The 71,657-nt window shown below is 44.4% G+C and overlaps 2 protein-coding genes across 3 annotated transcripts; one reads left to right on the plus strand and one right to left on the minus strand.

The window, feature by feature from the left end:
* Positions 1-1,541: 1,541 nt before the first annotated feature.
* On the plus strand, positions 1,542-30,585 carry TMEM184B (transmembrane protein 184B). 2 transcript variants are annotated; one of them, XM_056846682.1, is made up of 9 exons: positions 1,542-1,693; positions 8,257-8,422; positions 16,627-16,717; positions 18,061-18,136; positions 24,945-25,036; positions 25,691-25,860; positions 27,647-27,841; positions 29,220-29,243; positions 30,203-30,585. In XM_056846682.1, the coding sequence occupies exons 1-9, from the start codon at positions 1,577-1,579 to the stop codon at positions 30,442-30,444; spliced, it is 1,173 nt and encodes a 390-aa protein (XP_056702660.1). In that variant the 5' UTR covers positions 1,542-1,576; the 3' UTR covers positions 30,445-30,585. The 2 variants fall into 2 exon arrangements, with proteins under 2 accessions (XP_056702660.1, XP_056702661.1); XM_056846683.1 differs by lacking the exon at positions 29,220-29,243.
* Positions 30,586-45,133: 14,548 nt separating this feature from the next.
* On the minus strand, positions 45,134-47,570 carry MAFF (MAF bZIP transcription factor F). Its single transcript, XM_056847099.1, has 2 exons — positions 47,504-47,570; positions 45,134-45,719 (listed from the first exon to the last, which is right to left on the minus strand). Exons 1-2 carry the CDS (start codon positions 47,537-47,539, stop codon positions 45,306-45,308), a joined length of 450 nt encoding a protein of 149 aa, XP_056703077.1. The 5' UTR covers positions 47,540-47,570; the 3' UTR covers positions 45,134-45,305.
* Between the last annotated feature and the right edge of the window lie 24,087 nt (positions 47,571-71,657).

Raw genomic sequence — 71,657 nt, forward strand, 5'->3', positions numbered from 1 at the left:
CTGAATGGTTTTTCTAGATTTCCTATGTCTTACTAAAATCTGTAATAAATACTCTTAAATCCAAAGCATAAGGTACCAGGCTAGCATGTCTGAGATTACAGACTTGCCACCTAAGGAATATATTGATGAGTGTGATATGTTCATTGGATATACATATACTTTGTAAACTAACCTTCAGTTGGACCACGGGCCGTAGGCTGGAACTGGTGCTTTGTGTCTTCCTCCTGCCTTTTTATGGAGTCTAGTTTCATGGGGTCAATAGAGCGAAGTGGGTGGTAGATGGAATAGCATGCAGTTTCTTCCTACTGTCCCAATGTCATTGCCTACCTCAGCTGGGTCCCATATTACAACCTGTTGTTTAATAATCCAGAAACTAATGTAATTGGATGCCCTAGTTGGGTATTAAATACAGGACTGCTTTTAGACAGGCTTCACAATCCCCACAATTTCAGTTTGGAACCTTACTCTTCATATTCTGTCACATCACATGAAGCTATCTGATACTGAGTCAGACTGTTGGTCTGTCAGGGTCAGTATTGTCTGCTGTGACTGGCAGTGGCACTCCAGGGTCTCTGGTTGAGGTCTTTTACATCACCTGCTGCCTTACCCCTTTAACCAGAGAGGCTGAAGATTGAACCTGGGGACCTTCTGTGTGCAAAGCACAAAACCACAGCCTCTTCACCATTTATTTTATCTAAAGTGTAAGAGTATAAAAGCCCTGCTGGATCAGACCAGTGTTCCACCTAGTCTAGTACTCCTAGTACTCCTAGTACTAGGTTTCAGAGGTTTACTACCTGTGAATATGGAGGTCACTTTTACTTACCATGGCTAGTAGGCATTGATGGATCTATCCTCTGTGAATCTGTCTAACCCTCTTTTAATGTCATCTATGTTCATGGCACCTTGACCAGGCTAGCCCAATCTTGTCAGATCTCAGAAGCTAAGCAGGATCGGCCCTAGTCAGTATTTGAATGGGAGACCACCAAGGAATACCAGGGATGCTATGTGGAGGCAAGCAATGACAAACCACCCCTGAACTCTTGCCTTGAAAACTCTTCAGGGTTGCCATAAGTTGGCTGTGAATTGACAGCAAAAATAAATAAATGCTCATGGTCATCACTACCTCCACTGGCAGTGAGTTTGAAAATTTAATTGCTTGTTAAATAAAGAAGTGTTTTCTTTTGTCTGTCCTGTATCTATTATCCATCAATGCGTGCCTCCAAGTTCTAGTATTATGGGAGATGGAGAAAAAGCTTCCTTCTCTCCAGTTTCTCCACCCAATGTTGAGGTGTAATTCACAGGTACACAAAAGACATCGTGTGGTCTGACAAATTTCTGCAAATAATCCTGGGGCCTCCGTGAGAAGAGTGAATCAAATTCAGTAGGTTGTTACTATTACTTTTGATTCTTTTAGTTGATAATTTTTGTTTTAATCCTTCCCCTTCAGGTTTGACGGACCCACGGCTCATAAGTGACTGCACTCACAAACATGATGATGGTAATGACTGGGGTCATGTCGGTGCCCGAGCAGGGCTCCACTGCCAGCACCCTCGTGGCATCTTCCAATTTATCTGGGATGCCTGAGGATGGCATACCCACTGCTGTGGAAGAGCCTATATTCCTAATGACGACAGCAGCTCAAGCCATCTCAGGTTTCTTTGTGTGGACAGCTTTGCTTATCACCTGCCACCAGGTAAAATAAATAAATACAATCCTGATTTTTTAAAAAAATTTCTCTCAGTAATGATACCTTCCCTGCTATTCTGGGGTGGGGTTTCTTCAGCTGTGGTAAAAAGGATAGTAAATACTTGGGCGCTGGGATGGTGCTGTGTTCTTGTTCCTGCTGGCTTTGCTTTGGTACATTTTTACACCTTAGTCCTTGGAGGATGCCTTCTCAAAATCTAATCCTGAATCTCAATTAGGACATGAAGCTATTGCGATTATTGGTTCTTGTGATGCTGCTTCTCCACTCACACAGAGTGCCTAAAGGTAAAGGTCCCCTGTGCAAGCACCGGGTCATTCCTGACCCATGGGGTGACATCACATCCCGACGTTTCCTAGGCAGACTTCGTTTATGGGGTGGTTTGCCAGTGCCTTCCCCAGTCATCTTCCCTTTACCCCCAGCAAGTTGGGTCCTCATTTTACCGACCTTGGAAGGATGGAAGGCTGAGTCAACCTTGAGCCGGCTACCTGAAACCGACTTCCGTCAGGATCGAACTCAGGTCTTGAGCAGAGCTTGGACTGCAGTACTGCAGCTTACGACTCTGCGCCACGGGGATCCTTACTTACAGAGTGCCTACCACCCTCTTAAACCTCTCTCTGAGGTTATGGGGCACATGTAGGTCAGGATGTCACACTCAGCACTCTTCCCTTCTCTTGTAAAATATACAGAGAGCCATGACCATTTCATACCTCAGGTCCTCTTGCTCATCACAGAGACATCCACAGACATGGTAGCCTAGTCCCCTTTAATAACAAGCCCTCACTCACAGTGTTTTTTATATATACAAGACTCTTCCACTCGCTCTCCCCACCTGTCAGCTGTTGGGCGGGGAAAGAGAGAGAGCAGCCAAAGAGTCCTGTGCCCTGGCCGTCTGGCATTCAAACCCAATGGGGTGGGCGGCAACCGGTTTGAATGCCGGATGCTGGCCGGCCAGGGCACAAGACTCTTTGGCCGTTCTGTCTCTTTCCCCACCCAACAGCTGACAGGCGGGAAAAGAGACGGAGCCTATAAGATGCCCCCATGTGTAAGACGACCCTTATTTTTTCTTAATTTTAGGTTAAAAAAATAGAGGTCATCTTATACATGGGGTGTCTTATAGACAGGAAAATACGGTAATTTTTATTTATGGTATTAACATAACACTGAAGAAAGTAAGGTAGAAGTTACAAAGTTTCGCTTCCATTGAACTTTTGAATTGTGTTCCTATTCCCACAACTTTGGTTACAAATTTAATATTTCTTTGGTTACAAATGTAATATTTTCAGCCTGCTCTAAGCCTCTTTTCTCCACAGTTTTGCTCAGACATTCTCCTTTTGCCTCTCAACTCAGCAGCTGCCAACTCCCAACTGCTAACCTAACTGCTGTTTCCCAACTGACCCCCTCAACATTCCGTCAGCTCTCATTGGTTGCTCTGAGGGAGAGGCAGAACCCAGCCTGTCCATCACAGTTCTGAAAAGTGCTTGGAGTAGGTTAAAGTGGTGCCTAACTGCAGCCCTGAAAAGAGAAATTGGTTAGACAGGCTGCTCCATGTCAGACTCACTGAGCCTCTCCCACTCTGCTCTGTTGCATTCTTGGATTGTGCTATATTGATGGAGCTGCTGCCAAAAATGGCTGGTTGTTGCATTAGGAATAGTGCAGCCTACTTTCAGCTGCAAGCACTATCCTTGTTCCGTGATGTTATCGTCTGTAGCACGTATGAGCAACTTCTGTACTCTTATTTCCGTGTGACAAAAATAGTCCCTAGCTGACCACACTTCCATTTAGAGTGTAGGTTTGGCCACCACTTAATGCTGTGCCTTTGAACAAATTCCTAGGTGACCGTATTGGCAGGGCTTTTTTACTTAAGGTGTAATCCAGAAACTCAGTGAATAGGTGATATATATATGGGAAGTACTTTCAATGGAAACTTAGTTGTTTTCCTGTAGAATATTGAAAGTAGCATTGTGTACTGTATTTCTTGCTATTCCCATTGCATTGTTTTGTAATCTGCCTTGAGTCTCAGTGAGAAAAGTGGACTATAAATAAAGTAAATAAATGCATGTGAACTGCCAAAAGGAAATTGGCACTTCTACCCTACTGGAGAAGATACATTATGTGTGGGAGAAATGTACTTGAAAACCCCAGAGCTGGGCAGGCTATGGCTGTTTATTTGTAAGACTATAGCTGCCAGAAAGTTTATCCACAAACTCATTTCCACTGCTTTCCATACACATATAATGCCCAGTTCTTTACCTTAACTATGAGTCCATGCCAACAACTTGTAGGGAAAAGCAAAGCAAAGGAATGCCAAAGCTATGTCTTCTGTCATGGTGTTTGTATCAAGAGGCAAATTGGTTTGCAGGCCCAAGGCCTTTTATTCCATAATCCTAAATAGTGGTCAGTACTACATCTTCAGAGCCATGTGAGCCACTGACTTCTCTCATATTAATTTGGTTGGCTGACTGAATACTTCTGCACAATTAATTGAGGCAGAAGGCTATGAAGATGCTGAGCCATGATTCATGAGGTACAATAACCTTTTGGCTTTATCTTTCCGTTTTGTAGTTCTGTCTGGTTCTTAACGCAAGGAATACGCAACTATTGATCAGTTAACATTTCTGCCTGCTGTGTCTGTTCTAATGATGAACTCTCTGTACAGGTGACTTCAGCAAACCTAGCTGCTCTCTGTAGAGAAGAGGAGAATTTCTCTCTCTCTCTTTGTTCTTCTGCTCCAGCTTTTGTGGTTCAAAGCTTGGCTGCCATGTTTCATCAGGTTCATGCAAGCCAAATTTATCGTTCCCTTTTGTAATGCATTCTGCTGGTATCCTCATATGATGAGTGACTCATACAAACCCTACAATTTATCTACCTGTGTTTAGCTCTTGTGTGTTAATGAACAGAGAAGTGACTGTCAGAGAAGCTAGCTGGTTGTTGACGCATCTAGCTGAGTTAGATTCAAAGGAGAATTAGTCACCTGTGAGTCAGAGTAGCATCTACTATGTCCTTGACTCAGGCAGCAATTACAAATCTCATCAATGATTCTGTTTCAGAGCATGACGGCTGGAAAAGCATCAGTTGCTGTTGGCGTTTGGTGATGGGCTTGGATCCACTGGAGAGTTTCCATGTTGGTGATTTTTGCCAATCTCCCCTCTCAGTCTGCTGCGTAGTAAAAACTCCCCATTCATGTTGTTCAGGGGGCTCCCCCCCAGGAGCAGCAGTTTTGGGGTAGGGGGTGTTGGGGCTGCTGTGGATGGTGAGGAAATTGCACTCTGTGGCTGAGAACATTTTCCATCTGTGAAAATTACTGGTGGATCCAAGCTGTGTCATGCTGTCTAGACTGTGAGCAGGATTCTGGCCCTAGTACTTCTCAGGGGTTGTAGAATTCATTACCACAACAAATGCTGGTTGGTTTAAATGGCTTTGGCTTTTAAAAGGGAGACAGTTCATGGGGGATGGATCTCTCCAAGGATATTATCCTGGATAGTTATGGAATCTTTGTGTTTAGAGGCAGAATACGTCTGTATACCAGAAGCTGGGGACAAACAGAGGAATGCTTCATGCCGTCCTTGTAACCTTGCGAGAACCATTTGTCTCTGCACTCTTAGGAAAGAAAGTTGGACTAGATGCAATTTTGATATGAACCAGCAGGGCTTTCCTTAGATTTTCACGTATCAGTTCCATAGCTAGCTATTATGCAATGGCCAGGATTGGCTGAACAGAAGTGGGATGCTGAGTTAATGTGTATCCTGAGCTTGCTTTGGGTGTGGCATTTCCTTCCTGACTTTTAGGAATGTTGCACAGCTAATTCTTTGGTTCACTGTGAAGCCTGGGAGTCACCAGAATTGAAATGCTCAGTATCTTTCCACTACATCTCATATGGCTGGCTGGATACAATGACATTATAATAAAGCCCAAAATGGGAGAGGGTGTTGTGCTAAAACTAACTAGCCATTGCACCAGTCCAACGTTGTTCATGGTGGACATTCTGATGTACTCTTTATTCAGCATGTTCCAGCTTTTTAAGGATTTTAACTGATAATAGAAACAATCTACTTTATTGGGGAAATTTTTTATTAAAGATACCATTCAATTTAGTTACAAAACTGTCAATGAAATCTTTGGAGAGCATTGATGGGATTATGACCTCACGGAAGCTGTGGCTAATATACAGTGCTAGGAACTCCTATGCCATGGGTAGTAAAAGTATTTTGTGTATGTGTTTTAAAATTGGTTTTGTAATAGTTTTGTACTGATTCTTATGAGGCCTCCATGCCTGGATTGAGATTAAGGAATGGTATAAAATAGCTTAATTGTCTTGCCTTCTCATTTTGGAAAGGTGTTTTTTTTATTATTATTATTCAGCTTTCCATCCTTCTGAGATCGGTAAAATGAGTACCCAGCTTGCTGGGGGTAAAGGGAAGATGACTGGGGAAGGCACTGGCAATCCACCCTGTAAACAAAGTCTGCCTAGGAAACATTGGGATATAACGTCACCCCTTGGGTCAGGAATGACCCAGTGCTTGCACACCTTTTAAGTAAACATTTCTTTCCATAGATACTCTATTATTTACGTAGATATTCTCAACTTTTCTCCCCACTGATGTCCCAGAGTTGCTTAGAACATTGTTCTCCCCTCCTCCATTTTATCCTCACAACAATAACTTTGCGAGGTACCGAATATACTCGTGTATAAGCCGAGTTTTTCAGCCCCCCAAAAAGGCTGAAAAATCCCAACTCGGCTTATACACGGGTCAATACTGTAATTGGGCGGTTTCTCCTTCGGAGCCGCCTGAATCGAGCTCCCGCTGGCCAGCTGATTCCCCACCCCCACCCCCAGCGCGCTCCCCCCGGACAGCTGATTCCCCCCCACCCCCCAGCACACTCCCCCCCACCCCCCCAGAGCGCTCCAGCGCTCCAGGTGATTCCCCCCCCACCCCCCAGCGCACTCCAGCTGATTCTCCACCCCCCCCAGCGCGCTCCAGCTGATTCCCCACCCCACCCCCCCAGCGCGCTCCAGCTGATTCCCCCCCACCCCCCCCAGCGCGCTCCAGCTGATTCCCCACCCCACCCCCCCAGCGCGCTCCAGCTGATTCCCCACCCCACCCCCCAGTGCGCTCCAGCGCGCTCCAGCCGACCAGCTGGTTCCCCCCCACCCCCCCAGCGCGCTCCCCCCCACATCCCCAGGGCGCTCCCCCCGGCCAGCTGATTCCCCCCAGCCCACCCCCACCGCACCGCGCCTTCTGCTGTGTGGCGGCAGCGGCAGTTTCTTCCCCCCCACCTCGCCCACCTCACCAGGGCTGGTCCTCCCGCTCTACAACTGATCCGCAGGCCTCCAGCGGGCCTTCTCTGGGCCTCTTCCTTCCGCTCTAAAATGGCGGCCGCCATTTTAGAGCGCCTCTCCCGGGGCTCTTCCCCCTACCCCCCTTGGATGGCACTGGGGGTAGGGGTGGGTTGGGAGGGCCCGGGAGGCCGGCGGGAGGGCGACCTGGGGCAGGGGCAAGACCATCCCTGCGCTCTAAAATGGCAGCCGCCATTTTAGAGCGCAGCATTACCAGTAAAGGGAATTTCTTATTGACCCTCGGCTTATATGCGGGTCAATAAGAAATTCCCTTTTCTGGCCTCAAATTTGGGGGGTCGGCTTATACTCGGGTCGGCTTATACCCGAGTATATACGGTAAGTTAGGCTGAGAGAAAATGGCCCAAGGTCACCCAGCAAACTTCCACAACAGGGTGGGGATTTGAACCTGTACCCCCCCAGCCTAACACTCTAACCACTACACCACAAGGAGCTGTATCAGTGAATATGATGACATACTTTGAAATACCTTACTCTCAACTGACACAGATTTCATTCAGATCCCCAATTCAGTTTTATAAAAATAAAAGTGCTTGTTGAAAGTGCTTGCAAATATGGATCTTTCACTCCAGTCCCTTCCCTCAGCAGGCCCTGAAAAGCTGATGCTGAAGGCTGCGAGGCCCACATGGACATACAGCCACATCGCCTAGGGGATGCAGTGAGGAGAGGCAACTAGGTGAAATTGCTCTTGGGACAATGGAAGCACCGGTGGTGGAAGAGGAGCCAGATTTCATCTGGTTCCCTCCCCCCCTCACACACACACACAGCAGCCACATTTTGTCCACGTGAGACATACAACCTTGAGTATGTCTCAGGAGATGCTGGCGGGAAGGGGGGCAGTCTCTGGAGGAAGGTAAAAAAGTTTTATGAACACCACTGTGTTGGCTCGTCATTGGATGCAACCAATTGTAAAACATTCATTTGAGATATATGTAAGGCTATTTGCTTTGTAAAAGCAGTTTGCCATATAGTAATTATTCCACTTGAACAGATGTAGAGTTTCTAGAGAATGCATAAACGAAGTGAATGTTCTTAATTAGGTTATAGTCTCTAAGGAGACGGTGAGAGCAAAGAATAGCTTTAATGTGGTGCCTAAATTTGCATTCTCAGTTTTCCCTTGTTTCTCCCTCCTTCACTCAGACTCGGTTTACATTGTGATCTGCCTCTGATCCCAGTGTCCATCTTTTTTATCACCCAGATCTACATGCATCTGCGCTGCTACAGTTGCCCCAATGAGCAGCGCTACATCGTACGGATCCTGTTCATTGTGCCCATTTATGCTGTCGACTCGTGGCTCAGTCTCCTGTTCTTCACCAATGACCAGTACTATGTTTACTTTGGCACTGTGCGGGATTGCTACGAAGGTAAGGTTTTAGAGGGTATGGAAACAAAGCTGAGTGAGGGGAATATTTTGTGTGAGCCTGAAAGTATGGGAAAGGAGGACTCTTTCATGGTTGTTCTATAAGTCCTAGTGAAAGGTTAAGGTTTATATGCTTATAGGATGGGAAAATGATCCAGTACACAAGGAAGACTACAGTGGTAATGGGTGGTGCGCTAGGTTGCTGGTAATTTCTGTTGTTCAGTATAGCAAGACCAAGTGAAGTTGAACAAAGGTAAAATTTTATTGGAATCTAGGCATTCCCCTCCATAGTATGAGAAAGTAGTTCAGATGAAAATAAATACCTACATCAGCACCAGAGAGAGATGAGAATTAAAGAGGAATCAAAGAAGAACATGCAGAGAGCCCAGACTCTGGTACATGGTATAGGGGATTATGTCAATAGTTTTTCTTCAGTAAGAAAAGAGAATTTATAATTGGCTCAACAAGCAGAATACTACCAAATTCATGTGAAAAGTCTCTCTCAAAATATGGATGACTTTTATGCCAAGAAATAAGGTCAAATGAAAAAAATGCAGCTGGCTAACTGCTGATCCTGTATCTTTGGAAGATGCTTTCTTGGACATATATTAAATGGGCCGATTCCTCTGATCTCTGTGTTATGATTATGCTTCTTGTGGCTTACTGTTGAAGCTGTTCAGAGGACAACATACTCACACATATATGTGACAATGACCAGATTTTGGCTTCCAAAACCAAGGGATGCATAACATTTCCTCTCTTATCCCCTAAACGAAGAGAACTCTCCAATTGAAAATGGATCTACAAAACCAGAATTATACCCAGAGATAGCCTACTGTTGCCAGATAGGCCCAAAGGAAATAAAACAAACTAAATAACAGTTGTTGTCACCTGTAGCTCAAACCAGTCCCAACACATCAGTCATGACCTGCAACATATCCTGGATAATTACACTTCTCTCTCATAAGCCTGGAGTGACGGGTTTAGGTTAGCCCTCTAAACCTAAAACAACTTCTCTTCTACAACTTTGAACTACTCAGCTGAGGCACAATTTCAGGAACCAGACTATACAACAAATCAAATGCTGTTTTTGTCCTCCTATCTATCCATTGATGCAACATGATCTGAATTCACTCTTCTCTACTTAAGGATAGGTGGACTCTCATTTTAGCTGTATCTGAAGAAGTGAGCCGGGACTCACGAAAGCTCATACCCTGCCAGAAATTTTGTTATTCTTTAAGGTGCTACTGGACTTTTGCTCTTTTCTACTGCTACAGACAGACTAACAAGGCTACCCATCATGCTTAACAAATGTCATTTTGTTTAACTATTCTTCTGTAACTTCTTGTATCTGATTATTTTGTACTAGATTTTGTTAATCCTAATTTTCCTAGCAGTAGTTGGAAGTAGCCTCACCCAAACTGAGTGGATTGATTTCTCTCTTTTTTTAAAATCTCGTATTAAACCAGTGTCTGTTTATAGCATCTCTCCTGCCCCCCCTTTCTTTTGTGAATATAAAAACATGATCCTACTGGATGTATGCTCCAGCACATTTGAGGCACTAACTTGCAAAAGCTTATGCTGAAACAAATTTTGCTAGTTTTTTAAAGTACCACTGGACCAGTGTTTTATTCTCCTGGAATTATTTTGAATAAATAACAGCAGCTCTTGCTTTTGGTGCTCAGAAGAGTCCATATGGGCAGACGTTCTAGTATTCTATGCTACCTGCTATCTTTGGTCTAGGCATCGCCTGTTATCATTTTCTGAGCAGCAGTATGGAATCTTACTCTGAAGGTTGGAATCTTACTTCAAAAAGCACTTCATGTGTTTCCCCGTCCCCGCCAAAAGCGGGAAATACTCTTTGGAGCCTTGCGTAGGTTGATAATGATATTTTCTTGAACCACTAGCTCTTTGTAACACCCAGTACTTTCAAAGTGAAGACATTATTCTCAGTGTCAAGTGCATCAAACAACATTCACATTACATTGTGTACTTAAAATAAATTATTCAGCTTGTGGTATACTTGCACACATGAGTATTCTAAATTGCAAAACTTTGGGTTTTTTACTTGGTTGTGCTACTAATCATATTCATCCGGTTTCCTTAAGCCTTCCATGCTTAAAGCTGCTCTCTGATCTCTCGTTTGCAAGACTGTATAGGGATCGCAAATAACTAAGCGGAATTAATTGCTGCTAGTGATGATTCTTTGAATGCTACACCTTACAGACCACACAATTTACCCCTTTATCTTTGGAAGAGATTTTTGTAAGATGGGGCATCTACAGAGACTGAAGGAGTTAAGTAGGGATTGTACTTCTCTGCCCCTCCCAACTTCTTCTGGTTTTAACACTTGCGTGACCATCAGGAAATGATCTAGTGAAGCTTTTCCTGGCATGGAAAAAAAGTTTTATCTACTGAATTTTAACTGGCCACTCAAACTTTTAAAGGCACAGGAGCCCTGGCAGAACAAACATCATCCTAGGCAGAGTATTTCATATTCCTGTGATTTGGTGGGTACAGACCTCATGAGTTAAGACAGCAACTTGAATTCTCCCCAGTGAACAAAACTTTTGAAAGTTCCTGGCACAACCCCTTGTGTGTGACTACACTAAAGGGCATTCTAAGAACTGTGCTTTAGCAAGTAACTTCTATTTATTATTTTCTTGGAAGAAGCTGTACTAAGAGGCTACAGTAGCCTTAATTTGCTGCTGGCCTTCATGGCTCTATGCCTTGTATGGTGTTAGTGCAATATATGCTACTTCAGGGGCCCTAACACATGGACAACTTGACCTGATTGAGGGATCAGTGTGCCCTTCATGCCTCTGACAATGCCTTGGGACTTGATAGCAGATGGCAGGTGCGCGTGTGTGAACGCACAATCCAGAGACCGTTTTTTGTTCATCCCCGTTTTCCCGTTCCCTTGCACTTGCTGGGTTTGTGTATACAAAGGCCCTGCAGGAAGCCCGCTGCTCTGTGAAACTCATCTCCTAGCAACAGCTATTATCCCCTCTGCCTCGCCTAGGGAGTTTGCAAACATCGCAACATCTGCTCAGAGGGCCAGCCCACATTTCTAAAGTTCACAAGTTTGTCCCACTTAATGTGCTGTAGGCTGAGGTTTTGGCCCTCCCCTCTTGTGTCGTGCTTAGAGAAAGCAGGAAACAGGAGAGGGTGGGAATCTGTCTTTGTTAAAAGGGAGCCTTTTCCCTTGGGAAAACTACCCTTGGAAAATGTTAACAGAATATCCAGTTTTTAATCCTAAATTTAGTTCATGTCAGCCAGTGCTTCAGAGCAAGTGTATGTGTGTTCCCTCTTTTTTTAAAAAAAGTAATAATTTTTATTGTATTTTTATAAGGTACAGAAAAGAAAAAAGGGAAGAGGGAAAGAAAAAATAAGACAAAAATAACATATCGTGGTCTGTTTCCAAATTAGCCTACTTCCCCTGTCTTACCCCCAGTTTTTTCTTATGCATGTTTTTATAAATGCGAGTTTTATACAGGAATCTCTGCTACCTCATGATTTCTTTAAAGGTTTTAAGAAATAATCCTTTTTGACAATTAAATATCTTCTTACACTGGGAAAATGTTAACGATACTGTTGCCATAATTAATGTCCTTTTTTTAGGATGGTGAAAGTACATTGGGAAAGTCTGTCTTCTTTTCCTTTTTAACTTAATGTCCATCTAACTTAATGTCCTTAATGCCAGTGTGGTGTAGTGGTTAAGAGTGGTGGATTCTAATCTGGAGAACCAGGTTTGATTCCCCACTCCTTCACATGAAGCCAGCTGGGTGACCTTGGGCTAGTCACAGTTCTCTCTGAACTTTCTCGGCCTCACCTACCTCACAAGGTGTCTGTTGTGGGGAGATGAAGGGAAGGAGATTTTAAGCCGGTTTGATTCTCCTTTAAAAAGGTAGAGAAAGTCAGCATATAAAAACCAACTCCTTTTCCTTTTTCTGCTGCAATTAACCCTTCCTATTTTAGAGGGCAGGGGAAGAGGCCTTCTGGAGGGAGCAATATAATTTGGTTTTCCCTCCCACAAGAGAACTGAGCTTACTTTGTGAATATTTGAAGGTAACAGGAGATTTGTTGAATTGATTGAAGTTTCCCTCACAAGGTAAGCACATTAATTTTGTTGGGCACCATACAAATCCTGTGATAAGAATTGAGGGAAAGTCTCTTGTGGTGCTAATGTAAGAATAGCATTTGAGTATAGGTTAAGAACATTTGTGTGCTCTTGTCGGTTTTCATGGGCTATGATTATATCTTCATTCTGGGCCTTGCTGCCTTTTTTTGTTTGTTCTGGAATGCAGAAGAGGAGTGATATGACAGCTGGCATTTTACCAGGAAATTTTCACTATGGAAAAGTGAAGCTAGAAGTAAGGGCCATAAGAGAGATCCTCACAGAAGAGGGCAGCACAGAATAAGGAAGATATATTGTAAGACCACTTCCCCGTAACTTACCACAGGTCCTCTACAAAAGAGGAGGTAAAGGGGGGACATGATTGCTTTCTTCAAGTATTTGAAAGGCTGTTACTTATAAAAGGGCAGGGAGCTATTCCTTTTGGCAGGAGAGGAGAGGACTCACAATACTGGGTATAAATTACAGGCAGAAAGGTATCCGCTGGATATTAGGATTTTTTTTTAATTTTTTTTTACACTAAGAGCAGTTCAGCAGTGGAATTGACTGCCTAGGGAGGTGGTGAACTCCTCTTCACTGGCAGTCTTCAAGCAGCAGCTGGACAAACGTGTCAGGGGTGTTTAAGACTGATCCTGCATTGCACCGGGGTTGGACTAGATGGCCTGTATGGCCCCTTCCAACTCAGTGGTTCTATGAATAACTCACTTTATGCTTAGAGATCTTCAGACTTCCAGAACATTCTCCTACTCCTGTCTTCCTTCAGAGACAGCCTCTTCACGAGCATCTCTCTCCTCATTGGCTTCATCTGGAAACACATAGCAGACACTCTAACATTTGGTTATAGAAATTATAGGACCAAATGATACCATTAGTTACCTGAGGGTCTCTTACACCTGCATTTGAACCAGCGTGAGAGTGAGAGAGCTCAGTGATGTGTTTCTCAGCCGTTTGTGTTGACCAAACAAAATAAAAGAATAAATAGACATAAATCTGACATTCAGAAATCCTGTGAGTGGACAAGAGACCTCAGTGTCACCGTTTTCAAGAAATCCATTCTAGGGGGCCTGAAGTGATACAGAGGAATTCAAAGGGAGAATAGCTTATTAGTGTCAGTATAAGTCCCCCCCCCCCGAAGATTGGTATATTATTGTTTTAATGTTTGTTTTTTTCTCTGTCACTGTACACAGCTTGATAATCTCATTACCTGCCTTGAGTTGGGTTGCTCAGGAGAAAGGCAAGGATATGAATATTTTAAATAAATAAACACATTTAGATTTCATTGTGTAAATTGGAGCCTAAGCCAGGGCAAAGTGAAGCATCTTTCACAGCATTCTCCTAGTGTTCCCATCTAGTTTTCAATAGCAGTGGCTCCCCTTTAAAAACAAGGTAGAGTATTACTTGAGTGTAAAGATCCAACCTGTTTCCTTTTGCCAACCATTCTCCTTCTGGCTCCTGAAGAGGGATAACAAAGTTTAAAAACAAGCTGGTCTTAAAGATTTTGAATAACTGTATTTAAACTTAGATTATTCAAGGAGTGTGAGAACATACACTTTCCTTGAGTAACCATAATCTAAGTCTAGGGTGTCTAATGGTAAGTTTAATTTTAATAGACCATATAGAAAAAGTGTACTCTCAGTAATCTTTACAGCAGGTCATTATTGTTGTCCCTGCAGTGCAAATGGGGAGAAGGGTTAACGTCTGAGATGAGGTTCTGAACAAGGAATGTGCACCAGAATTTGGAATTGTGACCCTTCAGATTTTAAAAGTTAATTTCTGAATTTTCAGAATTCCATTAAAGTCAATCAGGGGGGAAATTTCCTACTAAAACCAAGGCAAAACAGAGCAAGTGGACTGTCTGGTTTAGCATGCAGAGCATTAATCTTCAGGGAACAGCAGAGGGATTATAAAGCAGTTATGTCCGCCTTTTAACTTGGAAAGGACCAATGAGAAGGTACTTTCTGTTGTCTGTGCCTGCTTCAGGATTCCATAAGTGCAGACAGGCATCAGTCACAGACTGTGCTCCTACCACACCCCCTTGATAAAACCATGGCAATAGCCATTAGAGGACTGACAGGCCCCTCCATGTCCCCGCCCGCCCCCCATCTGGGCTGTCTGAGGAATATATTTCACTTTCATTTCCCTGGCATGCTTGGCCTGCTTTCTGTAGGAACCAGCGCAATTTGAATACTGGGAATTATTCCAAATATCTGGAGTTATAACATTTGGGTTGGGAATGTGAAATTGGTTGGGCGAATTCTAGATGTTTCTTGAATCCAAATTTCACAGCCCTGCTAGCAACTTACCCACTTACAGCTAGCCTAGTGTATTTCCATGGGTGAAGCTCATGTTGTGATATTCTAGATGGGTAAGAGTGTGTATGGATTCCCATGTGCTTGAATAACAAGTGCCAAGTTATCCTTCCTTTAAAAAAGCTGACTAAAGAGCCGGTGGGTCATACTGAAGTGTACCTGTCAAGTGTAGCACGTTGGTACTTGATCTATATGTGGATAAAGACCTTCAAAGAAAAACAGAAAATGTACCAGGAAGTTGTGATTTTTTTTTAAGGGCACTTCCCTGTCTGCTGTGCTACATTATCAGTATTCCAGAATGACACTAGGGAGCACTGTGTTTCTGGAAATGGCATCTTAATTGAACAAATCTTGGTTTCTTCTGGGAGTATTTTGTGGAAGAATGGCTCAAAGTTCAAACTGAAGAGTTGCATAACTATTTTGGTAAAGACGAGGTTCATGGAAAATAAATTGTACACGGACTAAATCTGTGTATGTTTACTGAGAAGTAAGTCATACTTAGCTAAGTGGGACTTACGTCTGAATGTGCAGAATTTTAACACTTAATAGTCTTTTAAAAAGGTAAAGGTCCCCTGTTCAAGCAGCGGGTCATTCCTGACCCATGGGGTGACGTCACATCACGATGTTTCCTAGGCAGACTTTGTTTACTGGGTGGTTTGCCAGTGCCTTCCCCAGTCATCTTCCCTTTACGCCAAGAAAGCTGGGTCCTCATTTTACTGACCTCGGAAGGATGGAAGGCTGAGTCAACCTGGAGCCGGCTACCTGAAACTGACTTCCAGCGGGATTGAACTCAGGTCGTGAGCAGAGCTTTTGACTGCAGTACTGCAGCTTACTGCTCTGCGCCACGGGAATCCTTAATTGTCTTTTAGAGAAGAATGTATCCAGAAATGTTCTTTGTGCAGTAAGATCATAGTCTGGAGACTCTAGCATGTGCTGAATAGCCAACTTAAGAGTGCAATCCTAAGCAGATCTACTCAGAATCTTACTGAAGTCTATTCAGTGGAGCTTACTTATAGGAAAGTGTTCTTAGGATGGCACTGATAGAGTTCCAGTGGGACATCTTTAAGGCTAGCCGAGATAGCTGCCTACTGACTTACTCTCTCTTCTAATGTCCTTAAATGAAGACTAAATATTTTTGCATCACTAGAAATTGCTTTGTTTTTATCTGTGTGTTTCTCCGACCTCACCAGTGGTGTCGGGTGAATTTCACCTTGAAAGTTCCCCACCACCATGCCTGTAGCTGCAGCTGCCTATAGTAACTTCACAAGGGCATTGACAGCCCCTATTCCACCAGTGGAACGTTGACGTGTATGATTCTTTGGAAGTGAGGACCAATTTGAAAGGTGGGAGATCCATGAATGGATGACCAGAGTGTTTTTTATTCGGATAGCAATTGGGAATTTTGGCCCTGATTTGGATTAGGGCCATGACATAGAAGGAGGGGAGGGTTGAGCCCCCTCCCTGCCACCATTGTCCTAAATTCAAAACTCCCCCTCCCCTACATAGAGAGTAGCAATTTGCACAGTGGGAAAACATACAAGCACCAACACCCAATGGCAACTATTTAGTAATACAAAATGTTTGTATTAGTGGGGAGCTCCATTCTGGCTGAAAGGTGGGAATGGCTCTTTTAAATAAGCTTTTTGTCTAGTTTAGCCCTGGAACAAACTAGGGATTCTCTTCCATTCTCTTCCAGGCAACTTCTTTACTTTGTTATACTGTCAGTATATTGAGCGATACTGCTGGTTTTCTCTGTTTTTGCAGCTTTTGTAATCTACAACTTCCTTAGTCTCTGCTACGAGTACCTTGGAGGGGAGAGTTCTATCATGTCAGAGATCAGGGGGAAGCCTATTGAGTGAGTATGCAGTGTTGTCTTATATAACTTACACCTATCTTTCCTCCTTTGGTGGAAATGGGGTGTGCAAGGAAGCATGCATCCCTGTATGATGAGGTGAGCCAGTGCTAGTGGCAGGAAGGGGAAGGCCACCCAACAATCTGTGGCTGGCGGGTCATTGAACAAAGGTATTGCACATCCTCCCTCCTCGGAGGGCATATGGAGTTCACCCTCCACTCCTGCAGAGGCCTCCGATTGGGACAAGAGGAGGGTTGGATCTTCACTCTGGTCCACACCTCCTCCCATCAGACTCTCCCTTCCCCCTCCCACCCTTCTCTCTGAGCTATCTCCGTGGAGGGAGGATTAACCCTGAATGTCTTTCTTGGCCCTGGGCTGGAGGAGATAAAATATCTCCTTCCAGTCTCTAGAAGTCTCCCTCCCTGTCTTACCGGTTCATGGGGAGCCAGCCGATCCTGGATGTTGCCTCCCATCCCTGAGAAAGGCTTGGGAACAGTTTGTATCCCTTGTGGCTAACTTTGCTCTGGCCTTTTCCCTGGCCCAGCCCCATGAGACCGCTGTCGGGCTGTGGAGGCACAGCTTTGGTTTCTGGCCTGCCGGGGCTTGAAGCCACGTTGCCAGCTCACCACCCACTTCTGCCACCCTGAGGAAGCCCTGGCCTGGCAGCGGCGGTGACCACCAACCTTGCCTCTGGAGCTGTAGATGAGACCTGGGCCCCCTTCTCGTCCCTGGTGAGGGGCCTCAGCCCCGCCCTCCTGTTCTGCTCGTGCCATTGGAAACTCGACAGCGAGGCACACATGGCCTGATCCCTCTTTTGTGCTTACTGCTAATTGCAGCAGAATGTTTTGGGCCATTATGTTAATTGCGTATGAATTGTACTTGCAGCCGTTTTGCTCTTGTCCTCTCAACTATCTCACTGTCTCCATTCAGTGAATGGAGTGCCTTTTGGCACTGATGCTGTACTTTCATATTAACCAGCATTGTTATTCCTGTACGCCGAGCACTTTGTGTATTTTATGGCGCATCAGGAAAAGGGAGATCTTTTCTTTTGGTCAGTATCTCTGGGAATGCTGTCCACTGTGTTAAAATGAGTGGGGAGCATTGCCCTTAAAATCAGTGAAAACGGCTCAGAACATGATGCTGGAGGCCTGGAAAAGGGAAGGTGTGGTGGAAAGGAGGCGTTCTAAATCATGTACCTGTTTTTGTTTTTTTGTTTTTTAATTTGTTTGTTAGCTGGATTTTAAAACTCCTTTCCCCAAAAGCTAAAAGGAATATAATAGCATTGTTATTACATTGTAAAATGCCGTAACTTTCTCTGATATGCTGTCCTGCTGTGTTATTTTTAGGTCCAGCTGTATGTATGGGACTTGTTGTTTATGGGGGAAGACGTACTCCATTGGATTCCTGAGATTCTGCAAACAGGTATTGGCTAAGAGAATCTGATCTGTGAGCCAGTCAGTCGCAGTGATAATTCCCCTCATGGGACCTTTTGAAACAGGGACCTGTCCAGGCTTCTTGAGGCTAGTTTAAAGCTACACTAGCTGTAAGAATTTTTTAATATATTTATTAATTATTTTTACCCTCTCCCTTTTCCCTCATGGGGATCGAAAATACAACAAATGCCATTTGAATGAAGAGTACAGTGCATCATATTCTGGGCTTGTTCTGGATCTGCAGGCCTGGTTCACTCAGGGCCACGGGGAGCAGGCCGCAGGTCAAAAACCTTTTGCCTCACACCCTCTGGCCACACCCACCTGAAACAAGGGACGGACAAAAGCTCAGCCCAGATCTTATTCATTAAAGGTGGCAATTAAATTTTTGTCCCTGGGAGAGTGTGTGCCTGGGAGGGAGGCCGTTTTCTTTGTCAGCTGGAAACCTCAGGTTAAATTTCACCCAAGTATTAAATCATACAAATTGCCCTTAGCTCTGAAAAACGTTACTACTGTTTTAAAACACCAGAAATGGAAAACAGCTATCTAATTACACCTAACCGTGTAGCCTTGAGGAAATATTTTTGATCTATAAAACAGGAAATTGTGAAGCACAGTCTCTCTTGCTCTGCTTATGTAACCTACCGCTTCACTTTTTTCAGCCACGGCCCTGCTCTGCAATAGGAGAATCTGTGCTATTTCATTTTTTAGAATATGTGGAGAGTGTTAATGCAGAAGCCACAATAGAACTAGAATCCAGAACTCCAACGAAAGGAAAGCTTAGTTTCTAGGCATGTTATTGTCTCTACTGCAGTGCGAGTTTAACTTGAAGTGTAAAATTATTTCTCTTAGGGTACAGGCTAGCCTGATCTCGTCAGATCTCAGAAGCTAAGCACGGTCAGCCCTGGTTAGTATTTGGATGGGAGACCACCGAGGAATACCAGGGTTGCTGTGCAGAGGAAGGCACTGGCAAACCACCTCTGTTAGTCTCTTGCCATGAAAACCCCAAAAGGGGTCGCCATAAATTGGCTGCGACTTGAAGGCACTTTATACACACACACATGTTCGCATTATTAATTTTTCACATGATCCACTGTCTTTTTGACCATGGTTAGCTTGTTCTGTTTTCACCTCATTCCATGTTTTCTCTTGATTACCCCACCATTTTAAACATTGTGTGGTATTTATGTAAAAAGTATTGCTCACTCATGGCTTTTCCCCTTTAGCACATCCCACTTTCTTGTATGTTTCTGAAAGGCTTTCTGATGGCTTTCCTATAAAAGGCAGCAGTACTTGGAGACCATGCCCTTCTACTACGGAACACAGGGTAGTGCATGGTGTCCCCCCATTTTATCCTCACAACAACCTTGTGTGGTAGGCTGAGAGGGTGTGACTAGTCAAACATCATCCAGTGAATTTCACGGCTGAGTGGGGATTTGAAACCAGAATTCCCCGGTCGTTGACACATTTGCCGCTGTACCACACTGGCTCTCATATACTTACCCTCAGTTTATCTTCTTTTTGCAATACAGTTTGGGAATGTTCATGTGCAAAAACAGCATTACTCTGAAGCACCCAAACAACATATCTTCATCCACATGCTTTGGTAAAAATGTTCAGCCTTGCAAATATCAAGAGACCTTTTTTTAAATAAACAAGCATGAAATGTACTGAGTAAAAAGCTGGTGTGAAAAATTACCAAAACACAAATGAAGATACACAGAGACAGGATGTGTGACAGGGAAGGTATGATGGGAACACTCTCGGTGCCCAGGTTACAAAAAGGCAGTGAACATTCTTCAGTTCAAGTAGATTTGAGAATAAGAGGATTTATGATATACCTTATATAAGAGAACGATGTATAACCTAATTGTCTGTTCGAAAGTGGGTGTTGGAGATATGGGGCACCAATGCTGCTGCTACTATTTTTAATCCGTGTAGGTGTCGGGCAATTAGCTTCTTTTTCAAGTTTGTATCAAGATATGCAGATTTCTGACTCACCCTTGTCCAGAGTATTCGTACTCCATGATAGGCGTTGAGCTCTGGGTTCATGTATGTGATTGAAATGTCACATGCCCGTATGACGGGCATCCTCTTGGCTTGCACAAGAAAGCAGTCAAGGAAGAACCACGCTCAGAGGCAGCCTCTCCCTATTATTAAACTGAATAAATTATGCAGTCAGATCTGCACAAACAGCCGAGAAAATTATTCTTGGTAAATTCTATCTATGGGGTTGAGTCGTAAAAATTAATGACCTGTTCACTTCCCAAAGTGGTGGTGCCATTAGGAACAGAGAAGGCTTGTCTGCTGTGAAGCAATTACTGCTTGATCTATTTCCTTCCTTTCTGGAGGACCACCTATTCCACTTGACATCTGAATGTGTTTCTGGCACCTAAGAACAGTTGGCTCCCAAAAGAGACTTTTTGAACCTTTCATTGAATTTTCAATGTACTTTTAAAAAAATTAAAACCTGTAGCCTTGTTGCGTATGGGGATAATGAAGAAAAATGTGCAGGCAATATTGCTGGGAATGAAGTAATCCTGGCTTCTGCTGTTCTTGGCAATGAATACAAATACAACGGGATGATTGAAAAATGAACTTACTGGTACCTGGTTCTTAATTATTTTTGTTTTAACTTCTATTTTTATTGTTAAAAACTATTCAGTGCATCAGATATCTTTAGGCGGAAGTCCATGCAAAACATCGAACATCCTAATAATTATTCAAATTAATTGTTTCATATTTTGTTTTTTGCTACTTCGCATAGACTTGTATCATTGGGTCAGATTTTCTGGCACTGAACCTGGGGCATATGGTGAATAACTGTCCCCTGTAACACTTAGTGCTGCAGGGGGATCTTTACTGTTTAATACCATCAGCTCACTGTGCCGCAGAGCTGAGTGTGTTTGAGAAGGCAGAGGTGTGGAGAGCAGCTGTTTTGTAACCTTTGCCTCCGTTTACAGTCCAGAAGACAGGCTCTTCTAGCTACCATGGAGGCAGCCATAAAGAAACGTGTGTCTGGATTTGCTAATCTGCTTAGGAAAGAGTTCTCTAGAAACAGTTGTTGAAACAACAGGTTTGACAGGATCCGAGAACTCTTTCTCTCCCCCTTCCTTTCCTCCCCACGAAGACTGCTTGCTCTCGGTGCTCCGTTTGCCTTAGGCAAACGTGCCATTCTGGGGCAACAGGACAGCTTGAACATAATGCAAGTCTGTCCTTCCCCAGACTTCTGTCCGGTGACAGAGCTGCTGTCTGTCTAGGTCACCTGCACCCACTGGCTCTTCCTGTATGTCTCAATGCTTTCTTCACCAGGAAATGTCTAAAAATAAAAGCTTTGTAAGGTTGTATTGCAAAAAGAAGAAAAAAAATGATTAAGTGATTTCCAAAATGGAGAAGAGGAAGCTCAAAGGCATGGCTTAACAATTAGCTTGACCTTTTCTAGTTCACATCTTGGCAGTGACTCACCAGCTGGCTTGTGCTGGGATTTTTAATCTCCTTGAAGTCTTATGACCACCATCCAAGAGCATCTTATCACAAGGAATCTTTCTCCCCCCACCCCACCCCCTCCTTTGGCTTTCTCCTCTCCTTTGTATAACTAACTGTAAACCTACTGCTTGGGTGCCTACCAGAAAGGAGATGGCTGCTGCAGCTGAAACCCCAGAGTCTTTTTCTCTTGTATTCCTTCTCTGAACATGATGCCTAGTTCATATTTTGCCTAGGAATGTGAATGGATAACGGTAGCATCCTGTATGTGGAGCAGGAGTTTTGAACCAGTTGGTGACCTAGTCCATCCTGTACACAAAGACATTAAACTCCATACCTAAAACATTCTTCCAACCTGTTATTGTTCCCACCAACATCTCAGAACTGAAAATCAGGACATTCTTCTGTGAAAACACCGCTGTTTTCATGCTAGGGACCACTGTCTAACTTCCATCATCCCCATCTTCTGCAGCTGGTGAGGGGTCTTTTCTGTCTGTTGGCCAGTTCTCCTGTACTGGCTTCTGAAGCAAGGAGCAGCAGTTCCCTGTTTAAAGAATGTTTAATCGCACAGTGGATTTAGTTCTGCTTTTGATAGAACATCCACAACTCAGATACATTCAACAGCACTTACTGTCTTGATGGGTAGCTATGGTGTGGTGATGGAAGGAAATAGAGCTTGCTATAGTGCAAAAATGCAAACGCCACCTCCTGAAAAACTTCCCAAGACTGAATAAAGATGGAAACCAGGAAACAGGGACTGTTCCTGGTCAATAGAGACAGTTGGAACATCTGTAGCAAAGATCTTAACTTGTTTGCAGCCGGGTGTGTAGATGGGAATGGACAGTTCTGGTTTGAGGCAAGCTGATTAGGGAGGTGGAGAGAGGCTTAAGACACCTGCTTGGTGCTACCTGCAGTGAAAGTGGTCAAACTTGGTGAGAGTTTAGCGAAAGAGTAATTGTTGTGAACGGGACATGGTCCTACTGTGCATCCAGCTAGTGGTGCTCAGGGCACCCCCGGCATTTGGCAATGTCTAGGAGAGATGTGCTAAATTACATAGCAGTGTAGCACCTTGCCCATCGCTGTAGTAGAGGCCCTGCATCAAGGATGCCTTACCTTGCTAAAAGGAGACTGGACCAAGGAGACCATTGTCCTCTGCAGTTTGGAGTTCTGGCTTCTGGCATAATAGCAGGTTATAGGAAAGTTCATACCTGGAAGTGTAGAATGGCTATGACATTTTTTTCTTCCTTCTGCCAGTTCTGTATCCAGAACCCTCACATTCTGTAATTGGAGTCTTCTATATGGATTAAGAAAGTGCCACAAATTTAATTTCTGTGGCATTCAAGCCTTTTCTTCTCAGTGGACTGTTCACTATTGTATGCAGAAATTATATGCTTGTGCAGTGTGACAAGTGTAGGATCTGGTTGTTGTTTTGAATGAGCATTGTTCTCTGATCATGTGTTCTAGATAGGTAGGGAAATAGCTGGATATGTCCCAACTTGAATACCCACCAGTGGCATGAATAAATAAGTTGACTTTTTGACTCACTATGGCAGCCTCTAGCTCTTGCCAGTTAGTGAATTGTGTATTATACAGATTGTGCTCCAATGTGTCTTAAACTGCTGCCTCCATGAAAAACAAAACGTATTTGCAAGTCATTCTGGTTTCACAGGCCTACATTTCTGCATCGCCAGGAAGTCATCTTCAAAAGAAGTTATGTTGTTTATTTTTATTTTTAATTTTGGTATTTCCAAAGTTTCCAAATACAGTGTTATGATCCATCATGGGATAGTGAGGGCTGACAACTAAAATTTGGAGTAAATAGGTACTACGTAAATGAGGATAAACATATGCCTTAATGGCTTTAGTATCCTAAGTTGAGATGTGCTGGCTTTGCCACATCTTAGATGAGGGAATTATCAGCAAATAGTTGTTTTTTAAGGCTCTATACTATAATATATTATTGGGGAATCTGCTGTCTTGGATTTATCACTTGTATTATCTTTGAAAGATAATTAGAACAATAACTTTACCATAAAGTGGGGAAAATATTGGGATTCACCACCTTAGCACAAAACATTTACTGAAGGTCCCACTTTTTTCACTTTGTGTGAACATGAAAAAAGGTTATTAGAAGCTCTTGTTGTTTTTTTCTTGAATCTGATGTCCTGTCATCTGATAACTAATTAAAATAATGGAAATGGTAAATATAGGAAATGATCTCAACCGAAAGCCTGCCTTATCCATGTCTGCTTTTCTTTAGAAGAAAGGTTATTACTGTGATGGGATATATGCCCTTTTATTTGATCTGCTGGATATTTGACAAGGATGTTTGTTTGTTTAAAAATAATATTTACAACCCCTCCTTCCAACCTTTTGGGACCCAAGGCAGGTAAAAACAGAGTTTGAATAGTGCAAACCAACTGGAGCATTATGACAATGCAAGCTAGAACAGCCAAATATTTTTCCCAGTGGTCTTGTGTGTGTGTGTGTGTGTGTGTGTGTGTGTGTAATGTGTAAGCCAGCAGGAGAGCCAGCGTGGTATAGTGGTTAAGGTATCGGACGAGGACCTAAGAAACCCAGGTTCGAATCCCCACTCACACCATGGAAACTTGCTGCATGACCTTGGGCCATTCACATACTCTCAGTCCTGAATCTGGCTAGTGTTTGGATTGGAGACCTCCAAGGAATACCAGGGTGATGTGGAGGAAGACAATGGGAAACCATCTCTGAACGCCTTGACTTGACAACAACAACAACAAAAAAGTGCAAGCATATATTCTAATTTTTTTTAATGTGGAGCATATTGCTTCCTCACCTTTTTCTCTGCCCAAATTCAGAAAGAGTTGTGAGCAGCCACATGCAGTACATATTCTTCAGACAGAAAAGAAGCCATGTTTTCACATACTTTTACCCTGTCTCATCTTTCCAGTGTCTTCGACATTCATCTAACCCATGAACAAATTGTCAGTCTGTTTGAACAGAAACGCTAGTCATAGTTTTCAGGTGTTTGAGCTGACTAGAGATCAAACCCTAAAGAGTAAAGAGTGGTGGTGGAAGGCACCTTCAAATCACAGCCGACTTATGATGACCCAGGCAAGAGACAAACTGAGGTAGTTTGCTGATGCTTGCCTCTTCATAGCAACCCTAGACTTCCTTGGTGGTCTCCCAGCCAAGTACTAACCAGGGCCAACTCTGCTTAGCTTCCAAGGTCTGATGCGATCGGGGGCCACCCAGGTCAGGGCAAAGAGGAGGGGAGATGTGCTCATTTATTCTTTTCATACTCCTCACATCTGCCTTCCTTTTTCTGTCTCTTCCAGGCTACTCTTCAGTTTTGTGTGGTGAAGCCCCTCATGGCCATTAGTACGGTTATCCTTCAGGCTTTTGGCAAATACCAGGATGGTGATTTCGAGTAAGTAAATTCTTTTTCCCTCAGAAACTGCTCTCTGGGACCATGGGATGGGGCCGGACTCAGATCAAATCAATAAGATGTAGTACAGTCAAAGGGTTGGAGATCAGAGCCAAGTCTTTGTTCAGTTGAGAAGCCTACTGGGTAACCTTGAACAAGTAGTTCTTGGCCTGCTATAAAAGTGCCATCAAAGCACTTTTCTAAGTCCTCTGAGGTCACTGGGTTTAAAAGGGCTTAACTCTGCTTACTATGGTGGTATAAGTCGTTGTGAGGATAAACTCGGGAGGTGGGGAGGATGAAACAGAAATAACTGCTGATTAGCACAATTGTTTAGACACATGGTAGCCACAGGCAAAGTTCTAGAGAAGTCTATGTTTTCCCACAGGTTGCACGTTTACATGGGCATGCTTTCCTCACAGCTACCATGTTCTCGGTAGGCGGTCTTGAATAGACGCTAAATGTATTGTGAATAGAGGGTGCTGTAGTGGGCTGTACTGATAGTATGATGATCTCTACCTGTACCTTTTGCCATTGGGTCCCTGTTGAACAATAGAATTGGTAGGTAGGATTCAGGTAGAGAAATTCTCTAACACTTCTTATGGGGGGAACAAGTACTAAAAGTATCTGAGAGGTCATTCATGTTTTCTTTTCTTACAGTGTCACAAGCGGGTATCTGTATGTGACAATCATTTACAATATTTCCGTCAGCCTGGCACTTTACGCCCTGTTCCTCTTCTATTTCGCCACACGTGAACTACTCAGTCCATATAGTCCTGTCCTCAAATTCTTCATGGTCAAGTCTGTCATTTTCCTGTCCTTTTGGCAAGGTGAGACACTTAGCTCATCCCCTCCGCAAACAAGATGCAGGTGTGTGACTGGGGTGCCCTTGAAGACCATTCAGACCTGATGAGGCATGTCTAGCAGACACAGAAATCTCTGGGTGGGGGAAGTCACCTGTCCTAGGTTTAAACTCCATTTCCCAATGCCATTTCTGTTTACTTCTTTCTTCCGTGTCCATTTCTGCTCCTGACCTTTCTACCAACCCCACTGTGCTCTAATAAGGTAACTTGTACAATCAGGCAGGAGAGAGGTGGTTTGTTTGTTTGTTTGTTTTGTAATGATATGATTTCTTGATTCAGGGCCAAGTCTGAAGTCTTGCAGCCCTTTTTATTAAGAATTACAAATCAGAAGTTTTACTTCAGTCCTTATATTTCCCAGCTCATCAGAGAATGGGAAATGCTAAGGCCTCAAGTTTTGTTTTCATTCACTTCCTCCATCTTGGTACTGCAGCGTCCACAGACACAGCTGGCTAAAGATGTACCTGGGAGAGCAGGGCATAGCTGTACTTGCCTGTATTGGTATTTTCCATAAGCTGCTTTAAGTCCCATTGAGGAGAAAAGCAGGATAAGAAATGCTCTAAATAAAACTACATCTTTGGGAAAATGCTGTCTGTGACCTCAGCATCCATGTTGGATTGATAGCTACATGCAGAGTCCACTGATGTTTGTTCAGGTTAGTATCCAGGTGCTGTATTGGTTACATCCCCCTAAACGCCGCAAGAAAGTAAGAAAATGCCTTTGCTGGTACAAAGCCTGCCTTTGCCATATGATGCACAATAGGAATCATTAGCTTCCTGGCAATAACTTTGCCCCTTTGCAAATGTTGGCAAGACACCAGTGGAATTGTACCTTTTCTGAACTTGATGAACATCGGTCACAGGGATCTAAATGCAGCAGGGACTGAAAACTTCTCTGTTCGGGTATACTATGTTTTAAATTCTGTTTTGTTCGGGGCTTGCCATTTAAAATTAACATATGGTGCTCTGTTCTGTCCTTTTAACAACATACCCATATTTCTCAAATGTGAGAGTACAACCACAAAGAGGGGGGGAGGCCACAAAAATGGTTTCATGTTAGTTTCAGAGGGTAGCCATGTTGGTTGGCAGTAAAAGAGCTAGATTTGAGTCTAGTAGCACCTTAGAGACCAACAAGATTTTCAAGGAATTAACTTTTTGAGAGTTGAAGCTCCCTTCATCAGATACTGTTGTATTTTTTTCACTTTCTCTTGGGTTGAGTTGCATCTGATCATGTAATATTAGGCTTTCCAACAATTAAGTGGGATTTTACCCCTACTGAGATTGGCCCAAAAGGAGTTAAGGTGTCAAATCCCTGGCAGCTGTGAGCTCAATTGTTTCATGTTGGAGATGAATCAGTAGGAGTGGTGTAGTGTGTGTGTGTGTGTGGGGGAGTGGTAGAAGAAAGAGGGTAGGACCTGAAGGAGAATGCTCAGTTAATATTCCTGCTGGAGTAATGAGCAGGAAATACATGTGTATGGGGGGGGGGAGAGTGGTAGAAGAAAGAGGGTAGGACCTGAAGGAGGATGCTCAGTTAATATTCCTGCTGGAGTAATGAGCAGGAAATACAGTAAATTTGGAGACTGGGTGGGTGTGATAACATAAATTTTACTGCAGCCAGCAGGTTTCTTTTTGTCCCAGACCAACATTTTTCAGCATTGGTGTCTGGGCTCATTTGCAGATAGCTGTTAATTGCTACATTGTAGACTATTCTGCATCCCCCACCCCCAGCTTTCACTATCCGGTTCTATTCTGTTTAGGGATGTTGCTGGCCATTCTGGAGAAGTGTGGTGCAATCCCTAAGATCCAGTCCGCCAACGTCTCTGTGGGCGAGGGGACAGTGGCCGCTGGCTACCAGGATTTCATCATCTGTGTGGAAATGTTCTTTGCAGCCATTGCTCTGCGTCACGCCTTCACGTACAAGGTTTATGCAGACAAGCGTCTCGATGCACAAGGTAGGAAAGCCCGGGCGGCACATGGGCCTGTGGTGAGACAGGGAAGATCCATTCCAGAGGAGTTGATTCTTCCTCTGAGTTCCCCATGTGGGCAGCTGAACCTTCTATCTTAACTTCTGTGGCTCAGCTTCTGATCTGGTTTTCCTTTCCATGGGCTCAGCTTGTACCCATTACGAAGCTGAGAGGCAGTCTTCGGTTGGAGAAGGTGACACTCTCTTTGGAGCACTGTTGCGGTTTCGTTGCCGTGCGTACATGAGCACACCCTTCCTTTGTTCCCGCTTATGAAGCAGGCACAAGGAGAATAGAAATCCTTTTCCTGTTGATTGTCCAGCTGGGTGAGATAAGAGAATATAGCTCTGGGGCAGTTCTCTTGGCATGAGGGGAGGCGCTGGGGATATTTTGTGGATATATTCAGGACAGAGGAGCCAGAGAAACTTCATCTTGCCCAGGGCGTTTATGACTACAGAGCAAGGCGATCATTTTGCCAGGAAAAGGAAGAAGGTAGAGATTATTTTGCCTCTTCTTCATGTTAAAAACTGATGTGAAGGCCAGTCCCCTCAATACTGTAGTCAAAATTTGATCCTATAGATCAGTGGTTCCCAAAGTGGGCAGTACCACCCCTTTGGGGGGATTACCTGGGGGGGCACTAAGAGGCAAGGGGGCAGCAGGGGGGCACTAGAGGGGGCCCCTTCAGCTGTGTTCACTAATTTACAATAGATCAAGCTATGGCACCATGCTGGCAAATTTGGTGGAAACTATCAGAATTTTTTCCCCAGACTTTGAGGAGTTGGTACCACCTGGATCAAGTTCATCAGTTTTGTTGAATAAATTTCAGCTAAAAAGTTTTAATTTGATTTTGAATAGATGTGCAATTAATTGTTACTGTTTTGAAATTTTATTGTTACTATCTTCTTTAGTGAGTCATGCAAGCCCCTATTTTGAATAATACACAGGATAGGGTAGGGGGCGTTAAAGTTGAGTTTGTGGAACCAAGAGGGCGGTGGCCCAAAAAGTTTGGAAACCACTGCTATAGATTGTCCTTCGTCTTGCTTGAGGCTAGGAGTAGGCCCAGCACAGTGATGACATGAGGTGGGCCTGGAATCCACTTTTAGGGGTTAGGGCAGGAAAGCTAGGAGGGGAGGGCCTTGTGGTTTCCTCTAGAATTTTGTGTGTTTTTTATAGCTTACGTTGTTAGGTTTGCTGTTGAGTGGCATGTTGTGATAAAGTTGTGGTGGAGAGTCTGAGAATAACCTGCTTTTTCAGCCTGTCGTTTCTCCTCTCTTTCTCTCTCTCTTCCTCCCTTCTTCTCTCTCACTGTCTCTTGTGTCCCTCCCCCCCTCCTTTTTCCTCTGCTTTGGGCTTCTGGTGTTTGGTGCAGCTGTTCCGACATATGGGCCATACGGTAGGTGCCAGCTTCTCTCTCTCTTTCTGCATTGATTTCACTTTCTCTTTGGTGTGCGCACACCATTATCAGTAACAAACATAGATACATTGTACCTTTGGGAAAACTGTGAATGCAGTTTGGAGGCTTCTTTGGGGTTTTTGTGTGCCTTTGATGGCCATCAAGGTAAACTGTTTTCTTTTCTTTTTTTGAAAAACAAAAGCTAAAGTGGCTCTCCTCTGTGGCAGTAGCTGTTACTTTGAGGAAAGCTTCAACAAAACCTGCAGCTGCACATGAAGTTTGTCCTCTGTGCATGCTAATGGCTTCTATGACTCACACCTTCAGTTCACTGGCTGTGTTACTTGTATAGTGTTGTCTTTTTTTAACCTATTAAAAATTAACATATTAATGTATTGTCCAGAAGGCAGGTTTCACAGTTATTTAAACATAGAGTGTTTTCAAGTATGAAGATTGCCAGCTGGAAATAAATTTAGCAGCATCTGGAGCTTCCTCTGCACCTTACGAAGAGTGCCCTGTAAAAATTTGCAGGGCTTCCTCTACCCCTTTCCTACCCAGAGCTCTGAGTTCCTTTCTGAGCTATTTCTCTCTCCACTTCCTTTTGCCAGCCTGCTCAGAGGGTCTGCTTTAGGCACCTGTTCTCCCCCTTCCCCTCCCCCCGGTCCTTTTTTTTTAAACTTTATTTTGACTTTTCTTTATTGTTACTTATATTTAACTTGGTCTAACGCTGTCTGAAGCTATTTTTCTCCTGAATATATTTCTTACCTGTACGGTTCCTCTTTTCCATTTAACTTTTCCTAATCCTTTGCAAAAAGTAACCTTATGGTTGTGCATTAATACTTCATGTGATTGTTAATGTGCAACCATCAGGTAACTGTTGCCAAAGTTATCCAGCTTGGTGGTGGGTGGGGGGGAGTAGAATTCTGCTCCACCCATCCCGACTCGCTTTGTTTTCTCTTTAGGCCGCTGTGCCCCCATGAAGAGCATCTCCAGCAGCCTTAAGGAGACCATGAACCCCCATGATATTGTGCAGGATGCCATCCACAATTTCTCCCCTGCCTACCAACAGTACACTCAGCAATCCACCCTAGAGCATGGACCACCCTGGCGGAACGGCAGTCACGTCATCTCGCGTTCCCATAGCAACTCCGGTGCTCGTGACAACGAAAAGACCCTGTTGCTGAGCTCAGATGATGAGTTCTGAAGAACTTGATGAAGCATGTCACAACCTTTATTTATTAAACCGGAAACGCAAGTCATATCCCTTTTTAAATGGTGCTGAAAGTCAGGAGGGGGCTCTTCCAGTCGCCAGTTGCAAACGCGGACCATTTTGGCTAAGGCAGGTGGTTTGTACTGTCTTTCCCCAGACTCTTCTGTAACGGTTTTAACCGGAGCACATTTCACTTAAGAAAAATGTAAGGAACCCCAAAACCACCAGATGCAGGAGGAGGGAGCAACGCTTCAGGATGGACTAGGTTTTCTTTTAGGCGGTCTTTCTGTTTTTTAATTATTTTTTAGGGCAAGGGTAGGAGCCGGGCAGCTACAAACACAGAATGCATCTTTACTCCCTTGCCTTAGCTATATCTGGAATAAAACTGACTGAAAACAGAAGCAGTCAATTTCCCCCCTACCTGTGCTACTAAAATGCACTTCTGTACTCCTGTCTTGAGTACAGGCTGAACGTTATTGGCCCACTATTAACTTTAGCCATCTTTTTGCAAGAATCCCATTAGGAATATTCTGGAGTGGTCACACGTGGAGCTGCCTTATACTAAATGAGGCCACTGGTCCATCAAGGACGGTGTTGTCTACTCAGACTGGCAGCAGCTCTCCAGGGTCTTAGGTAAAGGTCTGCTACCTGATACCTTCTTGTTCTTTAGCTGGAGATGCCAGGAATTAGACCTAGGAACTTTTGCATGCCAAGCAGATGCTTGACCAGTTGGCCATAGCCACTGAGTTCCTCAGAAGGGAACAATATTCAGCTGTACAAAAGGGGAAGTAGAATAAAGGGAGGGGATTGAGACTTCTGGATTGGAACGATAAGCAGATCTCAAAACTCTTTCTTCCTATTGAGGTGGAGGCTGGTTTTTGTGATGAAACTGTATTCTCTTGGAAGAGCTCACTGCTTTCTGAAAAAATAGTGCTTGTCAACAGCAGAAGTAAAGCACGCAAGTGGTGAGAAGTTAATAGCCACAGCCTAGAGACAGTCCTGCTCAACAGATTGTCCCAGACAGCAGATGAGGATGCCCATTCCAGTCATGATGTAAGGTGGATAAAAATGTATACCCTCAGCCATACACTGGCAATATGGATGGGGGACCACATTGGATGACTTCCCTTCAGTTGCATTACTGATCCAGTAAGAGAGAATCTGCATGAGCCGATTTGCTTCTCTGCACGGATATCCTCTGCCAGATCAGTCATAAGGCTTTTATGCACTAATTTTTAGATTCTGTAATTTAATGTCAGTCCTTTTTGTATTCTCTTTTGAGCTGGAGGATTTCCAAAGGCAGCTTCATATTAATTTTTGTATTACACCAGACCCTCTGTTGGAGAAGTACATCCTTGTGTTTTAAGTTCAAGAACATCTGCTGCAAGGGACCTTGATCTCTTTTGCTGTCATGTGTATTTTATCCTTTTGTTATAGCTTAGTTTTACACAAGTGCCACTGGCGTAGAGTATGCTGAATATTCACCTGGGATGGACATTCCCTTTTCTCTTCCCTCACTCACGTCCTGGGGATGTTGTGGTTTGACCAAGAGCAAGAAATATCTTTCTCTGATGTGCACCTGTTTATTGTGCCGTTGCATTCTCTGTAGCCCATATGGTGAAAATTGTTTACGGGTTTTCTTCTAGTCTCCCATTAGTCCTGACCTATCCTTTATAGAACATCTCTGTGTCAGACTCCAAAGTTCCCTTTACAAGCTGAAATACCTGCCAGTGACCTGACACTTCTGAGTGTTGATGATTTAAAGCTGGAAACGACAACACATTGGTGCAATGCACTGCACTTCTGTGCTGTAGTTGTGGTTAATTGTGCCTGTATTAACACTGCCCGCAAAAAAGGGGAATAAGATAAGAACCTCGTCCTTCCCCCACACCTCTCTCGATTCCTCTTCCCCGTTCACTGCCAGTAATGCTAGTTCCTTTCTAAGCTGCTGTGATGTCTTGCTCCCGCAACTGATTATGATTATTGAGCACCTGTTCTCTTTGGGTGTTTGACTCCTTCTGGGGAGAGTCCTGAAAGGAGGATTGCGGGGAATGATTCTTGCTCCTTTTCTCTGTGCCTTAATATTCTCTCTCTCTCTTTCTCTCTCTCATAAACACAAGCAGTTGTGGCCAACGGCAGTAGCAGCACCCTTCATCCAAGTTGTGCCTGGTTGGGCAAGAGTGTTACCGTGTGGGGCTGGGCAGGTTTGCAAAGACCTGTGACTGTATTTCCTGGAGGGGATGGCTGCTGCCAACGCCGCTGCAGTTTGCACTTCACTCTGTACGTTCCAGAAGAAACTGGATGGGAGGCAGGAGCACAACAGCTCCATTCATATCTCCTTCTCAAAATAGCTAGAGGGGTTGAGAACTCAGAAAAGGAAGTAGAGGTTTAAAAGTAACACTTTTTTTTGTAAATATGAAATCATTTCCACCACTTTTTTTTTTTTTTGCTTTTAGACCAGTGCAATAGATCCTTGTGAGTTGGTTTTTAAATCCTGCTGCTGCTTTAAAAAAACACCATGAAGCCCCCATATTGTCTTGTGATAACTGACTCCCAGTTGTAAAGCTGTTAAGGGACCAGGCTTTAACTTGTGGCCTTACAGCTAAAGGGAGATCCTGAGCCCCGCTGGCTTGGAAATCTCTCTTTCTCTAGTACTAGACATGGCCACATCGAGCTGCGTTGTCTTTCCTGCAGAATGGGGTACGGAGACGGGAGGAGCTCCTGCTGACCTTTTTTTTGCCAGTGTAGCCCACCCCATCGGTGGGGCTAGGCCAGGTCTCTGCAGCAGCGGGAGATGCTCAATTGTTCTTTTGTGCCAGCAGGAAGACTTCTACCCAGTCCTTGGGCGCATATATATATATATATATATATATATAGAGAGAGAGAGAGAGAGAGAGAGAGGAGATGGTGCTCCATCTGCCCACACCTGTTGTTGTGGGCCTGTCCCCTCCGTATCCCATGCACTTTCCACTTCTTTGTGTCCATCTCCAACACTCCCCTCCCACCCCTTCATTTATTATTAATAAGTCTTCCCAGGCAGCCCGCTTTTGTATGGGATGGGTGGAAGATGTGGCTGAAATCCTTGCTGCTGTTGCGCAGTTATTTCAGCATCTGGGAGGAGTTCGATATATATCTATATTTTTATATATATATTTTTAAAAATGTATACGATATATAAATATATACTGTGCATAGGATCAGAGTAATCTTGAAGCTTCCCGTAATTAATGGTGTGGAGTTGGAATAAACATGCGCGAGGGCCAGTAGTAGCTATAAAAGCGTCATGCGCTCTTTGGCTTGGTGGCTTTAGAAAAGTAGAGCCGTAAAGGCAGCAGTCCTGAGTCTTTTTGCTGCTTCCCAGGGAAGGGATAGCCCCCCCCACGCCCCCCCAGGAGCTGGATCCCTCAGCCCACAAATAATCCTGCATTCTGCTTAAGGATTCTTAAAGGCTGATCGGCCGTATCCAGGCATCACCATCAATCCTGCCAGACCACTCCTTGCTTAGTCCTCTTCCGTTCTCCTCCTCACTTTTTTTTTTAACCATGTAATATATATACACACTCCCTGGAATTTGGTTGTTGTTGTTGTTTTTTACTATTTTTCCATTTTTCTTTAGTTATTTGTATATAAATGACTGAAAAAAAAGCTACCCTGTATGATAAGACAGAGTTACCTAGTTTTGTACCTATCCTGTAATGACTGATGTGAACTGAGAGACGAGCGCTTGTCTCCTTTTTGGTCTTTGTGATGTTATACTGCTCTGTGGAAACAAGCAAATACGACCAATAAAAGTATAGAGATAATATAGATTGTACTTAGTATGTCTCCAGCTGCTGATTTGTGGATCTTGTCCATGTTTCTACCTGAATTCTTCTGTATAGCTTTTGATGGAACTCTCTGGCGGAGAAGAAACCTGATAACCATATATGTTGTTTTGTTTGTAAATTTTGTCTTTTGACACAAGCAAGGTGAAGTTTTTACAGGGGGCAAAAGGAACAGAGTCTGGAGGCCATAGAAAAGGGCAAGTACTCATGAGAGAATGTATCTTCCACCCTGTATCTTCCACCCAGAGGTTCTCAGTTTTAACACTGCTAAGATTGTCATTCATGCCTTTTTAACATTTTTATTTTCTGTAACACACATTTCCTCCTATCTTGCACTGTTCTCGTTTACCAAATGTGAGTGTGACAGAGCCTAGCAAGCACCCAAGTGTTGTGTCAGTCAGCAACTGTAGTAAAACAAAATCAACTCCATGTAGTTTTGATCATCCCCCTCCCTCTGGCAAAATGCTCTTCTCATCTTTTGTCCAGTTTCCTGCAGTCCAGTTTCCTTTCAGCATTCAAGCAGTAAGAACCATGGTCATCAATCAAGTCTCTATCTGTACGCTTGATCGTTTATGATGAGCCAGAAATTGACCAAGATGTTTTGAGGGAGCAACATGATGCAGATCGTGTGTTCAAAGAAGATACTATGTCTGCTCCATTGCCCCATTCCTCATTTAAAGATTCGTATTCCTCCTCCCTCTGCATCCCCACATTCACCTCCCCCCTTTTCCTCTTGGACATGAGGCAGAGGCTGATTTCACCACATCCTGCCAGCATTGATGAGGTGTCCCGTATACCTAAGTAATGTCAACAGGAATAAAGCACTGGTTCAGCTTGACCAGGAAACTCATTCAGGGGCCTTGAGAAATCAGCCTGTAGCCCAACTTGCCTTCCAGAGTTACAAGGATAAAGGAAGTAAAAGTTGTGAATGTTAACCTTTGCATGCCTTTGCTGAAAGTTAAAAGAGAAAGTGCCAAAGCAGGACTACAGCTGAACATCAAGAAGACAAAAGTAATGACTACAGGAGAATTACATCACTTTAAGGTTGGCAATGAGGAAATTTAAATTGTTGAAGACTTTCTATTCTTTGGCTCCATCATCAACCAAAAAGGGAGACTGCAGCCAAGAAATCAGAAGGAGATTGAGACTGGGAAGGGCAGCCATGAAGGAGCTAGAAAAGACTCTGAAGTGTAAGGATGTGTCACTGGCCACCAAGCTTAAGTTAATTCATGCCATCGTATTCCCTATTACCATGTATGGGTGTGAAAGCTGGACAATGAAGAAAGCTGATAGGAAGAGAGTAGATTCCTTTGAAATGTGGTGTTGGAGGAGAGTGTTACGGATACCGTGGACTGCCAAAAAAAACAGTGGGTTATAGATCAAATCAAGCCTGAACTGACCCTAGAAGCTAAAATGACTAAACTGAGGCTATCGTATTTTGGTCACATTATGAGAAGACGAGTCACTGGAAAAGACAATCATGCTAGGAAAAGTTGAGGGCAGCAGGAAAAGAGGAAGACCCAACAAGAGATGGATTGACTCAATAAAGGAAGCCACAGCCCTCAATTTGCATGACCTGAGCAAGGCTGTCAAAGATAGGACATTTTGGAGGAATTTGATTCATAGGTTCGCCATGAGTCGGAAGCGACTTGACGGCACTTAATACACACACAGACATGTCTCTGTTCAGTGAGATTGGGTGACAGTGCTGTGTGCTTAGAAGTGAACTTGTATTGTTGGAGAAGGATCTAAACTTTTTCTTGTCAACAAAATCATGTAGTAGTATACCAGGCATTCCCTTGAAGCCAACATGGAAGCCAGTAACTACATGTGCATCTGAAGGCTCCTAGTGGAATTCTGCTTCCTGACAGCTTCAGCAACCAACTTACTAGCTTAGGGTGGTGTATATGGTTCCTTCCCCCTCTCTGTTTTACACAGTTGGCTAGCCTGAGAGAAAATCACTGTCCCAAAATCACTCAGCATGATTTACGGCAGAGTGGGCATTTGAACCTAGTCCAACCCAATCACTACATCACACTGGCTTCCCTCCTTATGAGGCTTTTGGGTGTTGCTCTTCGTTTTCTCCTACCAATGACCAGGCTTCTCTTTCTGAGCAGCCCGCAGTACCTGATGCCTCTTGCTCCTCTCCTCCTAGGTCAAAGGCTATAGGCAGGCTTGGCTGTGTCAGCTAATGCTTTAGCCAGGCTGCGATTCCCTGCATGGCTCACCCCTCAAACACATGAAGCTGCTGTATACTGAATCAGACCCTTGGTCCATCAAAGTCAGTATAGCCTACTCAGACCGGCAGCAGCTCTCCAGGGTCTCAGGCAGGGGTCTATTCACATCACCTACTTGCCTAGTCCCTTTAACGAGATGCCAGGGATTGAGCCTGGGACCTTCTGCATGCCAAGCAGATGCTCTACCACTGAGCCACAGACCCTTCTCCACCTTTATCCCTAAACGGACAGCATCCCCTGCCTTCTAGGATGCTGTTATCCCACACCCACTGAAATAATGTTAAGCTGTTTGTATAAACTTCCCCATGTCCCTAGAAGGATGATGACTATTTCTGGAGACTGATAGCAAACGGTGAGACTACACTTTCGCTTCCTTGCAAGCCTGTTTTACTCTTGCTTGAGGTCAGGGGAAGATTAAAGTTAAAGCTGCTGTAGCTGTACTTTCTGGAACTTGCCTCAGGTGACTGCAGGTGGCACGAAACTCAAAAGCCTCACAGACACCACACTTTGGACTTCAAGTTTTGCTTTTGCGAGTACTGTGATGACTCAGTTCACATGCTTGAGTTGTCTGGATCTACTTGCCGCCGCCAAACTTTGCTGTGGTGTCTCATTTTTGCTCTGACTATCTTCTCGTAGCACATAATGTGGTGGCAAGGTATAACCGATCCTGTCAGATCTTGGAGGCAAAGTAGGGTCCTTGGAAGGGAGACCAAGGAAGACTCTGCAGAGGGAGGCAATGGCAAACCACCTCTGTTCATCTCTTGCCTTGAAAACCCCTTGCTGGGGTAGCCATAAGTCGGTTGCTACTTGACAGCACTTTACACGCACAGAGCACATAATGGTCCAAGGGGAAGTTAATTGCTGTATGCATAATCCTGCGTTGGGGTAAGGGGCACTAATTTTTGGAATCCCTCCAGCCCATCACGGCTCAAAAATAAATCATGGCCAGCTTCCCCTGCACATGCTGAGCAGGTAGCCTTTGATCCGATCCCACAAGACACGTCATTCTTAAGTGAGAATGCAGGATCCCTGAACACAGATTAGTTATGCCTCAGCTGTTACCGAGTGCATACTCTCTTTTGCTGTATACATTTAAACCAAACTGGATGAGGAGGCAGAATCTAGTATAACCAAAACACAATCACCGTATTTAAATCAGCCCACCCCTGGCTTGCCGCTTGTCCAAGGGGTGTGGCTGTTAAACACTTAGGCTTGCCTTTTATGTAACTGCAATTTGTGCTGACAGCAAGAGAAAGATGCAAGCTGTCGAATGCGTAATTGGATCAGCTGCACTACTTCAGGCAACGTGTAAACTTCTAGGATTAATGCTTTTACAGAGAAAACACCCATCTTCCTAGATACCTCCAATGCCATTATTCTCAAGGATAGTCAATATTCAACTGAAACAGGCTGAGCTCAGTAACTTGGAAACCTAGTGACCTTGAGCCGTTGATAGTTACCTAATTCTCCCCGCCCACCCGGGCTCCTAGTAATGATAGGCTGCTTGTTTTCTCATGTATATGAAGAGGATCCTTGTTTTACAGTGATGGCAATGCTATGGAATGTGGAGTAGGCGAGGCCACCTAGCAAATTCTGACCTCCAGGTAACATTCCAGGGATTCCTTCACATGCTTGCTTCAGCTCCTTTGTGTTGTGTTCCTATTAGAAACAGAACCTTCACGTCTACAAGGCGATTTGATGAGAACGGCACTGCTCCTTCAGAATGATCACTGGGTTTGCTTAGGTGATATACCATCTGTCCACACTTTTCTCTCTTGAGACAATATTTAAAACTATTAATGGCATCTGGCACAAATTGCCCTTTAGGCTCTATATGCAAATATCCCATGTATGTATTTAGGATACAGAACACATGAAGCTGCCTCATACTGAATCAGACCCTGGGTACATCAAAGTCAGTATTGTCTACTCAGACTGGCAGCAGCTCTCCAGGGTCTCAGGCAGAGGTCTTTCACATCACCTACTTGCCTAGTCCCTTTAACTGGAGATGCCGAGGATTGAACCTGGGACCTTCTACATGCCAAGCAGAGGCTCTACCACTGAGCCGCTGACCCGCCCCTATTCCACTGGTGGAAATTGCAGTTGTCATGTAGATAGCTGTAGTGCTGGAACAGGAATAGTTTGCAAGGATGTGGTGAAATGCTGCTCTTGTACTGGTTTCCAAAACCAAACTATTTACATTGGAGTCTAAATCGTTTACTCTCCATTAAAGCAACTTAATTCTTCAGTGTCAATGAAACTAGATTTGTAGATTCGGAAAAGACTGTGAACATGCTTTGAGCTCAATTTGCATGTAAATATGGCTATGTGTATACCTATACACATAGGTATACCTGTAGCATATAGTAAATCTAATACGGAAGGCGATGGCAACCCACCTCTGCTCATCTCTTGCCTTGTGCACTCTGTGGATGGGGTCATCATAAGTCCGTTGTGACTCGGATGGCACGTTAAGTGCGTGCTACAATTACTACCTGATCACACCACTGCTGCTGCCTTATTTCCCCGAGGAATAAAATGCCCTGCAGCTGGGTGCCCTGGATGCAAAGCAAATTCACAGCCAAGGGAAAGTTCCCATAGGGCTACTGGTGGATAGGGGCGAGCACTGTCAAGGCCCCTTAGTGTGTCCAGTTATTTCTTGAAATATTTTTACCCTGTTTTTCCTTTAGGCTCAAGGCAACTTAGAGGCAATGATTAAAACATTAACTTGCAACCAGGTAAAATAAAACCACCCAATACTTCCTCCCCTCCCCTAAAAGATGCCTGCTATTCATGAGCCATCAAAAACCTTGGCAAACCCACAAGGCCCACCGTGCCTACTGAAGAGCTCCAGTGAGAGAACCACTTGTCTCAGACCTGGCCGGTGGTACAAACGAGGATTGACTCACCCATGGCTTCCTCCTGCAGTGCTGGCAGAAGTGCAGGAGGAAGCCCTGAGTAAGCAGACGCCTCCTTGATGTTGCTGGCCCCAGTTCTTAGCTGAGTGGCTCATACGGTGGGCCCTACTCAGGCTATCTTGTTTCTGGGCCATTTTAACTTCCCAGTCTACCCCTGTTCGCAGCATTGTGAACTCTTTTTTTTTTAAAGTCTCCTTCCAGTCATCATAGGCAACCCCTTCCCTCTAAGGAAGACTCCTCCACCCATCATCCTTATATGATTTAGTGCTGCAAGCAGAATTGAGCCGCCTAAAGAGAGCCATGTCACCCACTAGATGGCTTTAAATGCAAATATTCTGGTTTGTGTGGCCTAGTTCCCACAGGCAGCCTGGACAATCATCGTCTCGTTACGCCAGGATTAAGCAGGTGCTAAATGTGGCTGATCCTCTACCAATTGTACTCACAACTCAGTGTGTGTTTGTATTGGGTTGGCTGCCAGCCACCCCAAATTAATTTGATTATTTATATAGGTTTGGTGCGCTTTAAGCTACACAATAAAGCAGCTGTGTGGTTGCTTCCTAATATGATTGCATTTGTAACCTGATCAGTGGATAATAAAGACAGTGTAAGCAGTGAAACGGTGTGCAAGGATGTTCATTATAGAAACCAAAAACCTGCTAAAACTAGTGGGTCTTTGTACAGAACATTATCTTGGAGTCATTCAAGCACGTTTGATTTTTTTTTTAGTCACTGCATTTATTTTTTTGCCACATGATGAACAAAAATGAATTGTTTTATCTTTTTTGTACTCCCAACCGCAAATCTACCAGACGTGAAGCACTTCAATGTTCAATTCATTTTGGTAAAACTAAGAAGATGCTAAAGTCTCTTCCTGTGGAATCAAGAGAACATAAAGTTTATCTCAGCTGGATTGTGCCTGAAACCTATTTCTGTACTTCAGCGTGTTACATTTTCGAGAGAGTCACTCAACCCACATTGAATAGGCTAATTTGCTGAAGTGGCTGCATCCTGTTGGGCTGTAGTAACTTCATTACAAGTTGTGAAGCTGTTGTGGGTCATATTGTCATATTGTCCTAACACCACATGTCCATTCTCTTGTGCCTGGAGAAATGCTATTCATCTTACCTCCAGCTAACACTCCCTGGGCCAGGTGTAAAGGGGTTACATTGGTACAATTGGCATATATTGGCTATTGCCTGGAATGTGAAATGGATCTCCGTGGTAGAGTCCTCTCCCCCCCGCTCTGCTTTAAACTAGAGGCAAAGTGTTTTCCCATATTATACGATTTTAGTGGAAACCTGCTTATGGGACACAAAGCTGCCTTCTACTGAATAAGGCCCTTGGTCCATCAAAGTCAGTATTGTCTACACAGACCAGCAGCGGCTCTCCAGGGGTCTCAGGCAAGAGTCTTTCACATCACCTACCTGCCTAGCTCCTTTAACTGGAGATACTGGGGATTGAACCCAGGACCTTCTGCATGCCTAGCAGATGTTCTACCACTGAGTCACAGCCCCTCCCCACCTCTAAAAAGTCAGGACCTTTCATGTATTGTCTTTCTCCATTGTGTTCACCTTTCACTGTATGCTGGCATTTCTGGGTACCTCTCCAACGCACAACTACTCCGATGCACATCACCGTGAGTATAGGATATAAGATTGCCTTGGACAGGAAATTAGCACTGAAGGCTAAAATAGATTTGGAGCACACATTCAACCAGTTATCAAACCTGTTCATGTTTCATTAATACAGTTAAGACCTGCCTTACAAGCCCTGCTCTCTGTGCTACCGCCTGTAGAGGTAAGGTAGATGGCAACCAGCAACAGGGCTTTTTCAGTAGCTGCACCTTTTTTACAGAATGCCCTTCCTCTTGAGGCACCTACGTTGCTTTCTTTTAGGTGCCATGCTAAAATATTTCTGTTACACAGGCTTTTAATTAAGGCGTAGATTTTTAAACACTTTTTTAGCCTGGAAACTCTTGTTTTCAGCTGTCGATGGTCTGTTATGTTCTATGTTTTTATGCTGGGCTGGGACTTTTTAAATGGTGGGTTTTAATTAATATCTTTTGACGTCCTGATTTTATTTTGTAAGCCACCTCAATCAGATCTCAGAAGCTAAGTAGAGTCAGCCCAGGTTAGTACTTGGATGGGAGTCTACCAAGGAAGTCCAGAGTTGCTGTTCAGAGGAATGCAATGGCAAAGTCCTCTGTTCATCTCTTGCCTTGAAAACCTTATTGGGTTGCCTTAAGTTAGCTATGACTTGTCAGCACTTTACACACATAAAGGCAGCATAAAACATGTTCCAAATAAACAGACACAAAAACAGTTTTGAGAAAATACAAACACCTTGTTTCCAGCTTTTCTGTTTTGAAAAAAAAAACTGGCTTTATTTGTAAAGTCTACAAAATACAGAGGAGTCTGGCAGGACACTTACTGTAAGTCAGAAAATAAATAAGTACTTTTTTCTTGCTCTATAGAAGATAAAATGTGATTTGCATATATAAAATATAAAGTACGGCTCTGTACCAACATCCTGGCCGTGCCACAAGGCGGAATGGCATAAAGGACGTGAAAATAACTTATATTCGTGCAATAAATAAATCACAGGGTGGGAAATGAGGGAAGGGAAGAAATGCTAGACAAGGAACACCCCCATAAGGATCATTCAGAGTAAGAGGAGGATGGACAACACTGGCTTGGAAGCAGATTCCTTCATGGGGGTGTATGTCATGGTAAGCTGCAGGATGGGTGAACCCACCCATATGTCTAAAGAATTAAAAGGGTAACTGTTTGCCATTTAAATAAGTCACAATGGTACAATGCCTAGAAGTGACGGCCCACAAACACTCGCTGGTTCCTATGTTAAATTTATATGCTAAGAGTGGAAGGTGCCTTTACGAGTCCTCTAATCTAATGCCCTTTGTTATTTAGGAAGGAGCACTTGCATCCAAGCCATCCCTGCCTTCTTAGCTTGCCTACTTAAAAAAAAAAATCAGGAAGGTTGACCTGGCAGCCTCTCTTAGGTATTGAGGTTCTATCTACAGCAGGTGTGTCAAACATACGGCCCTCAGGCCAGATCCGGCCCCTTGAGAGCTCTTGTCCAGCCCACGAGCCAGCCAAGGCAGCCACCTACCCCCCCCCCCACTCCGGGCTGGCGAGGCATGGCCTAGCAACACTTATGTCATATCAGGCCTTGGTAACAAATGAGTTCGACACCTCTGATCTACAACTTTGCTCCCTGTTTGGGTCAACATTCTCAGGCCAATTTAAACATGATAGCAGATGGGCTAAGACTGCTTAGCCAGTGTAGCCTTAACCATAGGTGACATGTTTAAATCAGGCAACCCACCCAGGCTGCAGCGCTGGAGCAACACTAGCCCCATAAAGCCCTGAATGGTTTCAAGAAACAAACCCACACCCAGCATCCCATTTAAGCTGGGCCTGTGGCCCCACTACTCTTTCCTAGCAGAACAACAGTCTTACTAGGAAATCCAAGCAAGTTTCCCTATGCTTTCTTGAGAAGGCGTGGCGGGGGAGGGAAACCCCACACTCAAATTCTGAGTACTCAGCAAGGAGTTTCCACAATTCTTTTGCTTTAGCAATGCAGCAGGACCCATCAGGTTGAAGAGAAAAATACAGTGGGACACAAGACATTTCAGCAGCAGTGCCAGCTCTGCCTTTGCACGACACCCCCTCCCATCCAGTTTTCTGGCTGGCCTTTGTCTTTGGGGCAAGAGAGTGGCCTTCCCCAACCCCCTCTTCTAGGAGCCTTCAGTTTTGGTTTGTGTAAGAGGTGTCCGCAAACTAGCTTGCTGCCCTCAGTGAAAACAAAGAGGAAAGGCTTAAAAAAAAGGGCAAGGAATTGGCATTTCTCATGTGCCGCCCTACAAGATCTGTAGTTAAATTCTGCGAGAACACTGCATGGTTTGATCTCCACAATATTAGCAAGGAGTTCTTTCCTGATTTCTAACGTTTCCATCCAGTGAAAAAGTCAAAAGATGGACAGAAAATATAGATAATTCCCTCCAGATTGTCAGGGGGAAAACACTTCAACTTTGCTACTATTCATTTTCAAGCATGTTGATACAGCCTAGTAAAACACTGACACACCAGGTTTTCTTAGGGAATGGGTGACTTAAGCCCCTCATTCCCCCCCCCCCAGTTCTGACACCCATTACACGACACACAGCACACAAGCTGCAAAGTCTGGCAAATTTTTGTAGCTTGCACCGGAACAGAAAAGGCTTCCCTGCTGCCACTTTCCTATCCAACCATCTCACGTGCTTTATCATAAGAACATAAGAAAGGCCCTGCTGGATCAGACCAAGGTCCATCAAGTCCAGCAGTCTGTTCACACAGTGGCCAACCAGGCGCCTCTAGGAAGCCCCCAAACAAGACGACTGCAGCAGCACCATCCTGCCTGTGTTCCACAGCACCCAAGATAATAGGCCTGCTCCTCTGATCCTGGAGAGAATAGGTATGCAGCATGACTAGTATCCATTCTAACTAATAGCCATGAATACCCCTTTCCTCCATGAATATGTCCACTCCCCTCTTAAAGTCCTCCAAGCTGGCAGCCATCATCACATCCTGGGGCAGGGAGTTCCACAATTTAACTATGCGTTGTGTGAAAAAATACTTCCTTTTATCTGTTTTGAATCTCTCACCCTCCAGCTTTAGCAGATTACCCCATGTTCTAGTATTATGGGAGAGGGAGAAAAAATTCTCCCTGTCCTCTCTCTCCAAACCATGCATAATTTTATAGACCTCTATCATGTCTCCCCTTAGCCACCTTTTTTCCAAGCTAAACAGCCTTATCCTTCTCTCTCCTGCCTCATCTCAACCCCATCTTCACTTTCCTCACCTTGCCCTCACCATTTATGAAGTTGCTTCTATTCCATAATGGACATTTTGTCTCCTCAGCCCAACAGCACCGTTCGGCGAAAAGTATAGATGAATCAATGTTTACATGCATTCACAGCTGGAGGCAGCAATAGCCTTTCCTTTGCTATGCAGTGTAGTCCCAGGACGGGATGCCAGCAACTTTGCTCTAACAAGGACCTCATGATCTGCTTCCTCTGGTTACCCTCATTATCACCCAACAATAATTTCCCTTCTTTTCCTTTGCTTCAACTAATGTCCTTTTTTCTGTACGGCTATGAAGTATGCTTGCTCGTAAAAAAAACACCCCTCTCACTGGGGTTGTTCTTGTAATGCTGTCATCACATGGGGTTTCATAGCTTAGGGTTGCTCACTTATAGCATAAAATTGGGATGTATACCAATCCTTACAGAAAGGACAAGGGCAACCTGGGCTGCCAAAGAGATCTGGAATGCAACCGCTTCTTACGATTCCCTAGATTACTCCAGCATCCTAAATTCTTACTGATAATATAGGCTTCTCTTACATCCCAACCTTCCTCTCAGTTCTCCTTAGCTCCAAGTGCGCATCAGCTTAGCATCCTATTTGCTCCCTAGACAGCCAAACATTCTCTGTGGCTGCATTCCAAGCTATCACAGAGAAGCCATCTCCAACTCATTACACTAACTTGGAGGGGGGAAAGACCAACTACAAAAGGGGCACAGCGGATTGGGAAGGGAAAAGGGGTCACTGGCCACTGCATTCCAATTCAGGGATCACAATTAACATCAAAAATAACATGAGTCAGGCACCACCTTCCCACCCTCTCCCAGTGAAGACGGGGGCAGAGGAGGAAGTTCAAGCGTTCAGCCATTTTGTCTTCAAGTCTGTTCTGTCTCCTTAAGATGGCGGAAGAAAAGGAGGAGGAGGAGAAGGGGCCGGTGCAGCTACAGCCGTTCTAGGTGAGAGCTGGGCAGAGGAATGGCAACAGGACTCAGTTCACAACTCTGCTTGTAGGCACTAGGAGTACGATGCCTGGTTGGCGCCAGATTTGACGATGGTGATGACACTGGCTGTGGCCACCTTGGCAGTAGTACCGTGAGCGGTGACCGTGCGGGCAAAGCCTTGGAGCGCCTCATACTTGCTGCGCAGGGCGTCGAGCTCAAGGCGCATGGCGGCATTCTCACGAGCCAGCTTATCCACCTCCCTTTCCAACTCGGTCTTCTGCTTCTGCAGTTCTTCCTTCTGGCAAACACGCTTGACCCGGCAGCTGGCTGCATAGCCACGGTTCTTCAGGGTGCGCCGACGTTGTTTCAGCCGGGCCACCTCCTCCTTGGAGAGGCCTCGCAGATGGTGGTTGAGTTCCCGCACCGACAACCCCATTAACTCTTCGTCTGACAGGTGTGGCGTGTTCTCACCCATCTCCCGCTTGATCTGTTCAGAGAAGTGGCAGGTAAGTGTCAAAAGAAAAGAACGATAAGGGGAAGAACGTAGGAAAATGGAACATAATTGAGTGGTGGTCAGCTCAGGTAAAAAGGTAAATTTAGACAGGAGAACCATCTCCTATCCTAGAAAGACGGGAAAATAGTTAACTCTGAGGGGAAGAGTGGGAAACAATTCTGGGCCTGTTTTTAAAGAAAGACTGCCCACTGAAATTTTTAACAGTTACAAATACAATAATAGTGATAATGCAAAAACAAGCAGCAGTTCACATTACAAGTAGGGTTGCCAACCTCCAGGTGGTGGCTGGAGATCTCCTGCTATTACGCCTGATCGCCAGGCGACAGATCAGTTCACCTGGAGACAATGGCCGCTTTTGGAAGGCAGACTGTATGGCTTTATACCCCATTGAAGTCCCTCTCCTCAAACCCGCCCTCCTCAGGCTCCACCCCCAAAATCTCCAGGTATTTCCCAACATGGAGCTGGCATCCCTAAAACAAGAGACATGCACACAAACTAATTCTATTTGACACATGAGAGCATAGAATATCTGGAGTTGTAGTAACTGTAGTATGCATTATTTATATAGAAAGTAAAAAAAAATGATCATATGAAGCATCATCTTTCCTGGCCTAATTATTTGTATTGTGTAGAAGGGCATAGGGACCCTAGAGACATACCAGGGCATCATATTAGTCATGCCACCATTTGTACCTTTTAAAGATGGATGTCAAATTATAACACAGGAAAAACAAATGAACACCCAGCTCCCCACCCCCACCAGAAGCTAGTAGTATGAGGGTAATCAAGACAGAACAGGAAATGTGGAGCAAACTGCACATGATAAGCCTGGTAATAAAAACAGGTCACATTTTTCTTTAAAAAAAACCCACACAAACACACAGACACAGCTCATATAATCACACCCTTAGAGGAAAAACACCATAGACCAAAACGGAAGGATACAGAAGCCCTTTGGGCTTCACCCCCGCTGGAATTTCTCGCAGACGTTGTCTGAACACTTTCACACACATTTCTGCAATCATGAGGATTTGAAACTTGGTCTGTCAAAAATAAGGTTGCCTGCTCCAAGCTCTGGTTTCCACTGCTCCACGTTGGGAAATACCTGGACATTTGGGGACAGGGTCTGGGATGGTTGAAGTTTGGTGAGGGGAGGGAGCTCAGCAGGGTAGAACACCATTCAGTCCACCTTCCAAAGCAGCCATTTTGTCCAAGGGAACTGATTTCTGTCATCTGGAGATCGGGTAATTCTGGGAAATCTCCAGGCCCTACCTGAAGTTTGGCAACCCTACCAAAATTAACGTTCAGACTTCTAGGACTCTACAGAGCATGTCTGATTCTTTCCAGTTGTATGCTAAGCCTTGCAAAGGTATCTACGTGAAGATGCAAGAAGAAGATGGACAATAAATATAGGCAGGAAAGACCGTTGTGAAATAAGAAATGGAGGGAGAGGGACAAGGGAAGTGGAACAAGGTATGCGGGGGCGGGGGGAAGTGGGTTGGATACAAGATGATGGGCCAAAATTCTGGCTGGGGCATGAAGGGTAAACCTACCCTCACACTTGTGAATTGTTCCAAACTGGGCTATGGGAGCCAGCTTTATGAAGCTGAATTATGACCAGAGTGTGAAGCTGTCCATTTTTATGGAGGGCTGAGACCACCTCTCTCCCAGATCTTGGTCTGACTTGATGTTGGTTTGCAGACATGTAAAACCCATGACAGGAAGATGCTTGTTCTTCAGCACTGACACGCTCTTACCTTTAGTGCTTTGCTTGACAAGCTGTCAGCTGACATTTCCCCTTGCAATCCGCTCTTCCCCAGGAAGGCCCCTGTAATCGAGCACAACAAAAACATTTGTAATTGCTATTCACCCCTCCACATTTTGTGCTCTGTTGGGACAGGCAACATTTTTCACATAAAGAGGGTCCCTCTCTATTTACCCTGTCCACGTCTCCAGTCCCAGACTTCACTCGCCATCACGGCAACAGACATTTAACAGAAAGTTGGATTCATCCCTAAAAAAGCTATCCTTCTGTGGGTGGAGGTATCTTTTAACGTTCCACAGTCCTTTAGTCCAGCAGAGCAACAGAGAGATACCAGATCACAGACCCAGAGTCGGAGTGAGTCATACTTTTTTGGCTTGCTTTGCTTTTGACTAACATTTTTTTTAAACCCTTTCTAATTTCCCCAAACTGGACCATGTCAGCAGCCATCAGTCTGATGCACTCCCATAAGCTCACCTACCTATCTGCCCAAACAGAGGTTAGACAGACGCTATTCATCCTCTCCACCCCGGAGTCTCTCTCTACTGGACATGCCCTACAGCTACCGGAAACTGCACAAGGGCAAACATTTCCTGAGAAGGAGGAAACAGAACTGTGGGGAGCCAGCTGGCGGGTGTGTCCCTGAAATGCCAGTGCCTGGAAAGAGACACGGGAGGGTGGAGAAATATGTGCTGGGGAAAGGGTATCTCTTTAACAAAGAACCTTGCATGGACAGGGCAGATGCTCAGGAGGAAAGGCACTGAATAGTACATTGGATGTTTGTACCCATCTCAAGAAGCAGCGAAATGAGGCCACCCACTGAGAAGGGAAGAGTTTCTACATATTTAGAAGATTCAACAGGAATAAAAAAAGATTTGATTAGTTTATTAAGACAAGGGAAAACAAAATCCAAAACACAACCTGATCAGAACTGTGCATGCTCTAGGAGGCACAGAAAGTTGAGAGCAGAGCAGATTCAGTTTAAAAGGGGGGGGGAGAGAGAAGAGAGGGAAATTAGTCTGCTCATTCCCCTGCCAGTTTATTGAATTTGGGAATGGATGATCTGTGGATTTGAACAGGGCAAATTTCCAAACCATATGTGCCCATCCAGTGATTCCTTGCAGATCCCCAGCTTGTCTTCCCTACTAAGAACCACAAATTATTCTGTCCTATTGATGGTCAGGGAATGTTTAGAGGTTGCAGGTAAACGTGTTGCTCCAAAGAAAAACCCAAGAACAAAAGCCTCAGAATACCTTTTACCAGGACTACTCAAAATAACAAAAAAGTGCAAGCTATCCACACACAAAAAACAACAACCAGGGTTGCCAACCTCCAGGTAGTCACAACAATTTTAAAACTTGGACTGCAAGTTAATTAGTTAGTCAAGCATAAGCAGTCACTATGGCTGAAAAAAATTAGGCAATAATACCACCAATAAGTATTGTTTTTGATTTATGTATATATTTCATATTAAGAATATGCTATATCTGTGAAGTAACAGAATAATATATTTATATACTTATTGGTGGTAAATTGCCTAATTTTTTTCAGCCATAGTGACTGCTTATGCTTGACTAACCTCCAGGTAGTAGCTGGAGATCTCCCACTATTAACTGATCTCCAGGCAACAGAGATCAGTTCACCTAGAGAACACAGCCACTTTGGAAGGTGGACTCTATGGCATCCTACCCCATGGGAGTCCCTCCCCTCCCCAAATCCTGCCTTCTTCAGGCTTCACCCCCCAAATCTCTAGGTATTTTCCAGCCTGGAACTGGCAACCCTATAAACAACCCCTAGATGTTTCAGGCCCTGATCTGAAGGGATGTTGTGTTCTTCATCTCGTGTACAATGTCAGGTGATCCTTCATGGAACTAACAAAATGTATTACAGCATAAGCTTTGACGAGTCAAAGCTCATTACATCATATTTTACTAGGTTGCCCTTTTTTTTGAAGAAAAAAAAGGAGAATGGAAGCCAACTGAAATTTGTACATCAGCTGTTTTACTAAAGGATGGATTTTCCTCATTCACTTCCGTCGGTGCAAGCTCTTGTGAAGTCACTATGATACTACTGTAAAAAACTTGACTAAAAACAACTTACCGTATTTGAGCCCTTTTTAGGGAGAAAAAGCACACACAAACACATGTACGCAACCATTTCCACCTTGGGAGGTTGTGGTTATGTTTAATGAAGACCCAGCAATTTGAGAAGGCCTTGTGTGTTTTCTGCGGGTTATGACAAAGCTGAGTGAATCACATTTGGAAGGCTGGAGTGAGGGCAGACAAGTATTATTATTAATGAATTACTATCAATGTGCATGGCACTGTGCAGAGTACAACAGGCAAGACTCTTCCCTTCCCCTGAAAGTTGCTGTTCATTCTCCGCCATAGTGGGCCCTACTGATTTCTTCAGTTGTGTTAATATCATATCGACAACCTTCACAGGGAAACTCAAGTTCTACACATGGAAGGATGTTGCCAGAGTAAAGGGAGGGACAAAAAGCCCTGCATTCCATGGAAGAAAGGGGAAATAAGTGTACTTTTGGGGTTTTTTTTACAAGTATACTGACCAGAGCCACTGGAGGAGCTTTAAGGGCAGATGGGGAGAGGAGACAAGAAACACCTGTTTTTATTAACTGCTTTTAAAAACAGTTAGTGAGAACTAAAAATGTGACACATTCCCATTTATCCTACCCTTCCGATATTAAATAACCCCAAGTTATTTGAAAACTCAGATAGCAGAATGTTTATTCTGTGGATGGATGTCGGAACAATTTATTCCAAACACAGAGTGCGTATGCAGACACACGAAAGCACTAAGAACAGCCCCTGATATAATTATTTATGTTAATGGCCGCTTTAGCTCGATGTCTCAGAACCCAGCAATTTCGCCTCGCTTTGTAGGATCTCCAGAGCCCCAGGAACGAAATCAGGGCAGAAGATCATACATGGATCATACATGGATTTCTCTCAAAGCCCCAGACGTTTTCCTTGAGCCTTGGTCATCGCAAACGGAATTTTTCCATCCTCTTCAGAGAGGAAAAAGTAAAAGTTTATGGCCCAAAGGTATTTGTGGAATATTCCTCGTCCTGAGATTTGAATATTTCACTCAGAAGACAGAGAAAGAGGCAGGGGGGGGGGGTTACTCAAGTTTGTTTGTTTTGCTCGTTCTAAAACATGTCCAGACAGGAGACTGTGGCCAGATGCAACAGGAGATGGGCACAGGACCAGGAACCTGAGAGGCCCCTGAGCCTCACGGAAGGAACACAGCGGCCTGTTTGAGAAGGGCAGGACTTCAGAAAGTCATGATCGATTAGGGCCCTGCCCACTTCCCTCTACAACCCACCGCCAGCTATGAGTTTTTCCCCTCCTGGTAACAAAGGTTACTCAAAGTCTGAGCAGAGGCCACAAAGACGCGTGACTTAATTCAGCAAGCAAAACTAGACTCGTCGTCGTGACTTCAATCGTCTCTGTTTAGGCGGGCGACCCTTTCAGCCCTCAAAGCAGCTGCATTTTAGTAAAAGGACAAACAGGACCCAGCTGTACAGTCAAAAGACATGCAAGGGGGAGGGCAAAAGGGAAACATGCTCAGCACATAGCACAAGCCAATATAGCCCTGCTCACAAGTTGCCGTGAACTAGGGTTGTCAGGCTATGGCGGGCAATCCTGGGAACATTTAGGGGGCAGGGACTGGCAAACCAGCATCATGACAGCAAGATGATGTCCCTTCCGGCGCAAACTGGAAGTGACATCATGGCACACTTGGGGATTTGCTAAACTTCCCACTATAGCAGGGGACCCGGCAACCCTATGTGAATGCATGTACAGCCTCTTTATGGTGGACACTTGATTTTTAAAAATATGTGTGTTGAGTAAATCTTATCTGACGCTACACCGAACATGTGATACAAACCTTGCATTTGTCCAGGTACTGGTCCCAGTTGCAAAGTGAACACACATTGGCTTATTTTTACAAACAAATGTACAATCAAACCAATGTGACTATGTTATTATGCGGTCAGTCTGTAAAGCATGTAGAAAAGTTATTTTTTTAAAAGTCTCTCTGTTCTCTATTACATTTTTATCCCACTCTTACTCTAAGGAACTGTGAATTATCTAAGGAGCTGAGGATAGCAAGCATAGTTCCCCCCATCCATTTTATTTTTACAGCAACCACCCTCTGATTGCACTTAGGGTTGGCTGAGTATGACTGGTCCAAGCACAGGGATTGGAACCTGGGACTCGCTAGCCCTAGTCAATTACTCTAACCACTACACCACATTAGTTCCCAGGAAGGAACTTTCCAGGCAATCATTTTTTCCCTACAATAACTGTACAGCTGTATGAAGTCATGAGATGTGGGAGGATCCCAACATCCTTCCTCTACTGTTGTTGGAAACAGGCGTTTTATCAGCACTTGATCTACAAAGATTTACAAAGATCTACAAAAAACTAAACGCACACACATACACAGCATCCACTGCCATTGCTCTGTGGCAGGATGGCAGGATGGCTGAGAAAATGTCACAGGTATCTACTGGACAGTGGCTGTGTAATCATTAGCAGGGTGAATGCAGCTTCCCTGCCAATGCTACATTTCAATTTTACTATTTCATTTTTTTCAATTTTATTATTTAATTTTGTTCTTTAGGGAATGGACACTCCCTCCCACTCTACAATTCAAGTACATGGTACCGTACCGTCCTTTCTGCAGCCACCCTATGAACCTTTTGCCTACCAAACCACAAATATTGTAAGATTGTATATCCATCTTCTCTTCTGTTGTAGTTTATATCCCTCCCCATATCCAAAATTTAATTAAAATAAATACAGGTGGATTGCTAGAAGGGGTACAGAGAACAGTCAGATTACTTCCCTTTATATAATGAAAGGGACAGAATACCACACTATGATGCACTATGACAGCCAACATGGTGTAGTAGATAAGAGCAGCAGACTAATCTGGAGAATCGAGTTTGATTCCCCGCTCCTCCACATAAGTGACAAACACTAATCTGGTGAACCGGGTTTGTTTCCCCACTCTTCCACAAGAAGCCAGCTGGGTGACTCTGGGCTAGTCACAGTTCTCTCAGAACTCTCTCAACCCCACCTGCCTCACAGGGTGCCCACTGGGGAGGGGGGGAGAAGCAATTGTAAGCCACTTTGAGATTCCTTAGGGTAGAGAAAAGAAGGTATTAAAACCAACTCTTCTTCTTCGGCACAAGTGCAATACTATACTATGTTCTCTTTAAATACTCCAGAAAGCATTGTAGCATCACATGCAAGACAAGTCATATTAATGGCTGCTGAAACATTCTTGAATTTCACCTTCTGCCCCTCCCATGAAACCAACAGACCAGAAATTGATAAACTACCCTTCTCTGTTGATTATCAGCATTAGGGTCACAAAGTGTAACCATAATTTTTTCCCCCTGAAGTTTTCCTTTCTGCCATCTCAACTCTTGTAGGGGAAGAACCACGTAGCCCCTAAGAACTGTTCACAAGCACAACAGTGCAAGCAGAGCCTTCTGTTTATCTCATGGATGGGTTAGGTACCGGTATTAGGACAGTTTTTCTTATTCCCGTACGACAAAGTTTGGAAACCACCTTAACAAACACATGGATTCAAAGTCGCAGGCCTGGCATTATTAGGTGCCTCGAAACCAATTATGATAAACAGCCTAGGCCCAACATACCTTACAGCAGTAGTTCTCTTTCCATGGCTCACAGAGAGCCACATTCAGTCACCATCAATCAAAAACCCCACATTTGGCCTAAGACCTGCACCTCAGTTAGGGTTGCCAGCTCTGGGTTGGGAAATACCTGGAGATTTTGGGGGTGGAGCTTGCGGAGGGTGGGGTTTGGGGAGGGACTTCAATGCCATAGAGAACAATTGCTTAAGCGGCCAATTTCTCCAGGTGAATTGGTCTCTATTGGCTGCAGATCAGTTGTAATAGCAGGAGATCTCCAGCCACCACCTGGAGGTTGGCAACTCTAACCTCAGTGACTGTACCAGTCACAAGCCTCACTAGGCAAAGGGCTTTGCCTTTTTCCCTGAAACATGAGGCAGGGGCCACATTGTGGAACGGTGGTCAGAAGAGCCTCAAGTACCATATCAAAGAGCCACGTGTGGCTGCTGACGCCACTGAGAATCACTACCTTTTAGGCTGACTCCCCCCAAAATTAACTTTTCTTTCCTAAAGACTTCCTAAACCCAAAGACATGCAACACATTTTTTAAAATGTATGTAGTACCTTTGGAATTAGGTTCAAACCAAAACATCAGGAAACAGCAAAAAAACCTTTGAGTTCCTCAGAGCTTTTAATCAGGGTGGATGTTCAAGATAAATGAAAGGGGACAGGGAGAAAAAGATATTTCAGCGTATATTTCTGCACTGGTATTCCATTGCAGAAATATATCCTGCACTGGTATTCCATTTTAACAAGGAGCCCCGTGGCGCAGAGTGTTAAGCTGCAGTACTGCAGTCAAAAGCTCTGCTCACGACCTGAGTTCGATCCCGACGGAAGTCGGTTTCAGGTCACCGGCTCAAGGTTGATTCAGCCTTCCATCCTTCCGAGGTTGGTCAAATGAGTACCCAGCTTGCTGGGGGTAAAGGGAAGATGAATGGGGAAGGCACTGGCAAACCACCTTGCAAACAAAGTCTGCCTTGGAAACGTCGGGATGTGACGTCACCCCACGGGTCAGGAATGACCCAGTGCTTGCACAGGGGACCTTTACCTTTATTCCATTTTAAGAATACAGATGTGTTGCAGACTTAATTGTATTAGACGGTGCTGCATGTAACACACGTTTCAATATGCCCCAAACGGCTAGAGGAAAACAGTAGCCCCCCCCCACCGAAACCTCGAAAGACCAGACTCCCTATGAGAATATAAGAGCCAGCAGTTAACCACATCAGCACTAATCGGAACAAAACAGGGAGGATCTGGTAAAGCAGAAGATGGGGGTGAGTAATACTGCACGATACCCACAGCAATAAAGGCATTAATAAAGGGGCTGTGGCTCAGTGGCAGAGCATCTGCCTGGCATGCAGAAGGTCCCAGGTTCAGTCCCCGCCATCTCCAGTTAAAGGGACTAGACAGGTAGGTGATGTGAAAGATCTCTGCCTGAGACCCTGGAGAGCCACTGCCAGTCTGAGTAGACAATACCAACTTTGATGGACCAAGGGTCTGATTCAGTATAAGACAGCTTCATGTGTTCATGTGTACTACTGTTGTTGTGTTGGACTGTAGAGAAGTTCCAAAAACCAACTGCAGTCTTTGCCTCGAGGAGATGGAGCATCATGGAGACGTTTTTGTAAAAAACCTGCTTGGGCTAGTTTTCAAGGTTTGATCAGCTAGAGAATTCAGATTTGTAAAGGTGTTTTAATCAGACTGAATTTTAGGATGCATTTAATAGTTAATTATTACCAGTGCCATGTCCCCGTGATGGGATGGCTTATCAATCTAAATAAATAACTTAAGGGTTTTAATGCATCCCTTGAGTAGGAGAAGGAGGAGGAGGAACGATGGGTCAGAGGCAGCGGGGATGTGGGAGGGAGAGATGCCAACTCACTGTGAATCAGCAGAAACTGGGAAGGGTTGCCAAGGCCACATGTGTTGCCTTCTCCACCGTGCCTCCACCCATACAGAAGGTATAACGCGGTTGCTATGAAGCAGGCAGACACAGGTCGTACCCCTGCAAGACTTGCCAGATTGACTGACAAGCCACCAAGCAAACAGGTCAGGTGAGGGAAGGCATGAGAACAGCGGAGGAGAGGCAGAGCTGGTTGGGAGACGTGGATTGAAAACTGACTTGCTCAGATGAGACTAATGAGATTTCGTGGCCAATTACAGCCGAGGAGTCAGATGTTCTGGAATAGCAAACAGCACACAGAGGACTGCGACACGCAGCTAGCATATCGAAAGGCCCCTGGCTTTCATCCGGCATCTTCCCTCAAAAAGTGTGGCAACACTGTTCCTACTCCCTAGAGTAAATGGTCTGGGAAAAGGAAGGCTAGCCAGCCCAGAGTACCTCTTCCTGGCACTGCAGGTCAAGAACAGCCAAGTGCATTCTTGTTCATACACACAATAGCCCATCTGCAGGGAAAGAGAGGCAAAAATCAAATTACCCTCTAAGGCAGGGGTTCCCAACTATTTTCAGCCTGTGGGCATCTTTAGAATTTTGGCACAAGGTGGTGGGTGCAACATTCAGAATGGCAGCTGCAAGTCGCAGAGCCAGCCCAAATTTGAGGGAGTGAGGTTGTGCATAACTCTAATAGTAACTCGCCAACATTTCAGGCAGATGCTCTGGTGCCTTTTAAAATTAACATACTGCTTAAAATATTTTCCTTCATATACACAGCTTACCTTCAGTTACGTAGTATAGATCCTTGTGATTTTGTGGCAGCTGCTGCCAAAGCAATCTTTAAAACTCTTTAGAGCCAGTAAGATCTCCAATGGCCAATCAGAAGCCCTGCTGGGCAAAAGCCCCCACCGAGCTGTGCCCACTTTCAAAAACACTTGGTGGGCACCAGGAAAGTTGCTGGCAAGTGCCCTGATACCCACAGGTACCAAATTGGGGACCCCTCCTCTAAGGGAAGAACAAAAAAGTATCAGGAAGAACATTGGGACATGGTACTGTGGCTAACAAACAAACCAGGAAGTCACCTATTTAAATCTTGCCTTATTATAAACCCACTAGGTAGCCTTTAACAAGCCACTCCCACCCCAGTCATTGGGGAATTACAATAATCTCAGAGTGAAACTAGAAGTTTGCTTTCTTTAAGGAGTTGGGTCTGGGTTCCTTGGACCCAACTCAGGTTCCCCACAGCCACACAGCAGCTGTGGGGAATGGCTATTGAAAAGGAAAGCGGAGCCCATTCAGGCTCAGAATGCCACCATGGGAGATGCAGGGCTCCTGCCCCGCACCCCCCATTTTCCATGCCAACACCAGCGCTTGGGTGTGTGTTGTTTCCTTTTTGCGGCTCCCCTCCCCAAGCTCCACCCTACTCAGGCTCCGCCCCAAAAATCTCCAGGTATTTCCCAACCTGGAGATCGCAACCCTACCTCCCCCACCATCACCGTGTTCCACCCCCTCAACCCCTGGTGCCACTATTACTCCTAAACTCTAGTTCCTTACTGTAACACTGCATAATGACAGAAGTTTGTTCATTTGTATTAATTGAGTTGCAAACAGTTTAAAGAAATCTGGTACACTTTTGCACTGCCCCTAAACAGTGCTCATGAAGAGTTAAGTGATTTTTTAAAAATAGCGCAAGAAGAGCAAGACTACCCTGTATAAGGGCTTCCCTGAATATATCGTCTCACCCTTTTGTGAACCTTTTAAAACAAAATTTTAAAGGAAGTTCACAGAGTAGTGTGGAGGCGCCGCAGGGGGAGAGATGTGCTAGTCATCACTAAATTGTATCATAGGGAATGTCCAATACGTCTCCACAACACTTGGGCAACCAACCTCCCACAAAGCAAGCAGAACAGCAATGAAGGAAGTGTTGCATGTTCCCAAGATCTAAATATTGTGTTGTGATCTTGGGACAAGTGGAACCTCCAGAAAAGCAGCAGCAGACTGCAATGAGCAAATGTGTAAAGGGGGGGGGGGGAGAGATCAATCAGAAAGGCTCAAGGTCAGTCTAAAAAAGGTATATAATAGCCCAAACCCTTTACTAGAAACTGAAGCTTGGCCTCTCTGCTTCTCAACATCAGGAAACTAGAATAAGGGCTGAAAACAAGCAACTCTTCGAATCTTAAAAACAGTTCTCTGTCCCAACCAGTCCTTCGCCACCTTCTTGAACATTTCCTTATTCAGTGCGTTTTCACTCTGTTACTACCTGATGCAGGATTCTGTATGTACCGGTAGTTTAGAAGCAAAGAAAAGGGGCTGCTCAGAAGGATGCTAAAGTCTGGGTACTTGCATTAAAAGTATTCCTTCACTGACCCCTCCTTCCTGACTACTGTTTTAATTGTTTTTGTCTTTGTATGCATTTTAGCGCTGTTTTCACTTGTTTTAATGATGTGTGTTTTTGTGGGGGTGTTGGTTTTAAATGAGCTTAAAATGTGATTTTAGTATGTATGTTTTGATTTGTTAGCCCCTTTGGTTGTCCTTGTAAGGTTGCCAGCTCTGGGTTGGGAAATATCTGGAGATTTTGGGGGTGGAACCTGAGGGGGTAGGGAGGGGAGGTACTTCAATGAGGTATAATGCCATAGAGTTCTCCTTCCAAAGCAGCCAGTTTTTTCTCCAGGTGAACTGATCTCTGTCTCCTGGAGATCAGCTGTAATCCCAGCTCTCCAGCTATTACATGGAGGTTGGCAACTCTACCTCCTTTCTGAAGGCAGAAAGGTGGGATATCAATTTTGTAAATAAAATAAAAACCTTAATCTGCATGTTTTGTACACACAGCACCACCTACAACCCTATTAAAAAGGTAAAGGTCCCCTATGCAAGCACCGGGTCATTCCTGACCCATGGGGTGATGTCACATCCCGACGTTTCCTAGACAGACTTTGTTTGCGGGTTGGTTTGCCAGTGGCTTCCCCAGTCATCTTCCCTTTACCCCCAGCAAGCTGGGTACTCATTTTACCAACCTCGGAAGGCTGGAAGGCTGAGTCAACCTTGAGCCGGCTACCTGAAACCGACTTCCGTCGGGACCGAACTCAGGTCGTGAGCAGAGCTTGGACTGCAGTAATGCAGCTTTCCACTCTGTGCTACAGGGCTCTTTTGATTGAAACAAGGGGCATACCTGCATGTTCCCCCACCCCAGGGCAAAAAACAGCTCCGTGAGGGTAACAGAGTTATGGGAACATCCTGGTGGTACACTTCATTCCAACTGTCTTTCCTCTCTCACTGCTTTTAGCCTTTAAAGCACACACACATACCACTGCAGGAGATTCTGACCATGGATTTCCCAGGCACCATCTAATTTGGCCATTAGCTGGACTGAATTCAATGGACCTACTGGCTTAAATCCAAATGCTTCTTCTCAATTGGGCTGTAAATATGTTAAGAGATGCTCATATACATCATTCCACTTGGGAAAAAGTCTCCATAACTGAACATGAAAACAAAAATATTGGAGAGAAATACAAAGAGCAAGGGTGTACCTCTTCTCTAGTCTCGTCCCTTTCTCTAAGGTTGCAGTGGGACACATACAAATGGCAACCAATGAGAAACTGGGAAGATATAGGATGAATGATTAAACAGTTTTTAAATGTTTCACTCGGCACTTTAGCTACAAATTGCATTAGGATTTTAGAACACGAAACGGGGCACATCAAACCAAACCTCACGGTCTTTTTCAATAATAACCAGTCTTTTCTCTTCCCATCCAGATGCTAGGAGGAGCTGGACAGCTGGAACCTCAAGTGCTCAACTATCTCTTGTCTTGCTGGCATGAATGATCCATCAAATTCCTCTAAGGGGGGGAATCTAAATTGGCTTCCTCTAAAATGAACAGGATTCCTGTTCAGGGTTTGGTTCATCACATCTTTCATAGTCCAGGTATAGACTTCTTAAGCCAAATATTTCTATGTCTTTCAACTTAAAGCTGCCAATTAAATTCCTAGAGCAGCAGCAGCAGCTTGGAGGATTGCCATCCTATTAAACAGCTTTAAAACCAGCTTCTGATAAAGTTCCTCCAGTGGCATAAATTAATATTAATCTGATCATTTATGTGCAAATATTCACTAGTTAAGGATCCAGCATCTAACATCTAATGAAATTTAATTATCTCAGAGAGAGTTGTTACTTCAGAGCAAGCAGATGTTATTCAGTGCTGTGTGTGCTATTCTGAAACCAAAAGAAGCACATATTTGTGAGAGTGTGTCTTACACACACAGATAGAACAAACAGAATTCTGGCACGTGGAATCAAATGCTCAAAACAATTATCTTTGAAATTAGCTAATTATATCTAATAGGATAACCAGATTTAAGCAAAAAGTAAAAGTAAAAAGAATATATACCACCAATGTAAATATTTGTATAAGATTACGCACTGACTACCAGACAGGACCTTACTTAATTGGGTGCACATTAGATTAATTTGTCTATGAAACATGTAATGTGTTTACTGACTGTCCTTGGACATATAACTATTTCCCTTCCCCTCCTTCCCCATCTCCCTTTCATTTTTATATTTCTGTACCCTAAAAACCCATTAATAAAATTTATATTTAAAAAAAAACAATTATCTTGGGGACTGCAAATTGTGCTTTCCCAGCACACAGTAACAAGGTGGATTTCAGCTTTCCCCACCAAGCAGGGACTTTCTGACATCTTTTTGTGATAATAGAGCTATGTAAAATTCTGTATTCTAAATGGCTCAGGTCCCTTTCAGTAGCATCCAATAGTATTATTCTGAACACAGTTATATCCTAATTCCATCAAAGCCAATGGGCTTAGCAGAGTGCAACTCTGCTTAGGATTGCTCTGCAAATCCATGTTCAGCAAGATACGAGAATGCTGTAACTGCCCTGACACAAACCAAAGGCAGCTCAGAGTACGTTAAACTTATTTCTAAGCCCAGATATCAATTTGTGTGATTTTTTAAAAATTTAGTGCCGGCGCTATCGATGTACATGGCACATCAAAGAGTAACGTAAGCAAAAAGACCGGTCCCTGCCCTGAGGAGCTTACTATCTAGATTTCAACAGAAGACGGAGGCAACAGAGGGGGGAGTGCAAGGCTAAGACAGGAGGAATGCGAGTTACTCATACTTAGCTTCAGTTTCAGGAAGAGCAGCCCTAAGGCATTTTAACTAAAGGCTTTTAATACAAACCCTTAAAAACCCCAAAGATTTATAGTAAATGGGGGCGTGGAGCGGAGAGAAGACATAAAGAAGCATTTGCAAAAAGGAAGTGCCACTCTGTACCCAACTGATACTACCTAGTGTGGACCATGACACTTAGAAGCCTCATAAGGGTAGTGACTAGAGAGGGTTTTAAATATTAAAGGAAGGTTGACATACCAATGCATGTCCTTAGCAGACAAATGGGATGACTGAGAAAGGAATGTCGGGACCTGTGGTGAAGAATAACTTAAGGGTTTGGTGGGAGGGGGAAGGGTAACTTTCTTATCCTTCATTTACCAATTCAAAGACAATTCCTGCAAAATGGGAGAGAAGTCACATGACAGTGATAGAGGTGCACAGGGTGAAAACAGATTCGATACCAAAAATGTCTTCTTCCCAACTTCATAACTGAATTAACAAGGATGCATACTCGCAAATGAAATGCTGGCTCAGCTGTCAGCTTTGCACCTTCCCAGGCTTCACATGGGCGGTCTGCTGATTCACTTCTTAAAACAACACATGAACATTTATCTGTCAGTTCGTTGCATAGAAAAGAGAGTGTTTTTTTTTAAAGCACAAAACGACTCCAAGGATTGAAAAGTGACGTTGGAGAAACCCAGCCAATTAGCATCATGCAAAACTGACTTTTACTTACAACTACCCCTGCCCCAAGCTTAACCTTGGAGATGTAAAGGCACCTTTGAACTGAATGCAATGAGGCTGCTTCCAACTAGAGTGCTAAGTCCAGGGAGACCCTGATTCAACTCCTGACTTAGCCATGAAGCTCACCAGGTGATCCTCAGCCATAATTCTTGCTCATCCTAACCTACTTCACAGAGTTGTTGAAAGTATAAAATGTGGATGGGGGAGGGGGGGAACTACACACACCTCCCTGAGGTCTCTTGGAAGAAGATAAAAGGAAATGTTAATTACATAAAGAAAAATGTCTATATATTGTCGAAGGCTTTCACGGTCAGAGTTAATTGGTTCTTGTAGGTTATCCGGGTTGTGTAACCGTGGTCTTGGAAACGTCAGGAAAGAAAATTCCAAGACCATGGTTACACAACCCGGATAACCTACAAGAACCAAAAATGTCTATATTGACTCTCAGTCTTCCCAACACCACAGATTAAAACAAACCTTTGATTAGAAGAGAATCATTCCAATGCATTTAAGATCAAGGTCTAGTCTTCCAGTTCATCTTCATGGCCTCCTTGCAGTCTCACATGGGAACTGTGCATGCGCAGGTCATGGCCTGCGCAGTTCCATGTGGGACTGCAAGGAGGACAACACGATGAACGACCGTTACAGATAAGCAACACTGTTTTCATCTTCATGGCCTCCTTGCAGCCCCACATGGGAACTGCGCATGCGCAAGCCATGGCCTGCGCTGTTCCCATGTGTGCCTGCAAGGAGGACCACTCTATGAACAACAGTTACAGGTAAGCAACACTGTTTTCTCTCTTTCTTGCTCCCTTTCCTTCCTTATTCATGTTAAGGTAAAAACAAAACAAAACAACAATAGCTGGTTTTCAGAGCAACAATAAGAGCAGAGTGTCATGGTGTGTTGTATGATACACAAGAGTTAGGTGACAGTCATGCCAATTGGTAGTATGTGGTAGCTTAACAAGTCAAGTATCTAAACATTCAAATATTCCAGAGCACTTAAAGGCTTTTCTCACTAGAATGCATTCTGTCCCTACAGAATATGGATGCAAATCCCCTATACTCACTGATGGGAATAATCAGCATCAAAGTCGCCAGTGACTTCTGTCTTTCCCCTTGTACTCCTCCCGTCCTTTCAGCAACAATTTGACAACTTACTTGTAGCAAAGCATACCGTTCTCCAAAAATAATGAGCACGTTTATTTAGGGTGTTTGGAAGGAGTTACCAAGTGTCAGCTTAAATGAAGTTGGGTTTTTTTTTCTAAATCAGAGCAATAACTAGACGATGAAGCAGATCCCTAGTTATAGAATTACATTCCTTAGATGTTGTAAACATGCATCAGAGAGAGTTTCCACAGGGCACAGCCTGTCCCCACAGAAGAAAGAACCTGTGTGGCAAAATTTTCTGTAAAAACCGCAAAACCTAATTGCGCGCTGTCAAGTATGTATCTTTGTCAAAAATTCATTGACAGGTTTGCCAGGCTACTGAAAGCTCTTTATAGACCTGCCCTATAACAAGTTGAAAATACAACTTCCTATTCAGTATATACAACCAGGGAGCTTATGGTAGATGGCTTTAAGAGGAGTTCATAACCTTCTTTATGTTTTGCCAGCAGTGGACATGGTAGTATTTTAGAGAGACTGGGCTTTTCCACATTTTTTTGGGTCTTACTGCCTGCCCCTTGGATTAAGTATCATTCACAGCTGTAGTATCTGTTAGGTAATATCAGTTGCGGTGGCACCTTTTACCTACAGTCCTCACCCTTCCCCTCAAGCTAGTCATCAATCACGGCTTATAGGTGAAATGTAGCCCTCCCTGGCTAGGTAGGGTGTGGAACACTATACAATGGGATTTAAAAATCTAAAACACAGAGTACCCAAAGAGAAACGAAGAATACAGAACTAGTTCCTATCCATTTATTCTAGGTCTAACTTTAAGAGGGCAGCAGGAAAAGAGGAAGACCCAACAAAGAGATGGATTGACTCAATAAAGGAAGCCACAGCCTTCAATTTGCAAGATCTGAACAAGGCTGTCAAAGATAGGACATTTTGGAGGACTTTCATTCATAGGGTCGCCATGAGTCAGAAGCGACTTGACGGCACTTAACACACACACAACTTTAAGAGGAAGGCCCTTTCCCCAGGGCTCTGAAGCCTAAGGAATAAAATGGATGTCTTCTCATACACCTGGGAAGAGATATATATATTTTTTTTAAAAACCGCTAGTCTGACTCTTGCCCCAACAGTAGCACATTCCACACACCAGGCTCCCACAGAGCAACACTCACCCCCGAGAGGGCCCAAATGTTTCCGCAAGAAGGTAACAGGTGTACTGGAGAACCAACACCTCTCCAGTGACCTATGGAAGAAAGTGGGTTACGCAACTAAACCCTCAGGATCGGCCTGCGCCTCTAGCCACCGAGATCCCTTCCCGATCCTAAATAGGAAAACCTTACAAGAGGAAAAGAGCAAGAGTCCAGCAGCACCTTAAAGACTAACACAAATATTTTCTGGCAGGGTATGAGCTTTCGTGAGCCACAGCTCACTTCTTCAGATACCAGAAAGCTCATACCCTGCCAGAAAATATTTGTGTTAGTCTGTAAGGTGCTACTGGACTCTTGCTCTTTTCTACTACTGCAGACAGACTAACGCGGCTACCCACTTAGAAGAGGAATCCACCTACCCGCCTTTCTTCCGCAGGAAGGCGTCACATAGCAGAACGCCAGAGTTTTCTCTGGTTTTAAAAGGCGTTGATGTGCAAGCCCTATTGCCAAGTGTGTGTTTTTTTTGGGGGGGGGGCTTTGCCCTCCCCGCCCTCCCTTGGCGGTTTAGGCTCCCCAGCCACACTGTTTGCCCTCTGTCATCATGCTGCTTCAGCCCCAGTTTGGGAATCCCCCCACTCCGCCCTGCTATTAGCTCACAAGCCAGAACAACATTCTTCCTACAAATGTAGAAAAGGGCAAGAGTCCAGGAGCACCTTAAAATCTAACACAAATATTTTCTGGTAGGGTAGGAGCTTTCGTGAGCCACAGCTCCCTTCTTCAGATACCTTCAGGTATCTGAAGAAGGGAGCTGTGGCTCACGAAAGCTCCTACCCTACCAGAAAATATTTGTGTTAGTCTTTAAGGTGTTCCTGGACTCTTGCCCTTTTCTACTACTGCAGACAGACTGACTGGGAATTTCCTACAAATGGTCCATCACATGGGGGGGGGGTGGCTAGCAAACGTAGGACCTACCCGGATCCTCGCCCAGCTTTACGCCGACCCCGTGATCGCCCACCAAACCACGGCTGGCCTCCGAGGACGGACCGCCGCCTGCAAGCAAGGCCTTAGCACGTGCACACACATGGTGAATATGTGCCATGAGTAACTCCTGTGTTATTGAGCGATTTCCTGCCTTGGGCAGCTGTCTGGGGCTCCCTGGCAAGTGCCGAGGCGCGCGGACCCAAGGCGAAAGGCGCGGCATAACGCGGGGATCTGGGGATCCGGGAGGAAGATCCCTGGGGATCCGGGAGGAAGATCCCCGCCACGCCACTCGCCCCGCCAGAGGAAGGGGGGGGGGGAAATGAAACGCGAAAAGCGACAACAACGACGTAGCCTCGGCGTCCTCTTACCCTGAAAGCGATCGGCATCAGGCACACGACACACCACCAATACGGGTTTTGGTGCCCTTTTCGGGGGTCTCCGGCTCCCCGCCCCGTGGGGTGGCCGCGTAAAAGACCCCTCCGGAAAGCCCCACAAGCACCCCCGGAGCAAACGCGGCCCGTCTGTCGTCCTCTGACGTCTGTAAGTTTCCCCAACTACAGAGTTACGAAGCGAGCCTCCACTTACTTCGCAGGAATCCGTCTTTGTCTGCCGCCCTGCGCCTGCCTTCTGTCTTCGGAATCCCCCTCCTCCTCCTCCTCTTTTTTCCTTGCTTATTCTGCTTTCGATTCACCTTGTTTGCTTCTGCAAATGAAGGTTGTTGTTTTCCCGAGGAGAAGGGCCGAGCTGGGCTCTGCGCGGTGAGCTGCTGAGTTGTAATATGAGTTTCCTGGAATTACTCACTCACAGGATTCTTTTCATTCATAAAAACACAGTCATGCGATGACATCATTCTTTCCCTTCCCTCCCCATCTTAGTGAAGGGCACAGGCAGAGAGAGAGGTGAAAGGAAGCTGCCATCTTGGTGCTGGGCACTAATTTTAAAGAGACCCACACCTAACCAAGACCACGGTTACACAGCCTGGATAACCTACAAGAACCAATGAATTCTGACCGTGAAAGCCTTTGGCAATATTTTCCACACCTAAATGTTTGACTGTTGATGCCAAGGCTCACCGTGACCAGTAGTTCACTGTATCTGTCATTCCATACATAGAAATACGATTTTGGAGTAAAGAGAGAATGACTGGAAATGAAAAGACAAAAATGCTCACAATATTAGTTTTAATACACTTTTTTATTTTAAAGAGCAGTCCATTTATTTCAAATACCAGTGTAGCTCCAGCTAAGGTTCACACTTTTGTGCTGGATGTTGAGTCTGTAACAAGCAGAAAATCACATGATGGCATCTATCCCATTTTCTTGTTGGGGAAAGCTGCATCTGTTGACCTGCTTGTCGGGAAGCTCTGTCACTGAGCCACAGACCCTAGTGCTCAAATACAGCTTAAACAAGTTTCATTTAAAGCTTCTTGGCAAATAAATCTACAATGGATATGTTGGAAGGGAAGATGCTGGTATGGTGGAGTGTCTGTAGTTTGGATGAAGGAAACTAGTTTGTCATAAAATACTGTTCTAGCTGGCAGGCAATCCTAAAATTACAGTGCCACATGTATCTTGAAATTCAACATACAATATACATTATTGTGTCTTTCATTCGTCTTGCTGAACATATCAAATACAGAGCCTCCTGGAAATGATTTGGGATTCTTTCATGTCATAATTGGAATACACAAATATTGTGATAAGCATACATAGACTAGTATAGATTATTTATATTTCTATCCCAGCTTTCTTGCAGTATTCAGGGTAGGTAACAAAAGTAAAACAAAACATACACACAACATATAAAATACCTGCTTAATTAAAGTTATCCACATCAGCATCCTCCTCCTAATTGAATGCCAGACCAAAAAGGAAAGTTTTACAGCTCTTCTGGAAAGCATTAAGGCTCCGACTTTGATGAATCACTGGGGAAAGGCAGTTCCACAAACTGTCGGGTAGTCACCAAGATAAATCTCTGTGTACATACAGTCGAAGTCTGTGATTCTTAAGAGGAATACTCTTATCAATCTGGGGGCATTCAGAACTTCTGGGGTCATTCAGGATTTTAGGCAGTGGAATACACAAATACTGTGATAAGTATACATAGACTAGTATAGATTATTTATATTTCTGTCTCAGCTTTCTTGCAGTATAAGGCATCCAGTAAACAATTCAGTAGGACTAGGATCACATAACTGGAAAACAATACAAACAAACAAAAAACCCTGGCTAAGGCATGACATATCATAATACCGAAGAACTACTGCTCATCCTGGCCTGAGGAATAAAGATGAATATTATTAACAAAAGTGAAGAATCATATTGCCACATATAATTATATTGTGAGTTTATGAAAAACAAAAACAAAAATCTGTGGGAGCCTTTCTGACCTCCTCAGGCAGAAGAGGCTGAAACTAGTTCCCAGTTCATTCCCAGTTCTTTATTCGCATTTCCTAGTCCCTGAATCCAAACACAAATACTGAGGAAATTTTAAAAGCTCTGCACCCCAAAATAAGGGTTGGCCCACCACACATACACCCCCACATTCAGGGGACTCAGCCCTCCAAGGGAATGTATACTGGTTCCTGGTCCATTGTCCAATTCTTGGGCCAGCTGCTCCAAAGAGGGGTGCTCCCAGGACAAACGTACATACAGACACTGTGGCCCAGCTGCACCCCAAAACAATATTTGGACCACTCCACATCACACATCCCCACACTCCAGAGACTGTCCCCGGCAAGAAGACATACAGTGGACAAACTGGGAACCAGTTTCAGCCTCATCTCAAACAGGCCATTCCACAAAGTTGAGCCATAACAAATAATGTTCAGGAATGGGAAGGTGCTGTTCTTAACCGTCTGCAGGTGTACCTTAAGAAGGCTTTGCTCAAATGAGCAACGCTGTCACAGCAGATCCACTACCCCACGTCAAATCACCAGAGGGAAAGAGGTTCTGGAATCCAAAGGGTTTCAGCCAATTCCCAGCTCTCCTCCACCTGCTTTTCTTCCAGTTGGTTCCAAACTGAGACTGTTTTCTTTACTCACATTTGTCCCTCACCTCAGCTGGGGTGGGGGAAGCTCTGCAGTTATCCAGGAGACCATCTCCCAACTCTATGCTTTTAAAATATTGTCGAAGGCTTTCACGGTCAGAGTTCATTGGTTCTTGTAGGTTATCCGGGCTGTGTAACCGTGGTCTTGGAATTTTCTTTCCTGACGTTTCGCCAGCAACTGTGGCAGGCATCTTCAGAGGAGTAACACTGTCCTTCAGTGTTACTCCTCTGAAGATGCCTGCCACAGTTGCTGGCGAAACGTCAGGAAAGAAAATTCCAAGACCACGGTTACACAGCCCGGATAACCTACAAGAACCAATCTATGCTTTTAATTTGGTAACAGCCTTAAGACTGCAGAAAGGGCAAGATATATAGATATAGATATATATCTATATAGATGATATCTATCTATCTATCTATCTATCTATCTATCTATCTATCTATCTGGCCATTAGTTGCTTATGATCCTCAAGGTGACAAGGATAAATTTACAAATATCATTCCACTACATCAGAAAAGGGAGGAGCCCCGTGGTGCAGAGTGGTAAACTGCAGTACTGCAGTCCAAGCTCTGCTCACGACCTGAGTCCGATCCTGACGGAAGTTGGTTTCAGGTAGACGGCTCAAGGTTGACTCAGCCTTCCATCCTTCCGAGGTCGGTAAAATGAGTATACAGCTTGCTGGGGGTAAAGGGAAGATGACTGGGGAAGTCACTGGCAAACCACCCTGTAAACAAAGTCTGCCTAGTAAATGTCATGATGCGATGTCACCCCATGGGTCAGGAATGACCCGGTGCTTGCACAGGGGACCTTTGCTTTACTTTTATACATCAGAAAAAGATACCATTATATATAAAATGTGTTACATTTATTTGACGTTTTAGGGTTAGCAACCTCCAATTGGGGCTTCGAGATCTCCCAGAATTACAGCTGAGCTCCAGACTACACAGATTAGTCCCGCTAGAGAAAATAGCTGCTTTGGAGATTGGACACTATGGCATTATATACTGCCGAGGTGTCCCCCTCTCCAAACTGTGCCCTCCCCTAGCTCCACTTCCAAATTTCCAGGAATTTCCCAGCCCCGGACTACAGAGACTTCTTTTAGCTATCATGATAAAGTGGATCTTAACAGAACTTACTCCCAAGTAAGAGAGCATAATCAGAATCTAGGGTTGTCAGATCTCCAGGAAATTCCTGGAGATTTGAGAGGTGGTGCCTGGGGAGGGTGGGGTTTAATTTAAAAAATTTTTTTTTTATTAACTTCATTTATTTTAATATTCTGACCACAATTCTGCTGTGCTTTTGCTTCTGGTAGTAGATAACATCGCCCCATAGCCTCCACTCATCAATTGGGCTCCAGCTGATTGTGGAATAAAAACATCTTAGAACACTTTCCTGGAAACCAGCCCCTGTTAAACCCTACCTCAGTAGGATTCTGAGCAGACACTTTCAGGACTGCTCTAACCGATGATTATTTTTAAAATCCAAACGGTCTTTTTAAAAGAGGGCAGCGCGCAAGCGAGAACGGGCCCTCTGACGTCGTGCCCCCTGGCCAAAGATGGCTGCCGCGCTCCCACCGCGCCGTCATCCGCCCAGACGCAAGATGGCTGCGGCTTGACGTCAGAGCGTCATGGTCGTTCGCACGCCATCGGGCTGCCCCGTTACCCAAGATCTTGTGACCAGCCAAGCGACGCGAAGGCTGAGCGGCGGATGCCCGTCCGAGAGAGGCGATTGGTGAAGAAGCGATCACGTGACGGGGGTAGGCGCTTTGTTGGCGGAAGTAGATTGACAAAGTGAAGAGGTGAGTGAGGGAGGCTGTTGGAGGAGCAGGAGAGAGAGAATCTGTCTTTGCTCTTGTCCCCCCTCCCTTCCCCCCTCTTGTCCCCCCTCCCTTCTTGTCCCACCCCTTAAAGCGGGGTGGTGGTGGTCCTCGTTATGTGATAAAGATTACAGAGTGCTAAAATGTTTAGGATTGAAGAGCACCTTCTCTGATCAATGGAGTGTTTTCGTCTGGTCCACCACTTTCTGTGGTTCGCCCTCTCCTCTTTAGTGTGCCCTGAGGCATCTGTAGCTCTGCCTTGATCCCGCCCTGTGAGTCTTTGCTTCGGTTTATAGTTTATATTAGCGATTGCTGCCTGTTGAGCAACATCTATGTATGAAAGTTGGACTCCGCCCTTTATCTCATGCAGGCTGGGGCTTCATCCTTAGTGATGGTGAAAGCTTTGCGTATTAAAACTTCGGAATATTAGGGAAGGAACCCCAGGTACACAACGCGGAGCCATTCAGAGCAGAATTACACCCTTCCGAGACTCAGAAACATGCGACTCTGCTCAGGATGGCACTGATAGACTTATCACTTTAAAGTACAGGGAATATATTTGTGGTTGCACCATTTGGATTCATTCTGGAAGGGAATTTGCACCCTCTGCTGAGAAGCTAAATGTCCCATAATGGGTTAAAATACAGATTTCCAAGTGCTGGGGTTGGAAACCTTTTGTGTAGATCATCAGATTATTGGCAAGGTGATTTTGACTGTACTGTGTAACCAGTGGGGAGAAACATGGTGACTTCTGAGTTAGGATTCAGGATAACATCTGCTGAAATTATGACACTTCCTTGTCAATTTTCATAGTGAAAAAAATGAAATAGTGGAGCATGACCAAAAGTATAATAAGGAAAGTGGAAACTTCAGGCATATTTATGGAAGTTCCTTAAAGTAGTTCAGTTTGTAAGTATCAGTCTGCATTTTTCCTTTGGTGGTTTTTACTCTTGTTGAATTGGTTTTCTATTCCCCTTTCCCCCACATATATAGTGACTAGGAAGTGCTTATATGGTTTGGTTTCTTTTTCTGTCTCCTGAAAACAAACTGTAAGGGAAAAAATACCAAGCAAAAGAACTGTGTACGCCAATCCCAGTAATTTTATAGTAGGAAAGACAATTAAAACCCTATGAATTTTCTGCTGCCCCCATGCATTAATGGTCCTTTATGCATGGGTACTTGGACTCACATTCACCCCTGGACTGACTCAGTGTTTCTTGGAGTTACGCATGAGGTTTCCGTCACTCAGAGATGACCTCGCACCCAGCCCTAGCAAATCCAAGGTCTTCCTGATGCTGTTTAATCCTGATTCTTCGATCTCTCCTGAGATCACCCCTGGTCAAATCATTCTCCTCTCCATGCATAAGCGGGACAGGGGAGCTGGGAGTGTGTTTGTAACTTTTTTTTTTACAGTAAGCACTACAGCCACTTACAAAGAAGCGTTTCAAGGGGTGGGGACTCAAATGCTTCCTGATTTTTCATCTCCCATCCAGAGTTCTTTCTGAGTAGATTTGTCACACAAAATGGGTTTTAAAATGACACTTGGGTCCCCCCCCCGGATGCTTTGGGTTTCCCCCCCCCTCACAGCAAACACCTTTGGATTTTAGAAGGTCTCTGTAGCTTGATGTGGAAAACCCTCTGGGTTAGAGTTGCCAACAACCTGTTGAAAAAAATGTCCTGTCCCTTTAATAGAGGTTTATAGTATGGAAATGGACAGTTAAAGGTTTTTATCGAGGTAACATCACCTGATAACTAACATCCCATTAAGCATCAGTTAAAGGGGCAGGACTTTTTTCAGGCAGATGGCATCCTTACTTCTGGATCTTTGCATAAAGCAGGATTAGTACCTGCCTAGATTGAGTTTTCAGGACCTTTATTGAAGAAACTCCACATATGAGAGAACAATCAAGTCTCATGGTATCTGTATACATTCTGAATCAATGTGTTAATGTAACATTAATCAAGAGGCATTTTGCAAAAAACTCTGAACTTTCTCAAATGACAGGCTTCCTCAAGTAAACATTCTAGGAATGTGATCCACAAAATCCCAGGAAATCAGTCTTCTGTCATCCTGTGACCAAGATTTTACCTCCCTGCCCCACCCACAACTTCCAGCTCCAAAACACCTGCTGCTTTCTCCAAACAAACTGTGCATGTACTAATGAGTTGTTGAAAACACAAGACAGCACCCAATGTGTTTCTTCTTTTCATCCCTTAATCGACTGTGCCATGGACAGTTTGCTCCTGGAGATCAGAGCTATTTAGTGATGCTTAAAAACACCAGTTTGCTTACTGAGAGGCACATGCGCCTTGTGCTGAACTGTTATTGCATGACACATGCATCTCTGACCCATAAGCTGTGTGAAAGAGTGCAAAATGCTGCACAAAATGCCTGTTACTGCAACAGTGTTCATATGGAGAGAGGGTTTGTTCGTTCCAAGAGCCTTCTGTGGAAACTCTGTAAGGGTCAGGCGTACCAGTGTCAGGCATGGAGGGTGAGTTTTACCCTCCTGAAAATGTTGTCCTCAAATTGGGTTGGACTAGATGACCCTGGTTGTCCCTTCCAACTC

This window comes from Euleptes europaea, chromosome 3 (genome assembly GCF_029931775.1).
Source record: "Euleptes europaea isolate rEulEur1 chromosome 3, rEulEur1.hap1, whole genome shotgun sequence".
Taxonomy (NCBI): domain Eukaryota; kingdom Metazoa; phylum Chordata; class Lepidosauria; order Squamata; family Sphaerodactylidae; genus Euleptes; species Euleptes europaea.

What these genes read in the sequence shown, in the direction of transcription:
- MAFF (XM_056847099.1), bottom strand. Translation starts at nt 47,539, where the DNA reads ATGTCAGCTGACAGCTTGTCAAGCAAAGCACTAAAG. An exon ending in TGTCAAGCAAAGCACTAAAG is followed by an intron (nt 45,720 to 47,503) that starts GTAAGAGCGTGT and finishes TTCTCTGAACAG; the next exon opens with ATCAAGCGGGAGATGGGTGA.
- TMEM184B (XM_056846682.1), top strand. Translation starts at nt 1,577, where the DNA reads ATGCCTGAGGATGGCATACCCACTGCTGTGGAAGAGCCTATATTCCTA. An exon ending in CAAGCGTCTCGATGCACAAG is followed by an intron (nt 27,842 to 29,219) that starts GTAGGAAAGCCC and finishes TGTTTGGTGCAG; the next exon opens with CTGTTCCGACATATGGGCCA. An exon ending in TCCGACATATGGGCCATACG is followed by an intron (nt 29,244 to 30,202) that starts GTAGGTGCCAGC and finishes TTTTCTCTTTAG; the next exon opens with GCCGCTGTGCCCCCATGAAG.